Source organism: Pteropus medius, unplaced genomic scaffold (genome assembly GCF_902729225.1).
Source record: "Pteropus medius unplaced genomic scaffold, Ma_sr-lr_union100, whole genome shotgun sequence".
Taxonomy (NCBI): Eukaryota; Metazoa; Chordata; class Mammalia; order Chiroptera; family Pteropodidae; genus Pteropus; species Pteropus medius.
In genome coordinates, this window is record NW_024344370.1 from 19,475,806 (window position 1) to 19,542,525 (window position 66,720).

The following is a 66,720-nucleotide window of genomic DNA, read 5'->3' on the forward strand; positions in this document are numbered from 1 at the left end:
ATAAAGATGATACTTCATCACAGAAAAAATAATAGACCCTGTTCTAATCATATAGCTATGATCTCTTCAGGAGTATTGTTTGAACTATTTATGCATTTTATTAACAATATTACCATATCAAAAATAAAACTATTAATAAGTTTTACTTGTACAAACAGAAAAATAAGATCACTATTACTTATATTGCTTATTTTTAAATGCCAGTAAAAATAAACTATCAATTGTTTCTTCCTCCAGATGAGGGGTATGTCTGATAAATCACTCCGGCTGGTGCTGTCCACGTTCAGCAACATACGGGAGGAGCTTGGACATCTTCAAAATGACTTGACAGTAACATTTATTTTGATTTTTCTTTCCAAAGCCTTTTTAGTTTCTACCTTCCTAACATAGAAATCAAAGCATTCAGTCTACCTTGTTAAAATTTAATACAACAAAAATTTAAAACAATAATATTAATGCTCGCCCAGACATAGCTATTTTCTTGAAACAATTAATTGTGTCTGAGAGAGGAGAAAAGAGCTGTCCCGTGTGAAAATGAAAGTTGGGAATGCACTTATTAATTAGTTTATCACTAAGGTAATTTAATGCTTACAGGCAGGGAGTAGCTTATAAAATTAGAACAGTCTGACTCATTGAATGGGAATTTCCCTCTTTTCAGTAATAATAAAGCACATACTGAATTTCTTTGAATACTTAGAAATTTCATTTTCCAAGAAGTTAACCTTTTCTATTTTTCATTTTAATTGGTGTTCTTGGTGCCATCAACTTGATACATTCAGAATACTTTCCATACAATGAATAACTCCTTGAGGACTTTGGAGTGTGTTTTTTTGTTTCTGGGCTCTGATGAACACATTTAGAGTCTGCTTTGAAAATCCACCACCTGCTGGGATTAACAAAGAGTCTTTGTAGATTGGGGCAAAACATTAAAATCATTCATAAGGTTTTGCTTAATTGCACTTTGAATTAGTCAGTCCATCAATGATATTTCTTTCAATGCAGGTTTTTAAAGTTTCGAAACTTTTTTATCCTAACTTGTATTTTGCTTAACTTTTAAGAATTCTGTTTTATTAAACAACTACAATGAAAATGCTTATTTAAACCTCTCAATGTGACTGTGGACGCATTTCTGTAATTCTGAGTCATAACAAATAATTATGTTTTCAGTCACTGGAAAATGACAAGTTAAGACTTGAGAAAGACGTGGCATTCAAAGAAACTCAAATAAAAGAATATGAAGAACTCTTGGCATCAGTGAGAGCAAATAATCGTCAGCAGCAGGTAAGGTGATATTTTCACTGATGATAAACTAGATTGATAGCTTTTCCTATGCACAATTACTGGTACATTGGAGTTATGAGATACAATCCAGACAGAATTAAAATATGCCGGAACAATTTGTTCATATGAGAATTGAGTGGCTTTGGACATTTCCAATGATTGAAAACCCTCTCAGTAAAGCAGATAACCTTATGTATATCAGATATAAAGTATATGTAGTCTATAATTATTTGTGCTGTTGGGTGACAAGAATTGTATAAATATTGAAAACCTAAGTTCATTCATTGATTTAATCTACTAACATATCGATGAAAAAAGTTTTTGTATTGATTTTAACATGTGTTTGCTCAATTAATAAATGAAATAATCACCTCTAGAAGTGTTCTCCAGATGTCTGAGCAGAGATGATTTCTAGGAAATTCTAATGAGTGTTTAAGGCTGATCCCTTCCCAAGCTTCACTCCCATGACAGTCTCAAAATTTTGCTCAGCTTCCAATTGTCACATGAATAATCAGGCATATGGTCATCTTCATTCCTACTAGAAGGCAGAGAATAGTATTGTCAAAGAGTAGCTAGAGTCAGATTGCTAAATTGGTACATTGAAAATTCATCTAGTCTTGACTCTTTCTCACTCAAGATAGGCAAGTCAGACTAAGGGTATGAATTTAATATTTTACATGGCTGATTTTACTTACCATTTAATGGTAAATATATAAGAAAACTGGGCATGGAAAAATATTTGCTTTACTTAACTGAATTAATTAACTAAAAATGAACTCTCTCCTACCCCAAAGTAGAATCCATTTGTTTTATTTACTTGTGTCTTCTTTACAGCAAGGACTTCAAGACTCAACCTCAAAATGCCAAGCATTGGAAGAAAACAATCTCTCTCTTAGACACACATTATCAGACATGGAATATAGATTAAAAGAATTGGAATACTGTAAACATAATTTAGAGCAAGAGAATAAGAATCTTAGAATGCAGGTATTAAAATTTTGTTTTAAATATATGTTATTGCCTTAGTTATACCATTGTAATCCTAGCATTGGAAAAAATATATCCTATTCATCCTGAGAAAATACATGGACTGCTTTCTGATGGTCTCACATGCAGTTAGATCTTATCTCACTGCCATTTGGGCTTTATAATTCAATTCCTAAAAATTGCTCTCATTATTTCAATGTCTCATTTAATCACATGATTTCCATCTAATAAGTTTTTAAATATAATATGTATTTCCTCCATAACGATCAAATTACAGAAAATTATTTTGTCTTGGGTAGGTTTCTGAGACTTGCACAGGCCCAATGCTGCAGGCTAAAATGGATGAGATTGGCAACCATTACATGGAGATGGTAAAAAGCTTAAGAATGGAAAAAGACAGAGAGATCTGCAAGCTAAGGGTATGTTGATCCGACACTGCATAAATACACAGGTCAGCACAGACTTTCTAATAAATTAATGAAGGTTTCAAATTTAAAGCTACAAAGGAAAATCAAGTGAAGGTAGAGTTTTAGGAATATGCCATAGAATCTTTTGTTTAAATACATATCACTGTGTATAGAATATTGCTAATATGTTTTCTAACTTATCTTAGTCTTTTCTAGGAAAGCAAAAGAAGACAATAAGTTCAGGGTTTTGGTTTTTAATTTTTATTTATTTGGTGGCAGAGGGAACTCTTTATGATCTTGTCTAAAGCATGCTTATGCAGGTAAGAGCAACATTTGAGATTATCCTTCAAAGCCACAGTTGGATCATAAAAATCTTCACTTGACTTTGAGGGATGATACAGAGGAAGAACTTTGTCAAACATAAGGATGAAAACAGCATTGAATTATTACCTGTAATTGGCATCAAAATTAGAGTGATATTTGTGAAAATAAGTATCCATTGCCTTATCTTGTAATTCTAGGTCAAATTGACTAACTCTTAATCTGCTGATTCCTAAATGTAGCTAAATATACTTAAATATTTTAATGGAAAAACTGACTACAGATTTTTCTCTCCAAATATCATTGTGTAGTCTTTAGCAAAAATCAAAATGAAACAAAATAAAATTTGTTGGAGAGCCTATTAATTTTTCTAGCTGATTTCCTCCACTGTTCTCTTTTCCATCTCAACGTTATCAATAACACTTTAAATAACCTAACAGCCATCTATGTGCACATAATGTAATAAAGAAGAAAATGGACAGGATTTGGAGTCATAAGACTTGTCTTAGGTTTGCAGTTATGTTTCTTATTAGATATATAACTGTGTTATTTAACCTCTGGATCTCATTTACCTCTTTTGTATATAATTATTATAATAATACTTATTTCACAGGGCTGCTGTGAGGACTGAGGTAAGCCATGCAGGAAGAGTATTTTGAGAATTGCAAATCACAATATGATATTAGTTATTATTATTATTTAGTTTTCCTTAATTAGTATTTAAAGGAATATAAGGAGCCTGTTTTCTTGTCTTTATTTTCATTCTTGTGGCCTAGGATTGTTACTTAGACAATGCCTACCCCTAAATAGTAAAGGTACCTTTAAAAAAATGAGAAATTTCCAATTGGCATTTTAATTTATATTTTATACTCATAAAACTCTATAAATGTTTATAACTATTGGCATTTTGCTCTTCATTTCATAATTAGCTGTATGACTTTATGCCACTTAACCTTTCTGGAACTCAGTTACCTATTTTGTAAATGAGAATTACAAAAATTCTTATTTCTTTTTAAATCCTTAGACTCAATTAAATCAGTACCAAAAAGATGTTTCGAGAAGAGAAGGAAGCTGCAGTGACTTCCAATTCAAGCTTCATGAACTGACAAGCTTGCTGGAAGAGAAGGATTCCCTTATAAAGCGTCAGTCAGAGGTAATAAAGGAAGGGGTAAGGGCAGAGAAGAACAATATGACTCAGTCCTGTAGGATAAATATTTCTCACGAGTTAGAGGAGGGCACATTTCCAAGACTCACTTTATTCATGAAGTAGAATATGAGTGTGAAGAGGTAGAAGATGCATATTTCAGGAGAAATAATTCAAATTAAAGCTAGAATTAAAACAAAAAAAAATAAGTGCTTTTGTGCAATTAATGTTTTTGAGATATTGCTTTTATATATCATTAGCAGTGAAACTCCCAATAATACTGTGAGCTCCTTACTAGATGATTAGCTGCTTCAGCAAGGGACTGTGTTATAGTCCTCTCTGTATCTGTAGCATGTAGCCCAAGATCTGTTATAAAACAGGTACCAAAGGAAGGAACTACCAAAAATGGTAGCTTATGTTGTATTACTGTTATTGGACAAATGGTACTTGCAGTAATGCTCAGTGATAAGCTTTCTGTTTGGAAACAATACTGGCTTCCATATTAAAATTTCATTACTTTTCTGCTGTGGCTATACTTTTCAAGCTTTTTAAGACAAAAACTTTCATATCATCTTGAGAACCAAGTCCATTCAATCTCATGTTATTCCGCACATATAGAAATTCTATACCAGCTAGTGGATTCCTGCACAAGCACATAATGTAACTTATTAGGCACCATGAATCAAGAATATATGGGATTCAACAAGTGAGATCAGAACATTTTTACCTCAAGCCTAGAAAGGAAGGAAAACAAGTAATTATTCTTAGTAACCTTGTTTAAAGATTGAACATACTTCTTACCTGTTTATACTATTTTTGAATGATTATACTGTCATTTGTTTGTAAGGAACTCTCGAAGTTGAGACAAGAGATATATTCATCTCATAACCAACCCTCCAGTGGTGGAAGGACTACAATTACCACTAAAAAGTAATGTATTTTTGAGTGAAATTTGAATATGGCTTTGGTTCTTAGTTATAGCATTATAATCCAAGGTATAGCATTATAATTTATATCTATATATCTCTGTGTCTCTGTCTGTCTGTCTATCTATCTATCTATCTATCTATCTATCTATCTATCTATCTATCTATCATCATCTATCCTCATCCCCCTAGACAGAATTTGGTGTTTTCTGCAGGCCATTAATTCTACTAAAGAATGAATATTCACAAAAACATATAGCTATTATGGTCAATAAAATTCTGTAGCACATCTTTCCTCTATTTACAATATATTAAGTACAATGGAAGTGAAAAGCAAATAATTGGTTGTTTAACAAACCATATTAGTCAGGACTCTTTTAGTTGCACATGCCAGAAACCCAACTTAAACTGGGAGTTAGATAATTCATTTAATTGTAATTACTTGGTGTCCAGATGGATTCATGTGCTTGAAATACGTCTTCAGAAATCTTTCTCTGTCTCTTGGCTCTGCTCTTTCCTGTACAGATGTCATTCTCAGGCAGGATCTCCCTTCACAGTAGCAATATAGCCACAGCATGCATCCTAGCAGTTTAGCAAAAAACAAATAGAAAGTGACTACGAATAGTTTCAGCAAAAGCCTTATTTTAGATATTTCGTGTAAATGGAATGATACAAAACATAGTCCTTTGTGACTGGATTCTTTCACCTTGCATAATGTTTCAAGATTCATCCATGATTTAGCATGTGTCAGTACTTCATTGCTTTTTGCTACTAAATAACATTCTATTTTATGGATATACAACATTTTATTTACCAATTTATGGACATTTGGGCTATTTTTAATTTTTGGCTATTATGAATAATGCCACTGTGAATATCTATAGACATGCTTGTGTGGACATATATGCTCATTCTTTGAGTATACATACACCTAGTAGTGGAAATGCTGGGTCTCATAGTAATTCTGTGTTTAACTTTTTGAGGAACTGCTAAGCTGTTTTTACAAAGTAGCTGCACCATTTTACATTCCCACCAGTAGTGTATGAGGGTTCTAATTTCTCTCCCATCCTCCTCAACACTTATTGTCCATCTCTTGGATTATAACCAACCTAAGAGGTGGGAAACAGTACCTCGCTGTGGTTTTAATTTGTATCTCTCTAATAATTAATGTTTTGTATATTTTCATGTGCCTGTTGGCCACTCATACTTCTTCTTTGGAGAATGGCTATTTAAATTTTCCTCCATTTTAAAATTGGATTATTTGCTTTATTATTGTTGAATTGCAAGAGATATTTATATATTCTAGATACAAGTCCCTTATCAGAGATATATGATTTGCAAATATATTTTTCCATTCCATGAGTTATATTTTCACTATCTTGATAGTATTATTTGCAGCACAAGTTTAAAATTTTGAGGAAATTCAATTCATCTAATTTTTCTTTTCTTACTTGTACTTTTGGTATCCTATGTAAAAAAACATTTTGCCTAATCCAGGGTCATGAAGATTTACACCTATATTTCCTTCTAAGAGTTTTACAGTTTTACCTACTACATTTAGATCTATGATGCCTTTGAGTTAATTTTTTATATGGTATGAAATAGGGTTCCAAGTTCATTCTTGTGCATGGGAATATCTAGTTGTTCCAGCACCATTTGTGGAATATACGGTTCTTTCCCTCATTGAATTGACCTGGTATTATCATTGATAATAAAACGATCATAAATGGAAGGGCACATTTGTAGACTCTGAAGTAGACTGTTTTACTCCATTGATCTAGTTGCTTGTCTTTATGCCAAGCTTGTCTTTATGCCTTTTTATTTAAGTTTTGAAATCAGGAATGTGAGTCTTCAAACTGTTCTTTTCAAGATTGCTTTAGCTATTTTTGGTCCTTTGCTTTTCCACTTGAATTTTAAGATAAGCTTGTCTATGTTTGTAAAAAAAATCCATCGCAATTCCTATAAGAATTTAATTGAATATATAGAAAACTTCAGGTATTATTGCCATGTTAACAATATTAAATCTTCTGACTCATAAGCATGGGATCCTTTCTTATTTAGATCTTTAATTTCTTAAAACTATTTTCTAGTTTTCATTGCAATCTTACACTTATTTTCTTAATTTCATTTTCACATTGTTCATTGCAAGTATATATTATTAAAATCGATTTTTGTATATTGATGATATATTTTTAACCTTGCTGAACTCATTTATTAATTCTAATAGTTTCACTGGATTCTCTAAATATTTCTATAAACAAGATCATACCAGTTGCAAATATAGTTTGAATTATTCATTTCAATCTTCATGCATTTTATTTTGTTTTCATATCTAATTGTCCTAAAACCTCTAGTAATGTCAAAGGGAAGTGGCAAGAGTAGATATTCCTGTCTTGTAATTTGTGTCTATAAAGGAATTTACGTATGTTATCTAAGTTGTCGAGTGTTTTGGCATGAAATTGTCATAATATTTATTATGCTTTCAAGACAAAGGCTTTTACTTTTGCTTTTAAGACAAAGGAACTCTCTTTTAAAAAATTTATTGAGATATGATTGACATAAAACATTATATTAGTTTCAGGTGTACAACACTATTTGTTATGTGTATATACTGCAAAATGTTCATCACGATAAGTCTAGTTAACATCCACCACCACACAGTTACAAAAGTTTTTCTCGTGATAAGAAATTTTAAGATCTGTTCTTTTAACAACTTTCAAATACACAGTACAGTATTTTTAACTATAGTCACCATGCTATGCATTATATCACCAGTACTTATTTATTTTGTAACTAGAAGTTTATACCTTTTGACCATCTTCACCCATTTTACTCACCTTCCACCCTCCTCCTCTTGCACTTCTGGTAACCACCAATCTGTTCTCTGTATCTATGAGTTCATTTTTTTTTGATTCCATATATATATATATATATATATATGGTATATATATATATATGTATATATATATATATGAGATCATATGGGATTTGTCTTTTTCTGTCTGATTTATTTCACTTTGCATGATGCTTTCAAGGTCCGTCCATGTTGTCACAAATGGTAGGACTTCCTTCATTTTTATAGCTGTCTAATCCAATGTGTGTGTGTTCGTGCATGTGTGTATGTGTATATGAAACATTAATTGCTGGATAATATAGTAGTTCTATTTAAAATTTATTTTTTTATTTTTTTATTTTTATTTTTTAGGCGAGGCAACCTTTGGTTGACCTCACAACCTTTGCAAGGACCTTGTCAGCTTACAATCCTTTATTTTTTTATTTTTTACACCTACAGCACCTGGCCTTCCTAGGTGGTCTCCCATCCAAGTACTAACCAGGCCTGACCTTGCTTAGCTTCCAAGATCAGATAGGATTGGGGTGGGATGGCCGTAGACTGAAATATTTTTATTTATGTATAGTTGGTATACAATATTATATTGGTTATATTGGTTTCAAAGTAGTTCTATTTTTAATTTTTTGAGGCAACTCCAGACTGTTTTCCATAGTGGCTGTACCAACTTACTATCTCATTGATAGAGCACATCCTTGCAAATAATTTTTATTTTTTCACCTTGATAATAGCCATTCTAACAGGTGTGAGGTGATAACTTCTCTTTCTCGGTATTGGTAAATTGCATATCTCTTTCTTTGATAATCAGCTTTAGTAATATTCTTGAAGAATCGGGTTTTGTTTTATTTTTTTTCCTCTGTTTTTCTGTTTTCTAATTCATTGATTTCTTCTCTTTATTTTCTTTCTTATGTTTATATTCCACTTAATTTTCTCTTTTCTAGTTTCTAATGTAGAAATGTAGATTTTAGATCATTTCTAATATAAGCATTTAATACTATAAGTTTCTACTTAAGCACTGCCTTTAGCTGTATCCTCTAATTTTGATTAATTTGCATTTTCATTTGCATTCACTTCAAAATATTTTCTAATTTCTCTTTTTGATCCATTGGTTATTCAGAATTGTATTCTTCAGTTTTCAAATCTTTGAGAATTTTCTAGATATCTTTCTGTTATTGATTCCTAATTTATTTCCATTTTGGTCAGAGAACATACTTTGCATTCATTATAATCATTTTAAATTCATTGAGACTTGTTTTGTACCTCAGAATACAGACTTTCTTGATATATGTTCCATGTGCCATTGAAAACAACGTGTAAATTGTTGTTGATGGGTGGATCATTTTATAAATGTCATTTAACTCAATTTAGTTAATAGTGTTGTTCATAGCTTCTATGTCTTTACTGATTTTGTTTACTTTTAATATCAATTATTTTGGAAGGCATGCCAAAATCTCCAACTCTTATTGTGAATTTGTTTCTCTCTCATTTCTATTAGTTTCTGGTTCATGTATTATGAATTTATGCTAGGAGGTTCATAAACATTTAGAATTGTTATGTTCTATTGATGAATAAAAATTAAGGACTGTTACATCTTGTGGATGAGTTGACACATTTATCATTATTAAATGACCCTTTATATCTACTAATAATTCCTGTTCTGAAGGTTACGTCATCTGATATTATTGTAATACTCTGGCTTTCTTTTGATTACAGATTACATGATAATTATGTTTCTATTCTTTTAGTTTATTCTATTTGTTTATATTTAAAAGTTTTTAATAAATAATATACATAGTTGAGTCTTGTGTTTTTACTCAATATAACAATATTTGCCTTTTAATTGGAGTGTTTAGACCATTTATATTTAATGTGTTTATTTTTTAATTTAAGTTTATCATCTTGCAATTTGTTTTCTATTTGTCCCATATTGTCTTTGTTCCACTTTTCCTCTTTTCTTTTTTACTTTTGGATTAATCATTTTTTCATTATTGCGTTTTATCTATTTTATTGGCCTATTAGGTATAATTTTTTTATGATTGCAAAGACTTAAAGTATTCTTTATCTTATCAAAGTCTACCTCCAAATAATATTACTGTACCTCATCACATGTAGCATACAAACATTATGATAGTATACTTCCATTTCCCCTTCATGATCTTTTTACTATTTTTGCCATATATATTTACTTTTACATATATTATAAACCTCCAGATACAGTATAATTTTTCCTTTCAATGGTTAATTATTTTTAAAGAAATATTAACAATAAGAAAAACAGTTTTAAGTTTGTCCACATATTTATCTTTTCTGGTGTAATTCATTCTTCGCTTAGCTCCAAATTTCCATCTGATATCATTTTCCCACTGCCTGAAGAACTTTCTTTAACATTTTTTGTCATGCTGCTTTGCTGATGAAGACTTCTCTTGGCTTTTAATGTGTGAAAACTATGTTATTTTGCCTTCATTATTCAAAGTTATTTTTGCTGCGTATAGAATAGTAAGTTGTTTTTTTTCCTTTAGTATTTTAAAGTTGTCATACACTGTCTTCTGATATTCACTGTGTCTGATAAGTTTTCTATTGATCTTATGATTTTTTTCCCTCTTTGAGTAATGTTCTTTTTCTCCGGCTATTTGTAAGATTCTTTATCACTGGCTTTCAATAATTTGATAATGATGTGCCTCTCTGTTTTTCTTCATTATTCTTTTCCTTGAGTTTCACTGAGCTTCTTGGATCTGTGTGTTTATAGTTTTCATCAACTTTGGAAACAATGTGATCATTATTTCTTCAATTATTTTTGTCTTCTGCAAATCCTGTAGGACTTCAGTTATATATATGTATATTTTCCATAACTAACTCATACTCTAGTTTTTCAGTCTTTTTTTCTCTCATTTTATTTTGGATAATTTCTCTTGATGTCTTCAAATTGAGTAGTATTTTCTTCTGCAGTGACTATATGTTGTTAATCTCATCCACCATAATTTTTATCTATAGAAGTTCAATGTAGATTTTTGTATCCTCCATTGTTCTCTTCATCCCATTCATGATTTCTTCTAACTTTTTGAGTACACATTTTATATTATTTATATTTCTAATAGATATACCCTTGCTTACTTGTTTATCTTTTCTGTCACTTCTTGATCTGTTTCTATTGATATATGTTTCTCTGCATTATTACTCATATATTCCTGCTTCATTGCATGCTTACTCACTTTTTATTGAATGCCATATATTGTAATTTTACATATATGAGTTCTGGATTTTTTTATTACTCTAAGTATTTTGGGGTTTTGTTCTGAGATGAAGTTGTTACTTGGAAACAGTTTAATACTTTCAAGTTTTGCTTTCAAACTCTGTTAAAACAAACTGCAGTCTAGGACTAATGTCATCCTACTACTAAGACCAATACTTTTCTATAGTCTCTGTCTTATGTCCACTGTACTAGGGGTTCTTTCCACTCTGGTTAGTGGATCACAAACTATTCCCATCATTAAGTGAGCTCCAGGGATTTCTAAACTGTTCTTTTTCAGTGGTTCTTTCCCCAACTTCAGTAACTTTTTCACATGCCTACACTGATCAGCACTCACCCAAAGACTTGTGGGGAACCCTCTAGAGGTCTCCTGGCCTCTTTTTATCTATGTAGCTCTCTCCTATCTGGTATTCTGCTCCACAAATTCTGGCTGCCTTGGCATACCTTTAGTTGAAATTCTGTCACCTGAATTTGGTGAGAGTGCTAGACTCTGTTTGGCTTTCCTTTCCCTATCCTGTGACCAAGTAAATTGCAAGGCAGTGAGATAAGCACTTAGAGGGCTCATGTCATTTGCTTCCTTTCTTTGTGATCATCTTGTGATGCCTTGGTCCATCATTTCCAGAAACAGAAGTATCTCCTTCTTACTCTTTTGAAAATAATAGTAAATCTTTGTCTATTAAGAGGAGATTTTCTTTTTAGAAAAAGTTGTAAGCCATGCAGAGCCAAATAAATTTAATAAGGGGAATCAAACTAGAAGTGGCTAAAAAGGAATGAAAGTTATTTTCTTGTGTAGTTTGTAAACTAATTTTGTTTTTTTTCTGTATAGATACAGGACACAATATCCAATCCTAGGTCTCCTGTATGATGATTATGAATATATACCACCAGGTAGTGACACACAGACTATTATGATTGAGAAAACAGAAGACAAATGGACTTGTGTAAGTTCACGTGGACATTTCTAATCCTACTACGACTAAATATATATAAACATATATATAAACAAATTCTATAAACATATAGAATATATATAACAGCCTTCAAAATTGTGGTAAAATATCAAAATGAACTAAAATTGTAGAGTTTTTTTTTTCTCTTAAGACTTTTCCATATTTCTCTTAATAATAAATAGTAGGAATTTAGAAACTTTGAAATGATTCCTACGTGGGCTATCTGAACTGTAATAAATTAGGTAAATTTTACCCCAAAGAGGAAGACAATTAATATACTAATTTTATTTCCTTGCATATCTCAAGAGTTATTCAACCATTCTATTCAAATTAAAAAAAAAAAAACTTTTCTAAAGCAGGTAAAAAAATGTCATAGTCAATTATGAAGGGGAATGGAGGACAGAGAAACGGTATGTTTTAATAGAATTTGTCTTTAAATCTTGTATGTGTTACTTATTATTTTAGATTATAAATTTTTAGGAATTTGAAAGAGAGATATGTCTTTCTTTCTCACTAGACTGTATGATTCTCTAGCTTTAAATCCTTTGCTTTGAGTTAGGCTAATGAAGAGTACTTTAAAGGTCATGTACTCTAATATCTACTTTCTATGACCTTTTCTAAGATGACCAGATGATACAAACTTAGTATCTTTCTAGGCATTCCAATACATTGCTAGAGGGGGTTGATTACTAAAACCCTCTTCTTATAAAGGACTGAAAGCTACTTTCCTAAAACTTGTACTTACTGAGATATTAACCCTTAAAGTAGTGAACATAAAATAGAGGATATATTTTCCCTAGCACAGTGGTTCTCTACTAGGGGCAATTTTTCCCCCTAGGAGATATTTAGCAATATTTAAAGACAATCTTGGTTTTCACAACTAGGAGTCTGGTACTATTGGCATCTGGTGGGGAAAGGCCAGGGATGCTTTTAAATAATCCTACGATGTGCAGGACAGTCCCCAACAACAAAGAATTATCTAGCCAAAAATGTTAATAGTGCTGAGTTTGAGAATCCTGGCTAATACAACAGAATGGCCTTGAGGTTCTTTTTCTCCTTAACTATATACCCCATATTACTGCTAAGGGATCGTAACAGTAAGCCATTGATAGTGATGGTAATGTATGATATCCCTCAGGTGCAATGGACAGAAAAGAGGTTGAGAATTCCCACTCTAAAACAACACAGTCTGACTTTACCACCATGAAAATTACAGCCTTTGTTTTGTTAAAAAATGATTAGGTAATAAAAGCAGGTAAAACAAATCTATGGTTATTAAAGTGAGGAAGTGGTTATCCTTGAGAGTGGTGCTTACTGGAAAGGAACATAAGGAAGACTACTGGGGTACTAATAATATGGTGTTTCTTGATTTGGTTGATGGTGCATGTGCTCAGTTTTAGAAAAATCATTTAGTTGCACACTTATATGTGCATTTTTTCTACATGTTTCTTATACTTCAAAAAGTCTTAAAATGCTTAAACATACCATGATGAGCAAGATACACAAATATCAATCATTCTGCAGAACCTTTTGAAGAAATTTTAAATTACAGATTTATAGTTAATACTGCAGATGTATAGTTAACAAATTACTGTAGATGTACAGTTAATAAAATTAAATGTCTATTAAATAACTCACTTTAAAAATGCTTTTGGTTGAACAAACTCATATTTAAGTAAACAAAAGAATTCAGAAAGGTTTTTCTTAGCTCTGAAGCCCTTCCCTATCTACAATCAAGCCATCGATCTTATAGATATGGTTCTCTATCATCAGTGAAACCAGTCAACATTTAGTAAACACAAAATAAAAACATTTTGAGCTTTGACATATATTGTATTTCTTAGGTCATGAATTAGCTGAGAATTACTTATTACTAAATATTAACTGATAAAGGATACTTGATGGCCCAAGGACCACATGAGCAGCTGAAAGTCAGCATGGGATTTATAATTAGTCACTCAGAGATTAATTGATGCTGAAATTTAAAACTGAGAAGCAGTTGCTGCCACTAATCACATGATCCTCAGAGGTAGCATCAATGTGAGGACCTGCCAAATAAAGGATCTACAGAATAGTAGTATTACCCCTCTCTTCCTTATAAATGTACACCAATAAAGATCAAACTTGATATCTTAAAGGACTAGATACTGATAACAAGTTCATAATATATTTAAGTAAGTTAATAGATGAAAGATCTATATTTATTAACAATTAGAGATGTTTGGACATATTTAACCTCTAAATATGACACCAAGGAGGAAATCTGAGTACTCCCTCCCTCCTGTTTAAAGTCATTTGAAAACATCTACCTTGACTAAACTCAGACAAACCATTATTTCATTCAATATACATATATAAAAGAGTACTGCAAAAGTCAGTACATTTCCTTTGGTTTTATATCTATCAATTTAAATCATTTTCAAAACTGTGTACATCCAATAACGATGTCTTAAATTATGAGCCAGCTGTAAACTAACTTTTCTTTTTCTTTTCTAGCCATGAATGAATCTCCAACTCAGTTTTTGTGTGTGCGTGTGTGTCTGCATTAGTACTTTATTATCTTTTCCATAACTAAAGGCCAATCAAAATTTGAACCATGCAACTACCAGCAAATCTAATGGAATGAATTTGTTCTGCAGATGACAGTTTCTCCAGCCATTTATGAGGCCTGAATCCTTTCTATCACATTCTTGTATTCAATATAGCAACACACTGCTTATTTAAACTTCGATTGCAGATAATGTAGGACATAATTCACTTTTCTTTTTCCCAATAGGGTGCTTCCTAGATACTGAATTAATCTGTTGGGGTAGAGATTTTATATGTTATTCTTTTAGAAGATTTTCCCTGTACTAGATGTGTGATTCAGGTACAAGAATAGTTTATTACCAAAACAAACAAACAAACAAAAAAAAGAGGCAAAAGACTACTGATTTAAAGTTTAGCTAGTGCATGGTATATACAGTGTATATCTGCTTTTCTCACATTGAAACTTGTGACTAATAGAAATGCTCCCTTACATGTTATGTATATCTCTTAGAGACAACTAAATCAAAGGTGATTGTTAACTTAATTTAGTACGGAAGTGGGATACTTTTTAAATAGCCAAATCCACTAAATTGCACATTGTGCTATTATGGTTCTAAGTACATATCAGTGGCTTGGCAAATCTGTTCTTTCAAAGCATAACATCCCCAAATAAGCCCGCCCACTTCCTTAAAAACATATAACACTATATTGTATTAGTGGGTAGAAGGAAGGTGAACTTTTTTTATAGGGATATACAAAATATAGGGATATACAACATTGAAATACTACATGAAAGCTTAGGAAATAAAAATGGCAACAAATTCTTGATACCTGTATCCTACTTGGGAGAAAGATTTTATAGTAGAATATTTAATGTACTTAGAAGTTGGTTGATTAATTGGGTTCTAATAACCTTACAAAGTAGACAAAGTATTTTCTAAATGCATTAGTAGATAAGAATGAAATTTCTTAAATTCAACCCCTTTCTTAAAGTTAAGAATTTAGCAAAAATTAAAATGTTCGTGCTACCAGAGGGAAAGGAGAGGCGGGGAGATAAGGGTAAAAGGAGTCAAATATATGGTGATGGAGGGAGATTTGAGTTTGGGAGGTGAATACACATGCAATATACAAAAGATGTATTATTGAATTGTGCACTTGAAACCTATATAATTTCATTAACCAACGTCACCCCAATAAATTTAATAAAAAATAAAAAAAATGTTTGCATTTCACAAAGTATAGATTAAGGCAACGAACATATTTGGGTTACATGCGAATTAGGTATTGCACTGGAATATCTCTGCAAGTATCTGTATAGAATTCTGTCATGTTTTATAACTATACTCTAATAATTATTCATTATACTAAGAAATAGGAACAGATGAGGTACTAAATCAAACCATAAATTAGAAAAATGTTTTTAATACTCAATTTTCAAATAGGTCTTGATATGAAGCTAAAAGCCTTATTTTATTATGTGAATACTTTTACTAAAATGTCAAGCTTTATAATGTGAATTAATACAATTCCAATTTTATCAATATTTTGTGATAGAAAATGTTAATATTCTTCATAAACTATATAGTCTTTAGTTTTTTCCCTTGGTGTGGGAACAGGGGAGTTTCTCCTCTGCTAACTACTCACATATATAACTAACAAAACTATGCCATGCTATCTACCCATTACATGATATAAATGGAAGTTTTAAGTAGCAAAATAGAAAATTACCACCATAACTGTTTGAAAATTAAAACAAGTATGATTTTCCCCAAATACTCTTAAATAAAAATAACAATCCAAAACAATAATTCAAAACTTGGGGCAGGTAATAAGTCAGCACATCATTGGCTCACTAGATGCATGCATAGTGAGTGAATGGGGTTGTCATACAAGGTACTTATTATACTTAACAAATTTAAATGTATGTATTTCTTTTCCAATTTGTGATTAAGATCAATAAAAAATACTAGGATTTTGTTCCTCACACAAGCTTCACATAGCTTATTTCTGAAAATTGCAAAGATGTTGTCAGGCGAGGAATGCCTATTTATCTAATTTCTATTCCAGAATGTTTCACTTTAGATGTTGAATAAAATGGAGACTGTGCAATGAAATGCAAAACGATCTAAGTGTCTAAATAAAATATGTGAAATATCTGTATAGTTTTCATGGAAGTACTAGTAAGAAACATGCAGGATAGATTTTTGTAGCTTAGCTGTCCATTTTTTGTCAGAAAGTTACTGTCATGTGCATGTTTATGTTAGAGCTCACAAGCACCCCTCTAATTAAGAAAAAAAAAGTCCTGATGTGGACTACTAGAGACAACACTTTAACATACTTGGACCTCTGGTTGTTGGAGGTTTGTTTTAAATGAGAATTTCTTTGCTTACAAATCTAGTCTTCTAAGTTCCATAACTCACTTGTGTCAAACGTTATTCCATAAAGCATTCTTCCCATCTGTGTAATGGTGCTTTAACTGTAATACTTTTTCTTAACACGAACAGTACAAAAAGAACAAAATAAAGCTTAAAAAATCTCATCTCATCATCCAATTTAGATTACCTTAAGAAAAAGCCATTCTTACTTCTTTCCCATTATAATCTACAAAGATGACATGTAGATATAATTCTTTTGAAAGTAAATAATAAACTGTGAAAAGACTTCCCTATAAGGTACAACCCCCCCCCACCACATACTATTACTAAATTTACCGGATTTCCATAGTACTTTTTGTCCAATAAAAAACTGCGAAGTATTTCATGCTCATCTTAGGATAAAATAGTAAATTTTTAAAAATAAAGACTGTAATAAAATTTATGTTCTAATAAAACTTTTAATATTTAGTAACAAAATAAGACATACTTCTTTTGAGTCTACAAAGGAATACTGGAATTGTTATGACATAATTACATGATAGCCAGGCGGTCTTGGTAATCTTCTTAGATTGGTGTCTTGTAGATGAGATGTTCTTGAGTCCAGGGTCTTTATGTTTGATTTCCCGTCCCATTCCATTAAAATAATTTTTTTTGTTATTAAAGTTTATATTGCAGAGACCCTTTATGTTAAAGGATAGCATCTGCAACATATAATTGTGTGATTTAATAGTTAGTTTGCTAACACAATCAATGTTGAACACTCCTAGCTCATGTGTGCCAAGATATAACAAATCAGCCAGCCATGGTACAATGAGTACATGGTGTTGAGGTCTAGGATGACAAGGTTTTGGAGTCAGATGGGAGGTGATGGGGACTTATATTATGGGTTAAATGAGATAGTTTCAGTATTGCCAATTGTTTCAAATTTACAAATGGAGCAGAGTTCTCTTTGAAATAGTTACTTGGGTAATGTTCATAGAAAGGTATAGAAACTAGAACAAAGCTGATGGAAACGTTTTTCATTTGGGGACTCTAGTGCTACAGCCTTGAGCCTATGAGTGTCACAATTTCTTCTGCAGGGCCTGTAGACTGCAAATAACACTAGCCAGTTCTTACCTAGGAGCTAAGGTTCTAAGAGACCTTCCTTAATCAGTAACAAGTTTACAAGACGATTATTTTGGAAGGATAGGGTGGAGCTGAACAAAGTTGGGAACATTCTCTAATCTAGTGATATTCTAGGGTATTAATCTTGTTCTGCATTTTCTCTAAACGGAGATTTATTAGTCCTAAAAACCTTATTGTATAGAATTTCAAGTCTAGCCAGGCTTTCTTGATTCTCACAACTAGGGGAAAAAGATCTGAACAACAGTATTCTTTTGTTCCTCTGCCTTTATGTGAGGTTAGTCATTTTTTCCTGGAAGTAGCCATATTTAATAAAGAATTTTGCTATATATTCTTTCAAAAATTCTTAAAAAGATGTCTGGGATTTACTTCAAATTAAACCTGTGAGAGAAGGGGGCTTCAAAATAAATCAATCAAAAGTATGTTGGTACAATAAGTGAGGAAAAATATAAAGGAAACAAAATTGGTCATGAAGTGATGATTGCTGAAGTTGGGTGATGACTACATATATGGACTTATTATATTCTATTTTTATATATGGCTGAAAGTTTTCTGCAACAAAAGTTACCTGTCATATATCTATCATACATATCTTTAAGGGAAGTTCAAGGTTCAAACTGATGGTTGTCCTGTACGAGACATGAGTTGAATTTGAGAGCCATACCCAAGTAACAATTCCAAACCCTTTCCTCTTCATCATGGCATAGGCCATTTAGAAGTAATAATCATACAAATCCATCTCCACAAAATGGCCCTAAACTGTTCCGGAAATTCTTTCTTTCTTGTGAAGGTACTTTGACCTGTACTTTTAGGTGAAATCTGTTTTGTCGTAATAGAACAGACCTGTGCCAGTAAAATCTGTATTTTTAAGACAGTCTTTTATTTGTAACATGGGCTGAATTCTTAGTGTTCTGCCTCGGATGAGGTTTTTTAAACCCAGTTTATAAGTGAAAGAAAATCCACCTACTTTTCTCCAGCTCCCACGAATAACTGGAACATCTTTACATGGCTCCTTGCTTCCCTCGGCTCCTCTACAACACATTCCTTACACAAACTATAGAGTGATTTTCAAAATGTAAATCGTATCACATTATTCTCATCTTTAGAACTCTCCACTGGCTTCCCATTTCAAATTCTCACAAGTTTCATCTCTTATCTGTCCTCCTCACCATGGTCTAAAGTTTGTTTCATTTTTCAGGTTATTTGCATATTTCCCTCTCTTGAATGCTCTTCCACAAGATCTTCATATGACTAGTTCCTTCTTGCCACTCACGTATCAGCTCAAATGCCATGTACAAATTGCCTCTATCCACTCACCCATAGCTATCTGTTTAAGCAAAGATGCCAAAGTGTGCCAGAATTACACTGGGGGCTTTTACCTAACACGTTATTACTCTTATGGTGGTAACACAAGGGAGCACGCTGAAATGTAAACTGAAGACTCCATCTCATACCTACTGAATCAGAATATATATTTTAGCAAAATTCCTAGGTGAACTCTATAGACATTAAAGCTTAAAAAAACACTGGTCTAACATGTAATGGCTAACAGATTTCTTTTTTGTTAGTGATCATTAAAGAATTAACCCAATTGACAGAGCCTTAAGCAATAGTGCTATAAATCCTGGTACATGAATGTTATTAAATGTTGACTAGTTTGAATATAATAGGTCATTTTTGTGCTCATTTGCAGAAATCTTTCCCAAATACTTGATTTAATATTTTTCCTTTTGACTGTATATTGGTCTGTTGGGAATATAATTTTAGATGTATTTTTCTGGATCATATTACTTAAGCAGGTTAAGAATTTTTAGTTTTCTCTATAATAATAAATGTCAAGACTTAAGATGGGCATCTTTATAGCATTCTGTCAAGGTTTGAGCAAAATCTTACATTTTTGAGGAATAATCATGCCATAGTCATAATTGTTTAAATTCCTAGCTCATGTTATTGTTAATGCACAAAATTCTACAACATATTAAACTAAGGACCAAATTGTCTAAGAGCAGTCTCAAGTGAAAAGTCTTTTAATAAAGTATGAACACTACAGCAAAACTTTAAATAAATTCATAAAACTTTGAAGTGCAATAAATGCTTTTTATTGTATGCTCATTTCAATGAGTAACATTTAGAAATAATAATCCCACGTAACAGTGACAATCTTATTTTACAGCGTGTACATCATTTACAGCCACATAACACACAAGTTTAGATTTTCCAAATTTAATATTCTGAAGTTAAGAAAGATAAAAAATTTCTTCTCAAGGAACTGATTCTTATTTGGTGCAAAAACAGAAAGGTGAACATTAGTTGAAACACAAAGCCACAATATAGCATGAAATAAAATTACATTTTAATTATGTTGAACAGCTGAGTGTAAACATGAAGCAACTAAAATTTAAAAGTACACATCATATGCATTACATTTATGAACAGGAGTTTCATTAAATTTCCCTAAACCAGCTTTTTATATTAAGCGCCATTTTGATTTGCAGCATGCTAACACAAAGCGTTGTTAAAGGGATGCATATTTTAAATTTATACACTGTAAACTGAATATCCACCTCCGAACTCTATTGGCAGCATAGCGTTTTGTTAAATACTGCATAAACACTGCTTCATATTGAAAATGCATGTTAATAACATGGTATATAGATTTTAAAAATCAAAAATTTCAATAATGACATAAAATTGCACCTTTAAACATTAGAGCAAGTAAGACTAGAACCATCATACTTGCTAAGACTGTCCTAAAAAAAACCCTCAAAACATTATATTTAAGAAAACTGTGTTCTCTCAATTTCATCTTTAGATCATTAAGAAATATAGTGCTAACTTTGCAACACTACTGTTGCATCCGTTTTAGAAAGCCATATTTGACGCAAATATACTTTTGTCATATATAGTATACTGAACAACAATCAACTCAAACATCAGAAAAAGGGGAACTTTAATCCATAGACTTCACCTTAAACTTCAGCATAGAATGCTGTATTTCAAACATCCTGTCCTGTGATCAAATATCAGCAGCTCTGAAATTCTTTTTAGTAGTACTGAATTAATCTAACCTGTTCTCTAGTGAAACTTATTTTAATGAATACACAAACTTTTGCCATTCTGGAATTCAATTTCCAGGTACCATATAAAAGGCTCAAAGACTAAATGACTGATGGATGACTGCATTTTATTTACTGCCCCCTTTCTAAAATGCATAAAAGTGAGGCTTGTTTGCCATAGCAAAGCATTGCTAATCTCCTCAACTATGCATGATCTTTTCAGAATCGTGTCTCTAGTATGATCAACCAAATAAAGTCATTGTCTTTGCTCTTCCCCTCTATAGTTTAATTATACATATACTCCTATTAAATAGACAATAAGGTTTTCTGCAACCATTCTATGGTGCTTCTTAAATTCTTTAATTTTCAAAGGGATCCCATCAATTCAAATATCTTAAGATCTTTAATACAAAGAATGTAAAGTTATGATATCAAGCTTTGTAACCAGATGAGTTTGTGAAATTTTCCTTCCATGTAGTGTATCATATTTTCCAACTAGCTTCATTCTTGATATTGGTCTTATTACATAAGTGCCTCCTTGTGGTGCCTCATGATATGCTGATTTTTTTCTGATGGTCTTCGGAATCCTTTCTTGCAGAATTCACACCTGTGTGGATAGTCTTTTGTATGTATTGATATCACATGCCGTTTAAAGCCAGATGCATCTGTAGTACTGTATTCACAATACTCACATTGGTAAATCTTCCTTCCAGTGTGGGTCTTCATATGCTTTTTGAGCTCGTTTTGTTGTCTGAACCCTCTCTTGCACCTTTTACACTTCAATGATTGATCCTTAGTATGAACTGAAAGGATATGACCACTAAGAATAAATGGATCTGATGTTTTAAAGTCACAGTGCCTACACTGATGAATCTTCCTACCCTTATGGATATCACTATGCTTTTTGAGCTCAGAAGGACGATGAAAACCTTTATCACAGACTTCACATTTGTGAGGAAAATCCTTAGTGTGGACAGATATAATGTGCCGCTTAAGGTCACTTGAGTTGGTGCTCTTGTGGTCACAATGAGGACACTGGTGTGTCTTATGTCCTTGAAACAAATCCAAATGGCGTTGAAGCTCTCTCTCATCACCAAACGCTTGGGGACAATGCTCACATTTATATGGCAAATTGTTACCATGCTTAGACTTAATGTGAGTTTTCAGATTTGATTGATCTGCACACCTGAAAACACAATACTGACACTGATATGGCTTCTCACCAGTATGGGTTCTCATATGTTTCTTGAGTTCAGAAGGATGTCGAAAGCCCTTCCCACACTCAACACAAACATGAGGAAAATTCTTGCTGTGAACAGCCAGGAGATGTCTGTTTAATAGTCCTTGTTCTGCAGTTTCATAGTCACAGTATTTGCACTTGTGCATCTTCGGCTCCTTGTCTCTTAGTATAAGTTTATTTGAACTCAGTGGACTAGCCTCTCTGTATCTTCGTGTGTATTCTGTAAATTCATGGGTTTTGTCAACTTTATTTATAAGCTTATGGCTTTCTAGGTGGTTATGGAAACTCACTTTTTTGTTAGTTGTAAAGTCACAATCTGTACACTGATATTTTTTTCTCATCAAATGATCAGGATGATTCTTCATGTGCCTTTTCAAGAATCCCCTGGATTTAAACTTTTTTGTGCAAATATGGCAAGGGTATACTGTCAGAGGCTGTCCATCAGGGCCTATTATAACAGCTAGATTAAAAAAAAATAATAATAATAAGGAAGTTGTGACGTTTGGCCAGACTCTTAAAGGATGTTACAACAAAAGTGCCAAAATTAGCTGACATTCACAATGTGAGTACTATACTAGTAGAATAAAATATAATAAGATAAAGTGCACATTAAAAGCAATTTATGATAAAGTAGCTCACTAAAAAAACCCAACTATTAAGATCAAACAGGTACATGGGAATAGAACTTTATTATAAACAACTGACGTTTTTCCTCTGGTTACTAAAACAACTTCCACATTTCAAATTATAAAATATTCATAAAGAAAAGTATTAGTATTTTACCTGTTTGCCACTGCCTTGTTTCTCCCCTTCTCCTCTTCTTGGCTTTTTGCTTAAGTACTTTATTTGTATTAATGCTATCACATATTTGAAGGTACTGTGCTGCTGTACTACTTCTGCTTTCTAATGTTGAGTCCAAAGTATTTCCTGGAAAAAAAATTGATACACAATTAAACTACCTCTATTTATACATTTTTGGTTTTTGTTGGATGAATTACTAGAGATGGCATGGCAATAACTTGCTATTATGGTACTAAATTTCACTTTGTGGTAGAAAATTTCACAATTTCTTCTTTTTACTCTCACACACACATATAAGCAAACACTTTAAACAGGCTATCATGTAAAATTAACTTTAAGATATCTCAATTTATTTATCCTAAAGGAATAAACTGACATGGTAAATTTAACATAATGATACTGAATTTTATGACCCTAAACAAAAATCTCACCATCAGATCAACTTCTCACCAATGAAGACTGATTAAAGAGATATAGCAAAGAAATATACATGTGTTAGTGAACCAATATAATCATGGTGACTATGTGTAATACATAAACAACAAATCTCTTGTATATATGCTTTGGGATAGTTTACTCAATGTAAAAAGTATTGACTGACTTTACGGGTTAAGATAGCTGTGACAAGCAATTTACCACAATTTCAATGGGATCAGTGTATACAGAATAAAGCATTTAATAACATTTCAGTTCTCACAAATCTGTTGTGTTATGCAATTTAATTTACAAATGTAGAACTAAAAAACTGTCTGTCTAGTTTATATGCTGTGATATATGACTCTAATCAATTCCTCTGAAATCTACATTTAAATTCAGTCAAAATACCCCCTAACAGTAGAAATGAACCAGTCAGATACTTTATCATGAGAAAAGTCTCCTTGCTTAAGAATATAAAGAATTTTCAACTATGGAATAACACTATATGGAGTGTATTAAAACTAAAAAAAATAAAATAAAATAAGCTGACACATGGGTCTTATGAAACAGTTACAGATATCTACTGGGTGCTATAAAAAAACTAGGAAACGGTTCTGTCCCAAAGAAGACATTAACAAATAGTTGATATTATATCATGGATTTTTATACTTCTGTCAATATGTTTATTTTATAATTTTTCCACAGCAGCCTTTTATGGTCCATGTGGTAAGTTGCCTGGTATTTGTATCTTGAGGTAAATGTAAAATAAATTGTATTAAAAGAATAACACATTAAGTCTGCATTTAGATTAATCAATTCCTAAAAGAAGCAAATTCCTATGTAACTAAATTGACAAAATATAACCAGGCAGGTAAGGGTCCAACAAATATGTCTGCACATACAAACTAATAACTCCTCATTTACCAAGCAGTATACAAAACTAGCTATTTAACTTACATCTCACATATAATGCTCTCTCACCTGATGCCTGACAATCTTCATACCTTCGTGAAACTCTTCTTTCATCTAAAAAAAAGACTAATTAAAAACTGATATACTGAGTATAATGATTACTAGTGGATCACATCTTAAGCTACAAAATCTTACTTTGATCACCATTTTTTGGATTAAAATATTTTTTAGTTGAGTTCTTCTATTCCAATAGATTAGATAATTTCACACATTGAAAATAAGGGCTGCTGTCAGCATCTCTGGAACTATTATCAAGAACCATCTTACTTTCTAAGTAAAAACTGGGTAGATATTTCTGCAGAGTTCCTTCAAAATTGAAGATGTTCAATAAATGACTGTTAAATGAACGAACCTTTAGAAAAACCAAGATAAATTAATCCAAATTTTTTTAAAGTAAAGGGTATACCTGGATCATCTTGTAGATTAAATAGGAATGAGATAAAAGAGGAAAAGAATAACTTGATAAATTTACCTTCCTTTATGTACTTTCTAGAAGTGCACACCTAGATTTCTGTTCCTTTTCAAAACCCCAAAATCTTGTTATTTGTGGTGTTACTATATGAAATAAGTTTTTCCAAAAGGAGAAGGGTCAATTTTCAAAGGCTATTCCTATTTTAGAAAAATAAAACTTTTTATGGCACTTATACAGGTAAGATTTAAAATAAATCCTACTTGAAAAACAATGCATTAAGCAAGGTTCATTTTAAATAACACAAGATATGTGGTAGGAAAATCATGTAACTAGAGATGAATCAGTCCACAGCAAAACATTTAATATTAGCCAACTCATAAGGGGGCATTAGCACAGCATATTTAATGATCTAAAGGCTGATCAAATAGTTATGTTATGCACTTATCAGGTGAAAAAATGCCAGTGTCCTACCATATGCCGCAGCCCAGACAACAGGGACAATTGTTTTATTAACATCAGAGTCATCAAGCTGAGTCTCAGAGAGAGAAGTTCTTTCCTCTTCCCCTACAATGACTTCCATGTAAACTTCATCTGCTATTTCAGCGCAACCTAAATTTTAGAAATAATTGCTTGTTTATAACCCCAAATATTTAATAAATGGGTACAAATTTCCAAACAATTTAAATCTTTCAACTTTCAAGATTTCAATTTGGTTAATTTGAAAGTTACATTAGGCACTCCGGAAGCTAGTGCCACTAGGAGACAATCATTTATCAAAATTTTTTCTCCTCTTACAATCCGTTCATATAAAAATGACTTTTAGATTATATAAAATGTGCGCTTGAAATATGCTGACTTATTTTACAGTCCATTGGGCATTACAACTTCATAAAAGGGTTGTATTTCATAATTCTGCCTGATAATTCTTTGGAACTCAGAAAGCATTTCCCATAGAATCAATACTATAAAAGTGGTCCATGCTATTTCCACATACTGTAACTTAAATGCAGTATTGTACATACAATGAAAAATAGCCAAAAATATTAGTAATGAAAAAATTTTTAAATAAAAACCATTAAAATCATATAGTGTGTGTGTGTGTGTATAAAATGTTGGTGCTCAACAATATGTGGACACCTTGAAGAGGCAGGATTTTCAGAGACTTTCACTGAGAAAAAAAAAACATTAAGTGAGACTCATTTTTAAAAATATAGTATTGATGTAAAAAAAAAAAAAGTAAACCTAAAAGGTCATAAGTACCTTTTAGGTTTACTAAAAGGTATTTTAGGTTTACTAAGGTATTTCATGTGAAATTATCTGTTTAGATTTAACATGTTAAATAGGAAATTGGCTTGAATTTATGTTTTTCCTTTGATTAACACACTGGGATCTTCTATTCACTACAGAAGAAATGTGGGGAAAATGTTGGAAAAAAGTGTTCCTCTTCTTCTAAGTTTCTGTTCTTTCAATTAACCAGAAAGAGACATTGGTCTAAGTTTTCCACATCCCCATGGAGTTCTGGAATCAGCTAACCTAAGCTTTAGTTTCCCACCTTCTACTGTGCCCCTTTACTGACCAATGACTAAAAACAATAAAAATAAAGAATTTAGAGACCAAATAGAAATGATTTCATTTAACTCTTTACTTTGCCAACCAAATCCTCTAGGCTTATTTGTTTCGATATCTTCAGTTGTGGTATATTATTCATGTTTGGGATTGGAATTCAGCTCCCCATGGCTTCTAAGGGAAGGAAATTTGAGGAGTGGGGATCAGAATGCATGGTAAGTACAGCTGAGTACTGTCAAGGTAATGCGCTTATGTGAAGGTTCTTGCCCTTCTACGGCAAAACAAAGTTTTGTTCTGTTTTGTTTTTGGTCTCAGCACGACAAGAAGACAGAAGCCTTATGGAAGGGCTGCATTCCTACATAGAGGTGAGGAGAAAGTAGGCAGAGTAAAATGTCTTCATAAGGAAATGGCAGGAAAGGAAATCTGAGAATCTTTTTTCACTCGGTGGTACTCCGCTTCAAGAAGTCTTAAGCAGCAACTATGTGGAAACCATCAAAGGCAACAATAAGTAAAGATCCTGGCAGCTTAAATTGGAAAAATACTTACTCAGCTAATCCCTCAGGAACCGAAGAACAACCAGTTAGTCCTTCCACTGCTAAATCCAGAAAGAGGCCAGCAGTGCTCACTACCATGTGGAAAGAACACTGGCAATAGAGCTAGACTGATAAGAAATCAAATCTTACCTTCCCCATTTAATATTAAAATGATCTTGGGTGATTACTTAACTTCCCTGAGCAATTTTCCTTGTATAAATCAGAGACAATACCACCTACCTCGGAGATGAGTTGTGAGAATTAAATAATAAACACGCAACATATCCATTAACACAAACAAAGTAGATTCTCAGTAATTGCCTGTACTTTGTGGGCTCTACTGAAGTCAGCAATGATATGCTGCTGATCTCTGTATCCCTAGTATCTTTGAGACATAGTATTTCATGTTTGCTGATTTAAATAATACATGTATATATGATTGATCAAAGGGACCCTTCCCTTTTAAATTAATTACAGCAAAGGGTCAGGCTTATTTTAGTGACCTTGGTTCCTATATAGTGTTTGTATCTCTGAGACTGAATTATTTTTTTAAAAGAATACATGATGGTTACTGATAAGTCACTACAGTGCCCTTTTTTCTTACTGATATCATCTTCTTGAGAAGAATCTTTAACTGCCATGTAAACCATCTTCTCCCGCTGCATTCGGCTCTGGTCAAGCACTCCAGCTACAGAATGTCCATTGGTGTACTCACTCTCTGTGACAATTTCTGTTCCGCCTTAGAAATTAAAACACATATCAAAATAGAGAAGTATAATGGAATAATTTCCTAAATTAATAAGTAGGATATATAAGAACTATTTTCCTTTAGAAAAATATTCCCCCCCAAATATCCCAATATAAATTTTTAAGTGCCAAGAGAATTTTCTAATAAATTACATTTTAACTTTTCAGTCATCACTGAGAAATAACAACAAATGGTAACATATCACATTTATATGCCAAGCACTGTAATAAGTCTTTTACATGTACTTATACATTTAATCTTCACAATAGGCCCGTGAGATAGTTACTGTCATTATGGCTGTTTTATGGAAAAGAAAACTGAGGCAGAAGGAGTTAAGTAACTCACCAAAGGCCATTCAGCTAAATGGCAGAACTAGGATAGAAATCCAAGCAACCTACCTCTAGCCTGCCCTTAAATACTCATTATAATTTCCTATTCTAAACCAAATCCTTTCTTATTTGTTTTGATATTTCAACATGTTTGAAAGAATCTAAGAATGACATATTCTGCATTCCTGCTATATACTCATATATAATTTTTAATATTCTATCCTCAAAAAACCTACAAAAATCTGCAAATTGATGACAATATTAGAAGACTTGCAGAAAAGATAAGAATAAGTTCTAATTTCTAACTATTACAGCAATAAACTAAGATTAGTCTTTGTACCTATTTCAACATCATCTTCAGCCTCAGCTTTAAATATATACACTTTTATTACTTCTGAACCGAATCCATCTTCTTTAACATCTTCTTGTGAACCATCACTGCCGATTTTTAATGGTGTGTTCCCCATATGCTCTAATTTTTCCCCAACATCATCCACTGTAAAATATAAAACAGAAACTATTTCAGCCAAAAAGTACCACTGACATTTAGTGAATGTTAAGCATAAGTGCAACATGAAATAATGCGTTAATCTCTGAACTCACTATATTCATATAATGACTTATTATGCCACAATTAAAAGTGGTATGTTTCATGAAAACACCAGTGTACAAGGTCAGATATACTACATGATCACGCTAATATAAAAAATCTATTCTCAGACTTCAATTTATATGTATGAAATATTTAATAACCATACATACAGCTTTAATAAAAATGGTTTGGGAAAAGATTAAATAATCTTCCATCACGCTCAACAAGTTAAATCCTAACATCAAAATTAATAACAGAAAATACATAGTACTCATAAAATAAGCTCACAGAAATAATTCCCAACTTAAATAGCAGTATTTTTTCAAGCCAATTAACATATGAAATCCTGAAGGATTTCATAAATTGGCTTTTTAGAAATCATTATAAAAATAAAATCTTAGTACTCTTAATATCCATTGAGTCAATGTAAAACAATTTCAAACCAGAAATTTTGTGTACTTCTAGATTTACCGTATACTTTACTTCAAAGTCATATACAAAGTTAAAGCAACAATATTTGAGAATATTACTTACATTTTGAGCATATTTAAAAAATATGATTCTCTAGCAACTCTAATACACAGAAATAAACATAGAGAGGCAGCCAAAATGGGGGAGACAAAGAAACATGGTGCATAAAAAAGAACACTACAAAGCTCCAGAAAAAGAACTAAACAAAATGGAGATGCAGACTTCAGAACACTAGTTTTAAGGATCTTCAATGATCTCAGTGAGAATTTCAACAAAGAGACAGGAAACATAAAACTGGAGATAGAAAAACAAAGAATCAGCCAGAAATAAAGAACATAATCACTAAAATAAAGAATACATTACAGGGAATCAACAGTAGATTACATGAAGCAGAAGATCAAATTAGCGATTTGGAAGATAAGGTAGCAGAAAACACTCAACCAAAAGAGCAAAAAGAAAAAAGAATCAGTGAACACGAGGATAGGTTGAGGGGCCTCTGGGGCAACATCAAGCATGTAAATATTCACATCACAGGGGTACCAAAAGAAGAGAGTAAGGAACTGAAAACCTATTTAAAAAAATAATGACAAAATTCCCCCAACCTGGTGAATGACATAGACATACAAACGCAGGAAGCAAAGAGTGTCCCAAACAAGATGAACTCAAAAAGGCCCACACCAAGACACATCATCACTAAAATGGCAAAGGTTAAAAACGAAAAGAGAATCTTAAAAGCAGCAAGAGAAAAGCAGTTAGTTACCTACAAGGGAGCTCTCATAAGACTGTCAGCTAATTTCTCAACAGAACTTTGCAGGCCAGAGAGATTGGTGAGAAACATTCATGAAAAGCAAGAACCTACAACCAAGATTCCTCTATGCAGAAGAGCTATCATTTAGACTTGAAGGACAGATAAAGTGTTTCCCAGACAAGAAAAAGCTAAAGGAGTTCATCAACACCAAACCAGTATTATAAGAAATGTTAGAGGATTAGAGGAACTTCTTTAAGAAAAAAAGATTAAAAATATGAATAATAAAATTGCAACAACTACATATCTATCAACACTTTCAATGTAAATAGATTAAATGCTCCAATCAGAAGACATAGGGTGGCTGAATGGATAAGAAAACAAGATCCTAACATGTTGCCTACAAGAGACTTACTTCAGATCAAAAGATACACACACACTGAAAGGGAGGGAAAAATATTTTTCATGCAAATGTAAACAAACGACAAAAAGCTGGGGTAGCTATACTTACATCAGACAAAATAGACTTTAAAACAAAAGCTATAACAAGAGACAAAGAAAGACCTAGTGATCCCACTTCTGGGTATTTATTCAAAGAAATCCAAAGCACTACTTCAAAGGGACATATGCATCCATATGTTCATTGCATTGATATTTACAATAGCCAAGATATGGAAGCAACCTGGGTGTCCATCGACAGATGAATGAAGAAGAGGTGGTATATATGGACAATGGTATATATGTACAATGGATTATTACTCAGCCATAGAAAAGAATGAGATCATGCCATCTACAACAAGATGGGTGGACCGAGAGGGTACTGTGCTGAATGGAGGAAGTCAAAGAAAGACAAATGTCACATGGTTTCACTTATCTGTGGAATCTAGAGAACAGAATAAAAGGACAAACAAAACAGAAACAGATTCATAGAACATTTTGATAGTTGCTGGATGGTTGCGGTGGTTAGGGAGATGGGTAAAGAGGGGAGGGGATTAAGAAGCACAAATTGGTAGTTACAAAATAGTCATGGGATGTAGAATAGAGCACGGGGGAATATAGTCAGTAGTATTGTAATAACTATATACAGTGTCAGATGGGTACTTTATTTATCGGGATGATCACTTTGTAAGTAATGTAAATGTCTAATCACTGTGTTGTACACCTGAAACTAATATAATACTATATGTCAACTGTAATTGAAAAAAAATTTTAATTGATTTTGCTATACAATCTTTAGAAATAACTTTGTTTCACATGAATACTATGCACAAACTATGCAATGAACATATTATTAAACTTTCTTCTTTGACCATAAATATGAAACAATATATTCCCCCAAATAGTATATGCTTATCAATTTTTTCAATACTTGTCCCTAAAGAAAACTCAAATGTAATCTAAATGAAAAATCTGTTCCTCCCTATTATATGTATGTCATAGTATCATATATGAAACAAAGTCCTGAAGCCTCTGACTACTTCTAAACAGTTTCGGAACTACTGAAAATTAAAAAGTCATTAACTCAGTACTCTTAAATACATTTTAGAAAGATCTAAATGAGTCGAAGTCTAGTTTCTCTACTTCAGTTTCAAATTTGATATACATTTTCAAAAATATTGCTTTGGACTTTCAAAATGGTGAAAAACAAATTTCAAAAATCTGTTTTACGATGCAAAGCTACTTTAACTTTATGATTAACTATAAATAATTTCATACTATTTAAGAGTTCAAATAGTTTACTGTCCATGAAAAAAATAAACTAAATATTTTTATTCATTCATAATCCCTAATTCTATTACTACATTTTCATTAAATATTTTTTTGGGCTATGGAACAGATTAAAATGAACAAAAAAAAAAGGTGATTAAATATCTGATATTGACTTAACAGGTTATTTTAAAATATGTTGAGTAAAACAAGAAAACAGAAAAAATTAAAAGAGGCAAGTTAAATCTTTAGGAAAAAAAGTAGTTTCTCATTCTTGAAAATAGAGACATAGGATATACATAAACTTCAAGTGTCCAAAATATGAATTTCTTAATTTAGAATAATTTATATTAAATTAGTGAAATCATAAAAATACCTTCATTTGATAAACAGAATTTTATTTTTACATGAATGGTTTAAAGTCATCACTGTTCCTTCTGAGATAAACTGAATTAAAAGTATAATTCACAAAATTAAAGTTCATAAAGTAGAATTCACATTATTTTGTCATATCTCAATAGTTTGCACCATAATTTTCACTTTAAGTACTGAAATTACTGTTGCTATTCTGATTCCATTTATACATTTACTTAAGGTCCACAGTTTAATGTATCCATTATTTTCTACTTAAATTCCTCAGAATAAGCAATTTTGAAATGTATTAACTACACTTGTTCTGTATTTTAAATTCATGGAAGATGATACTATTAAAATTTTAGTTTGCAGTTTTAATAGATAAACCATCGAGTTCAGGATTTGTTCTATATTCTTTGTTACATAAAGTACAAAGTTAACAAAGACTTAATAGGCAATCAACTGACTTTAGGAATAGATCCTTAAAGACTTTTTAAAAATGCAGATAATGGTCAAAATACCTCCAAATTCAGGCTTAAACTTTTTGTTTACTGTACAGCTTGCAATATTTAAGTCCCACAGTGTTGTTTCTCAACCCATATGCCATCGCAACTCGTAAATAAGCAGGTAATATTATATACACCACGAAATTCTACTGGTGCTAAATATAACATAAAAGAGTAAAGGCGCAATGTTTGCCAACACTACAAAATGCCAATGTTTAATATTCTTTTATAGCCCATTGGCACAATATGATTAAATTTCATTTTAGCAAAATGGATAACATTCCTTTTAAAAAACTAAGTAGGCTTTTTACTGTACCCTTTATGTTACCTAGCAAAATTATATGGTGGATATGACATTATCAATATAGAGTATATGATGTACCATACGAATGGGGTCAGGATATGCGTTAAAGGATTTGTATTTCATAATGCTGAAACAAACAAAAATTAGTAACATTTAATTACAAAGGTGTTCTACTCCCAGGTATATGCCCAAGAGATCTGAAAACATGTATCTGCAGAAAAACTTGCACATGAATGTTCATAGCAGCACTATGAATAATATCCAAAAAGTGGAAATAACCCAAATGTCCATCAACTGATAAATGGATATATAAAATATATATCCATATAATGAAATATTATAATAATATTATAATTATAATCAATAATAAAAAGGAATGAAGTATTGACATGTGCTACAATATGGATGATCCTTGAAAGCATTATGCTAAGTCAAAGAGGCCAGACACAAAAGGCCACATATAATTCCAGTTACATAAAATGTTTAGAATAGGCAAATCTATAGTGACAGAAATTGAACTAGTGGTTGCCTGGGGTCGGGTGAAGTGGGAAGGGTGAAGGGTGACTGATAAAGGGTATGAAGTTTCTTTCTGAGGTAAAGAAAAATTCTAAAATTGATGTGGTACAATTCTTTGAATATACTAAAAACCACTGAACTGTATACCTTAAATGGGTAAATTGTATGGCATGAAAATTATACCTCAACAAAGCTGTTATATTAAAAAAAAATACAATATGTTAACTTTTCTCTTTTACCCCTGAAACTGGTGAGGTTCATGAGATCTCTCATAGTGACCCTATCAAGATATTTTGCTTTATATACAAATATGTTCCTGAAATAACTATAAGCTGATTTTATAGGTCAATAAAAAATTTAAATGCATTATATTGGTTCATAATTATTTAAAGGAACCTCCCTCCTTCAGTGAAGCTTTTCATAAAAGAAATCATCACCTATAAAATGTCTTATGGGTGTGAGGTATTTTTAAAGAAAAACCTATCTAGGGTCACTTTATACAGATAAAGCTTTCCTATATTAATTGCCAAGTTACTTAGCACAACTGGCAAAGCCTAAGCATCTGCTAAGATAAAGAATTTGTGACGTTTTGCCTAAAAGTGGAAAAAACTCAGATGCACCTCACATATTGAGAGAAGACAAACCCTCTACCCCTTAAACTCAACTATTGACAATATTTCCTTACAGGATTACTCAGAGATTCAGGAACAAGACAAAGGTCTGTTTTAAGTCTTCAACTTTATCTCTTAGATATTTTGAAAATCTCTACCTTGAGGGAAAAAAACAGAGGACTTTTTAAAGTAACATTGATGCCTTTCAAGACAATTTATTCTCTAACACGTGAAAGGTTCAATGGCAAACAGAAACCAAGAGGTAAAGAAAATGAAGTAAAGATTAAGAGATGAAAAAAAAAAAAAGAAAAACTAAATCGAAATAGAATAAAATATATGAATATGGTAAGAAACAATACCTAGCCACAATTTGAATATTATAACTATTATAAAAATGGTCAAGGATCTGGATGGTGGGAAGACGGGTGATATAAAAAATGTTTAATTTTTGTATAACTATACATCTCATTTTCCACAATAAAAAAATAATTTGTTTTAAAGGATTTAAAAAAAATGTCGCTGTTTCTTTACCAATGATTAAGGCTTTAATTAATTCCCAGTCCAAATTTCTCTTTGAATGACCTGCAGCAGTTCCAATCTTATTCAAGCAATACAGTGTCCTTTATAATTTTCAGTCTAAATCTATTAGATTAGGACAGAGATCCTTTGCATTTGGTATACATATAAGGTAATATCAAGATAAATATTCTAAATGAAAATATTCTAGAAACTTTTTTTAAAAAATTCCTTTTGCAGAGTTAAATCATAGAAGATAAGGTATGACTATCCATAATACATATAATGTCTAAATTTTAGACCACTTTAATACCAAAGAGTTTAATCTGACAAGTGTCCCGTAAGGGTGAAGTGGGGAGGGCGAAAGGTGAATTTATTTTAGTACAGAAACACTACCAACTTTTGCCACATCATTTTATGTAACCATAACCATAAGTTGTTTTTTAATGTCAGGTTAAGATGTAAATATGGAATTGCTTTAATAATTCATCTCAATTTAATGAGGTAATAATGTTTGCACAGTCTTTTAGTGGCTTAAATCATTCCTTTAAAAATAAATATTCACCTTCCAAAGTGCTTATAGAGGAAAAAGTTAACACACTAGACTTCAGAAGCACATTTACAAATTAAATTAATCTAATTTATTTTTCACTTTAAATTCACTGATACACACATATAACATACAATCACTTTATACACACATACATATACTCTACCTGGCGATGCACTTCCCAATCAACTATTTCTTTTTATTTAAAAAAGGATAAAAATAACATATACACAAACAATGGAATATTAAGCAGCAATAAAAAATAATAATTTTTTGCCATTTGCGACAACATGAATGGATCTTGACTGTTATGATAAGTGAAGTAAGTCAGGCAAAGAAAGACAAATACCATATGGTTTTACTTACATACGGAATCTAAAAACAACAAAACCAGACTCATAGAAACAGAGACCAAATGGATAATTACCAGAGGGAAGAGGGTGGAGGGATAGATGAATAGGGGAAAGGGAATATAATCAGTAACATTGTGACAAGTTTACACAGTGGCAGATGATTGCAAGAATTAGCGGGATGATCACATCATAAGGTATAAAAATGTCAAATCACTATATTGTACACTTTAAACTAATATAATCAATATAAGATCGTATACCAACTATACTTAAATGAAAAAATAAATAATAATAAAAAAAGAACAAAGATCCTCCATGGAAAAGTCAAGTCTTTATCTAATTTTTACTACTTCTGGCACAATCCCTTCAAATTTTATAAATAGACATACCTCTTCAAGCTTCATCAATAATTTATCATTAAATTTTTATTATTATTGCTGTTCAGGCAAACCCACCACCTCAAATGAGAACAAGATATTTCTATCTTCCTTCTCCATATAGAATGTCTTGAGGACATTGTAAAGCAGTTTGAAATAAACACGTTACAGTATTTTTGCATGCAAATACACACATATTTATACAAACAGAACACTATAGAGAGAACTATAAAACACAATCTAGGTTTATGATTTGCTTCTCAAGTATTTAACAAAATACCTAATTACACATTTCTTAACATTATTCTTAAATTCCCAAGTAAAATTGAACTGACAAACCCAGTACCTGCCGTATTTAAAAAGCAGTGGTCGCATAAAATAAACTTGCCATTTTGAAATATGTATATTTGCCATTAAAATTTTGTATCAGTTAATCTTCTTATTGAACCTTCCAAATCTGTATTTCTGTTCTAAGATATTAATAAATTGCATTATTTTACTTCATTCTGGGAATGAACTTTCACTAAATTAAAAATTTGAACAAGTTTTAAAAAGCATCTCAACACAACTTTGAAAAGTCATTTTTCAAAAAGATTACCCCCTTGACTTTCATTAAATAGATCTCCATCCCAGAAAACCTTTCTAGGTTATATAAAAATCAATCCAAGTAATTATGGACTTTATGTTTCACTTACAAGATATCATTAAGTAGTCTTCAGAAGTGCTCTTGACATCATCGTCATCATCATCATCATCTTCGGTTTTAATAGTAACTGTAGAACCAGGAATACCACCAGCTGCTTGAATCACAGTTTCTGTATCTGAATTAGTTACAAGAACCTCCTCTGATACCATTGTTGGAGAGTCAACTCCTGAAACACAATCTTGGACCACATGTTCTAAGTGTCCATCAGGACCAGTGACAAGGTCAGCCACAAAAACCTGCTCAGGTACTCTAACAGTTTCTGTAATTAGCTCAGAAGTCAAGATGTGATCACCATCATCTTCCTCTAAATCTTCTTCAATGGCAACATCAGCTTCAAGTACAGCTTCAGGAACAATTACACCTTCTGTTACTACATCAGTCTCGGTGATGATATCAGGCCCATGGACAACTTCAGCTGCAAGGCCATGATCAAGAGTTATCCCATCATCTGTGACAACATCAGAAACTAATACAGCCTCAGGCACTGAAACAACAATATGGTCTCCATCGATATGTGCAGTACCAGCCATTCCAGCCACTATAATACAAACAATTATCCAAAAAAGCAAAGTTATTTTATTAATTAAAAATACTGTACTTAACATATCAGATGACATAAAGTAATTTAAGTATGAAATAGTCTTGTGAGGTCTGTAGTCTAGTTAACAGTAATGCACCGATGTTAATTTCCTCATTTTGATATTGTACTGCAGTTACATAAGATGTCACCATTAGAAGAAGAGGAGTAAAGGGTACACGGGACCCTATGTACTATTTTTCCTACTTCCTGTGAGTCTAGCATTTCAAAACTTAAAATAAAAAGGACACACAAACATAAAAGAGTGCTAACATGTTCAATTAATAATAAGACAAGCTTAATACATTATAAAATATATATTATAAGCTCATAAATCCCTGAACTTCTTTAACTTACAAGAATTACTATATTCTTTCAACATCTGAATTATGGGGAAAAAACAAACCCATTTTAGACAAAGATCTGGTTTGATTTTAAAAATCATACATATGGACTCCAAATTGTATTAAATTCTAAATTAGTAAATCTGCAGGAACAAAGCTTAATATAATGTTTTTCTTGAGCATCATGGTAAACACCAATTCATAATTCCCTTGTAATATTTTGAGTGTAAAAATCTCTTCATGAGGAACTCTGTTAAATTCTGCTTCCCTGAGGTGGTACAGTGAACAACTTAACAGAGTTTGTAGACGAGGTGATAATAAAATTATCTACACAAAATAATCCAGTACAAAGCCTTTTCCACATGATGATCACTTTCTATAAAGTAATACCTGAAAGAGTGCTATTTGCTATACAGTGTTCACTATTATTAACCAATTTATTATGGAAGTTAGTTAACAAGTTAGGATGGAGGCCAATGGACACTGTTAATACCTTAACCCATCAAAAAATAAAGTGAGAAGAGAAAGCTGCCTGTCAGGATTATCTTCCTTTCAATCCTTTTGTATCCTTCTTACCATTCTCAAAGCCTCACCTAAACCACCATATTACTCCCCACCCCCAAAATGTGGCCTCAATCTTGAAAATCTGGTAGACTAAGGGAATATATATATACATACAATTAGTACTTTCTATTCACTTATTATTCCACTGGCCATTTCCGAGAATGAGAGGGGAATTCCATATTTAGCATTCAACCAACTGGAAATAGGGTTTTTAGCAAGAAAAAATTAAATGTTAAGCCTATAAAATTTACAGAATTGGAATTACATGTACATAAACAATAAAATTAGTATTTTATAAAATATTTTCACAAGTCAGATTTAAAATATGGGAAATTCCATTTATTTTAGAGCTCTGTTGGAGGTTACTTTGGTTCCTGAGAGGACACTAGGGAAGGATGGAATATGCTACTGCTGGCCTGGTTCAGATTAACCTGGTTGAGAAGATTCTAAAAAGATGGAATAAAGTGTTTTTCAGTTCACCTAGCCTCTACTCTAGTAGGAACTTACAGGTCAAACTAAATCAGAATTAAACTAAAATAAATCCAAATATGCTTGTTTATACTGAACTAAATAACCTCACAGATCCTAGACCAATAATTGATGAGTTCTCCACAGGGATTACTCAGACCAAGATTCAATGTCTCCTATGAAATCTTGCTCTTTCTTCTTATAGCTCATCTGTTAGATTCCACTGAATTTCTAAACAAAGAGACTTATTCAGCTATACACAAAGGTATATTTATTGAGCACTGACTATGCACCAAACGACCTACTAATACTTTTACATATATTATCCCATTTAAGTCTCAGAACAACTGTACAACAAGGTGAGTTGTTATTTTACCCATTTTAGATATGAAGTAACTATGGTTTAGGGAGATTAAATAGGCTTGTCCAAGGCTCAAGCTGGGAACTGAACTCATTGTTTGACTCCAGACCTGATTTTTTTTCCTACCAGTTAAAAAAGAATAGAATTTATTTACTCTAACGACCGTTTTAGAGATTTATAGGGTTAACCACTACTAAAGAAATAGTTTGAAAAGGAGTGAAAAGACCTATCTTACAGTCACTTATTTAAATTTTAAAGCATTTAGTAAGCAGCATTAAGTGGCATTAAAAATTTATCTCACTAGGCAGCAAATTATAAGCAGTAAGACAAAAATCATGTAGAAAGTGTGAAATCAAATAGATACCAGATAACAATAAAAAACAAGTCATCATTTCAAACATTTTCCATTTTACTAAAGTTATTTCATTTAAACGTGAATACCTAGAATTTCACCAGAGTAGTAGTATAAAGTTTGGTGTTTGTCAGGTCTGCCTTGGGCTGTTTTGCTATTTAAGTCCCAAAGCAACACAGACTTTCTACAGCAATAAAATCTTAAACAACTATTAAATTTAATGGCACAGATTCCAAAGACAACCATTACACTGAGACCTGAGTAAGGTTATTAGATAATGTTGTAAATTTTAAAATTTCAAATATCCTTCCATAAAATGGGTCTAATGAATTTCTGAATTAAATTCATGTTTCAGATTCTTAGCCATTCTATCCCAACCAAGAATCATAGAATTTAGAGATTTCGTGTCACAAAATATATTTACTTGGTTATCTCTACCTATATATGCTAAACTCTATTTCACAAATATCATTAATTAATGGGGTTACAAATATCTAAGATTTTATGTTAGCAGAAATTTAAAGAGAATGTATTTGAAATTTTAGAATTTAGAGAGTTTAATGGCAGGGAAGAAACTATGCACAGAAGGACTGCTTTCAGAAAGAAACCTAAATTACCAGGGCTAAAATTTCTTTGTCAAAAATCCTCCCAATAAAGGTCCCTTTAGGTTTAGACCTGTTTGATACCTTTGCATTTCTTAAAATATCATACAAAAGTATAACATTTATGCATGAAATTGAGCTTGGAACTGCACATCAAAAAAATATAGAGCACCTGCCTTCTAAGATTTCAGACTTACCAAGGAAAAATGGAAACCTAACCTATACTCAGATCAACATCATTCCTGAACACAAATGAGTGAACATTACCCTTATTAGCTCTTTCTGATCTAACTGGATAATCAACAAAATAATTTAACCAAAAATGTAAAAACAATTTAGTTGCCATCTACTTGTCTATATTTAAAGGAGTATAAAAATTAAATTAAAAAATAATTTAAAAAGAATGCCTCCTTTCAAAAACCACAAACTACTACTAGGTAGCTGAATCATAAACACTTGTATAACAAAAAACTGTGGCTTTAAATTTTTTCTGGTATAAATAAGTTGATTTACTCTATTAAATTCATTTAGAAAGGGTTTTAAATTAAAAATCTGGAAGTAGTTCTCAATTTTTTCCATTTTATTAATCACAATAAGACAGGGGATAGTGAATGAAAATTTTGCCTTCTATCCCATAACATGTTTACATGAGTATAACTGTGTCTACATATGTATGTATGTGCATTCTCCCCAATTCAAATGAAAGGTACTCCAAGAAGATGTGCTGTTTACTCTGTGGCTTCAGGTACACCTTAGCACATCACCATATGTTTCCAAGGGCACTTACACTCCAGTCTAAGATGCAAAGCTTTAGGTTAAACAGAAAAGCATTAAAACACAAATGAATTAAAAATATTTCAACAACTCAATTGTCTGTTAATTGATGAATGGATAAACTAAATGTAGTTTTTATCTTTGCAGTGGAATATTATTTGTTAGTAAAAAGGAATGGAATACTGATACATGCTACAACATGGATGAAACTCGAAAACATCATACTGATTGAAAGAAGCCAGACACAAAAGGCCACATGTGGTACAATTCCACTTATTTGAAATATCCAGAATAGGTAAATCCATAAGCAGAAAGATTAGTGGTTGCCTAAGTCTAGGGGTAAGGTGGTAGGGAGTGACTGCTTATGAGTATGAGGTTTATTTTTACGATGACTAAATGTTCTAAAATTAGGTAGTGGTGATGGCTGCAGAACTTTGTGATTATACTAAAACCCGCTGAATTATATTCTTTCACATTGGTGAATCACATGGTACGTTAATTACATTGCAATAAAAATACAACAAAAAGAATATACATAAAAATATTTCAATATGCATGTTTTACTTCTCTAGCAGCTAAAAAGAAATGAAGTATTAGATATAATAAGGGATTAAACCTCAAAACATTGAGGAATGATGAAAAGGAAGGTAAGAGGAATACCTAATATTCACCAGCACCAATCAGACATTTTTTTTCCCAATTTTTGAAAGGAATCACGCTTTACTTGTTAACAGGCAACTTCTTCAGGATTGAAGAGGGGTCTGGCATGTTACCAAATTTTACAGAGTAGGTAACATTTTGTATTAAATGGAGAAAATACTGTATATCTTCCATTTAAAAATATCTTAATATTTTTTAAAGGTAAAAAATTAAAGTTGACATTTCAACCAAAACTTAACACATTGAAGTTCAAACGTTCCAATATTTAAAAAACAATCTCTAGCAAAGAATTCACAAGATTTGTGAAATCTCTTACTCTGCAGCAACTTTGTCCTTCTAGAATTTATTCCTGTACTTTTTTTTTTTTTCACTCCAAATCACTTCTAAGTCATCCATAATCAACACAACTCACTTCTGGCTCTTAGTAGAATAAATCCATGATTTCTTTCTATTTCATCAATTTAATCTTCAACTAACACACTATACCTTTATTCACCAGGCAGAAACGTCAAGGAATCAAAGAATTGGAAAGGACCTTAAATGTTATCTAGTCTGACCCCCTTGTAAAAGCGAATTAAGTAATTTGCCCGTTTACACAGATAGTTAATAAACTGCCACAGCTAGTATCCGATTTTTCTGACTCTCATTACTTCAGACTTTACGACAGGGGACAATTCAAATGTAATGAAGTTCAAGTGTAAATGAAAACACTACAGTGGCATTTTCTTAATTGAGCAAAGAATCCCCATCCTTAATTTCAATTTTGGTAATTCCATAATACTTCATGTCTTCTCTTTACTTTTTATCCCAATTTACCATTTGTCTTTTGTACTCTCATATGCTCACGCTGATCTTTTCTTCAATTCTTATCACCCTATCCCCTGCCTCTTATACTTCAGATACTTGTCTCTTCTATAATTCAGATCGACCCTGCCCAAATTCAGTTTCTTTGTGGACTGTCAATGGATTCTTAGCATCTTCATCCAAATGACTACTGTTAAGAAGCTCCTGAAAAACGGCCACAAAAGTAGGGAATATATATATTTTTTTAAAGTAATGCTATTAGTAACAACTTTCTGAGAATATAGTAATGGAATATAATAAATCGCCTAATGCATAATTTTCCTATATCACTATATAAGCATCTTTTTAAAAATGACTGAAGTACTTCCTTTTTCAGCTTTATTAACGATTCAACTTAAAATGTATTTTAGAAAGCTAGTTTAATATTTCCTAGATGTGAGAACTGATAGTTATTTATGCAAATTGAGTTTTACACTCCCAATGACATATTACCACTATATTCCAAGTTTCTTACCTCAATCTTCCCACAAAATTTTAAAAATTATTTTAAGCAGACTATATACATATAGCTTTACCTTAAGGAAATAAACCCTGCAAACATATTTTCCTAGCAAAAGAACAGTTTTTTTCATTCTCTCTCCTTCCTCAATGTAGTTTTGATATTTAGTTTGTTATGACTTTTAAAAAAAGAAAGAAAAAATACAACAAAGAAAATGCTTTACCAAAATCCTGCATAATCATGGTATGGGCCATTCTAGAGTCTGATGTGTGCAATCCAAGACTTCCTCCACCTGAATCCATACTTAGCAAAGTTCATTCACATATCTCTGTAAAAGAAATGATTTTTAAAACAGTTTAAATACATTTAGGCCAGTTAGTTGTTTTGAGAATAGAAATGCAATTGAAAATATGCCTCTCAACCAGGTGTGCAAATCTCATTACAAAGAAAAACAAAACAAAAACTTTGATTAAATGTTTTATGTGACAACCATAAATAAAAGAAGGGAAGTTAACCAAAGGTAATGGAGAATAAGACACAGTTAAGGGTGATGAGCAATAGGGAAGTGATAGAAGCAAGCAAAAGAACAAAAACTGTAACACTGAGGTTCCAGTTAAAACATGTTATAAAAGCAGAAGAAAAATAACAAGTGACAGACAATAGTTGGATAGTTATACGTTACTAGAGGACTCAGGTGTCTAGCATTAGTGAATTTCATTCGGTGGCTCTCATCCATTTCTTCGAGACCCAGATCAGCCCTGCAGCGGAGCTCTGGAGATAAACTTGTGTTTCACCACTGGTTCCCGGGGTTCTACTTATAATGTAAAATGTTCTATCCCAGTTTCCCTGGAGTTCTTTGAGTCAGTAAGGACTTCCGAGCTCACTCTACTATATTCTCTTGTTTCACAGTTTTGAGGACTCATGAAACATGACTGCTTCCTAAATATGGTAGAGATAAGATCAATCACATACCAACATTTAGCAAAATAGTTTCTTCCAGAAGAATATTGTTTACTTGTAATTGTATAACAGATCTTTTTTCCATTAATGATTAAGAAAGTCATGCTAGCTTCATGCTCATTTTGAAAGCAAGGGCTCAACATATTTCATTCAGTTCAAATGACTTATCCTATATCTAAGATGACCAGATAATATAGAACCGAAAGTTAGATGGCTGTCACTCAGCATATTTCTTACAATTACACATCTGCATTTCCCTTTCAAACATAAGTAAATCAATCAAAAAAAATCTGCCAATTTTATAAAACATTTATCTCATTTTTAGATAGGAATGTTTAATAAACAGAGTTATATTGCACAAAAGATGAGATGACATCACTAATGAAAGTTTTAGAAAGCTGCCATGTAAAACAACTTTATCTATCCTTAAGTACAGGAGATAACTAAGATTCTCCCTGCACTCTGCCTTAAAGTTCTATAGGTGTGCAGGAGGCAGGATTGTCTAACAGAGTAACCTCTATCAACATTTGAGTCATGTGTATAAAAATCCTACAGCAGTAGGTGACATTTCTGTGTATCAAACGATTCAGACAAAATTATTTTACATTTTATATATGAACAAAATTACAAGGTTTTAGAAATTCTTAGCTTTATCTTTTTTCAAATACCACATTGTTTTCTGCCTTCAAAATGAAGTCGAGAGTTCACAATAAACTACCTGTGTTCAGAGATAAATTAAAATGCCATAAGGACTTATGTTTAACATTAAAAATAGTACTATTTCAACTTTAATTATAGTAATTACATTCTTGATCACAAAACTAATAGAACAATTATAAAGGTCTTAAAAACGTTTTAAACACTTAATTTTGTTTAGTTACTGAATAAAACACTGTAATTTCTTAATCACCTTAATATAGTGTCTTGAAGAATTTGTAGATTTTCTTACATATTGTAAAATAAAATCTGCAGCAATTTCGTTTTTATTTTTCCTTCTGAACTATGTTATTTTCTTTGGAAAAATGTTCTCTTTACCTATTGTAAAAATACATTTAAAATTAGATATTTTAAAACATTTTAAACCAAATCTCTTAAACAAACTAAGAATTTTTCTTTACACATATTTATTTTATTCTTTACACTTTTAATGTGCAGGGTGAAGTTGAGAAGAGATCATATGCTCAAATCTGTTAATCTAAAAAGCAACCAATAGAAACAGCTATCTATTATGATATAAGCAACATTATTACACTTAGAATTGGACTGCTTGATTACACCAAAATTTTCTCTAAAGCACATTTTAAAAATTACTAGCAACACCGTATTTTGGAAAATGAAAGAGAACCAAGGGTAAGTTTTATCTTTGCCAAATCCAGAGAAAAATCTGCACTAGAGCTCAGTGAAGCGTAAAAATTTGAACACAGTGGAACTACTATGGAAAGTATCACACTACGAATTCCAAATAAATAAATTGGAGCATCTTTTCTTCCCATATAGGACGTTTCAATAAAATCAATAATAAATGAAGTATGAGAACGGCAGCGTAAGTATTCAATAGCCAATAGAAATAGCTCAGCTTCTAGGTCTTCTCAGGAGTCTATCTCACATTCTTTATTGTATGGAGGTTACCACCAAGTAAGCTTCAAGTAAACATCTTTCCAGCAATGCACGGGGAGCAGAAATCTCTCTCCTCTTCTCTTTCTCTTCTCTCTCTCTCTCTCTCACTCACACACACACACACACACACGCACACACACACACTCTTTACTCTCAGTCTCTCCTTTATCTCCTTTAAACATAGCTCATTCAGGACCCAGCTTCTAGGTGATGTAAATAGGGTAAGGGATGGAAGAGAAATCCTGAGGCAGCAGAGCAAGAGAATGCGAAAGTAGTATTTGCAGATATAGGAGACAAAGGAACCCTGGCAAGAGCAGTATTGCTGCTTTGGACGCAACCCTCTTCCCGCATAAGTCTCCCTTTCCCAAGACCATGCCAAGTTTCAATCATTTCGAGCAGAACACACACACGTGCCCTCTCATATATTACCCATCTGACCGGATCTTAAATCGAACAAGAGAACCTTCGCTGTGGAAAGGCGGAGAGCCAAGAGACAAGAATACCCTTTCCCCTCCTCCTTCCTCTCACTTGGCGCAGCGGTCGAGACCGCTGCTACCTTCGCTGTGCTGCCCAACCCCTGAATCTTCCTACCGCTCCCTCTGCCTGGCTACATGGGAGACGGCTGGGAACCAAAATGGTGGTGTTTCAGCGGAGGCGACACTTGCCGCACACGCCCTCCGGCTCTGACGGCTCCCTATCCCCTAAAATGCCCGATTTGGTGCCACCTCCACGCAAACGCCACCATCCCTCGCGCATTCCAAGGTTACTAGTCGCGGGGGCGGGGGCTGGGGAGGGGTGGCCGAGCGAGTGAAAGGAATATGGGGTAAATCGCAGAAAGAAACCAGGAACGTCGCATTCTTCACTACACTGTTTTGTTTTCCGCCATTTTCCCGTCGCCCTAAACTACCGACGGCCTCAACGACGGCTCTCACCCCCAGGGTCTCTGGCCTACGGGAAGAAGAGGTCGGCTGAGGAGGACACATTTACTTCCCTCAATCCCTCCGGCCCTCAGCCGCAGCCGAGGACAAAAACTGTGAGCCCGAGGGGGAGGGAAAGCTTAGAGACTAGACGCCACTTCCATTGTTCCCTTCTCCCTACACCACACGCTGGGTGTGAGCCTCTCCTCTCCTCTCCTCACAGGAGCGACACTGAGCGCAGCGGACCCAAGTCCCTCCACTTTCTCCTCCAGAGTCTCCTTACCTGCTGCCGCTGCCACTGCCGCTAGCGCCGCCACCGCCGCTAGGATTCTGACCGCGCTCCGGATTTCTGCGGGGGGCGGCAGCTATGGATCCGTACGGTCCTCGCATTCGGGTTTCCGAGGTTCCGCAGCCCGAACCAATCACAAGCTACTCTGCGTCTGGGAAGCGCGCCGCCTTGTCTTCCTTTATAACGCTGCTGACTTGCTGAGGTTGCATTACGTCACACTACCAGTGCTGCAGGGTAGGGGGCCAGAGGGGGTGCGCGCGCAGGCGCGCGCGCGCGGGAGCTCTGGAAGCCCGCGCTGGGTTTGTGCTTAGAGACCCAGCGGACTGAACAGTGGGGGCTGCAGCGCCAGGCGAGTCCAAATGCGCAATCCTTGATCTTGGCGCGCCTGTAAGGAGTTTCTGTGGGAAGATTTTCCGTTTTCCAGGTTTCCCAAGAGAGAGGAAGAGGGGGAGGGGGAATCAATGTCTGAATGGCCACTCACTGAATCTCTAATAGATGTTGAACGACGTTAAAAAAATCGGCCCTACCCTCGAGGATTTGACCAATTAAGGCCAACCAGAGGATAAGAGGGTATGCCTCTCCCCAGTAAAACCTGTGTGTATTTTGCAGTTTCCCTCCCTCCCTTCATTCTTTTTATATACCGTAATGGTAGACAAGTAAAGAAGAAAGAGTGAAGAAAGGCATAGAAAGGGAAGGTGAACAAGGGACCTAAATAAAGTGAACACTAAATATCTCTTGAATATGTCACCTTCAACTTGTGTCTGCACAAAATGGGAGAACAGTGAGAAAGTCAGTGGTGATGGGTGGGGAAAAAGTGATGAGATGTGAATAAAAGGTTCCATTTGCAAAGGTCCTTATACTGTATTCTGAAATTTTAGCTCTAGTACTATGAGCATTTGGAATGAATAGCAGCGTTTTAAGCAGTGCCTAAGTAATTTGAATATCTTAAAAATAAAACATGTTATTGTTCTCGATTAGCTAGACAATTTCTCCAGATCTCTTAACCTAATATACCATTGAAGGTTTTGAGAAAAAATAAGAGCCTCGATGTGAAAGCCCTAGCCCAGTACCTGGCTCATAGTAGACTAGAGGTCCACGAGCTTTCTCTGTGCAGGGCCAGATAGTAAATATTTTAGGCTTTGAGGACTATAGCGTCTCTGTCACAACTATTCAAGTCTGCAGTTGGAGCACAAAAGCAGTCATAGATCATATGTACACAAATGAGCATAGCTGTGTTCCAGAACTTTATTTATGGACACCGACATTTGAATTTCATATCATTTTAGCGTGTTGTGAAAAATTCTTGGAATATTTTTCAACTATTTAAAAATGTAAAAAAAGAATTGCAGGCCATTGAAAAACAGGCAAAAAATATTTAAAAGGACAAAAAAAAAAAACAAAAACCCAGGCAGGGTAAAGGGGGTCAAATATATGGTGACAGAAGGAAGTTTAACTTTGGGTGGTGAACACGCAATGCAATATACATATGACATATTGAATTGCACACTTGAAACTTATATAACTTTATTAACCAATGTCACCCCAATAAATTTAATAATAAAAAGGCAGCATCCAGATTTGTCCTGTGGGCTGTACTTTGCCAGCCCCTGTAGGTCTTATTTATTTACTCTACTTTCTCTCGTTGATGAAGTAAGGTATTTTTATGAGCGTATTCCTATATATGATGTGTTTCTACATTGGATACTCTGGAAAATACTACTTGAAAGGTCGACCAGCGACAATTCCAATAGAACACCAAAGGAAGAAAGCTGAGAAAGATGTGGGGTTTTTACATCAATCACCTTTGTGAATGGTACGTTGTTGTAGATAATTTTTAAAACCTGAAGATTCTTCTTGCGCCTCCATTTTTCTCCAGACATCTGGTCCATCAAAATGTTCTCAGAATTCTACTCCCCTAATATCTGTGTAATTCATCCTTTTTCCACCATCCCTAATATCCTTACCTTATTCAGGTTCACATTCCCTTTTACTTGAATTACTGCAGCACCTTCCTAACTAGTCCCTATGTGTCCACTTACTCATTAAATCCTGAAATCAGAAATCACCAAATCATAACAACAAAAATCTCAAATAAAGCTTCTGCACTCCATTTTCACTTCAGCTGAGGACCTCAACAAACAAGACTGTGTGACAATAGCCTCCTGACCCATTTCTCTACTACAAGTTCCTCTTTACTCCACTTGATATCTTTTACAGTGTAGAGTCTACACTACCACAGAGATCACTTGATAACAAAACAAACAAAACTAATTATCTCACTCCCCTGCTTAAACATTGCTGCCAATTCCCATTATAAGTCAAGGTTGGCACCCAGGCAAGGGCAAAAGGAGGCTTGTGGGAATCTCGGCTGACAACAATGTGGAGGACCATCCAACATATATGTCTCTTAGATATTTGGTCGATATTTATTTCAAGGAATACATTTAATGCTATGTTAAGAACGGCTGTTTGTGCTATTATTTTAAGTAGTAAGTATTGTTTTTATATTCATGCTTCAGCATTTTTACAATTTCGTATTATCCCTAAGACCAATAATGTTAATTAGGTGTCATAAACTCTTTGTAATTTGTAGCTTGCTTTGTTTTGTAGCTTGCTCACTTCTCTCTCTTTACTTCCCCCAGTAATCTTGGCTAATAGTGTTTTGCTATGGTACATTTAGAAACCACATATTGCTGTCTCTTCTTCCTCATATGTATTTGGAGTCACAATTTGTCATGAGCTATATTCCCTCTCACCTCAACCTCTTCTATGAAAACTCATAGTCTTCTTGCTTTAATGGTAACTTGACCATCTCTCAAGGAACTGATCTAAATTAACATAAGCACATTCTGGGTCATCTAAAAGACCGCCTTATAACTAAACACTTTCACACATTATCAGCGCTGACATTTCTTTTTTTATTTACAGGCATGTTGACACCAGATAGTACCACTTTAAATTTTGGGAGGATTGAAGGAGTCAGACTTTGTAAATTATATGGTCCTATACAAGGTGTGCTGTACATAATACAATTTTTTGGTAGTTAGAATAAAGTGGTGGGGGAAGTGAGTAATCTCATAGCATATAGTAATACAAGCTGCACTCAATAATATGTCATTGTGCAGTTGTATTCGTGTTGTGAATAGTAATTTAATTTCAGCAAAACGATATAAAGTATAACATTAAATTAATGCTATTAATTTATTAGTTTGGTTGTTTATTGTTTAGGTTTTATAATTGATAAGCACTGTAAGCCTAAGGCATTTATTTATACATAGCTCTACTTTTGTTTATGTTTAAATAACATTATAATAAAACTAATTTAAATCAACATTAAGAGAACAAATTTTTTCCTTTATATTAGTCTATAATAAACAATACAAAATGATGCCCAAAAGTTCTCTGAATACTATTCTACATAAAATGATCAGGACTTCTGTAGGGGGCAGATAGCTAATTCCAGGTTTGAGATAGGAAATAAATAAGATGAGATTTTGTTATATTGTTGTGTCAGTGAGCAAAAAAACCATCAGACTAACGGGATCATGTCAAAAGTACATAGAGCATCGAAAAATAATAACTGTGATTGAAACACATTGAATATGTAAAAAAAATTACTGAATTTATCAAGGATACTGAAAGAATAATAGAAAGATCCCCGCTCCCTCACCCCCCATCCCAAAGAAAACATTGGATACTATCTGAAGAAAATAAGATATCAACTCCTTACTCTGACATTAGCAATTAAAAGAACTCAGAATTTTATTCTGCTTTTCCTGTGCAAACTATTTCAGGACAACTAAATAGCACTAATTTGCCGAGAGCAAGTTATTTTCATAAGAAAAACTGTAGAAAAATGTAGAAATAAATGTAGAAAAATCACAATTTTATAACCTCTAATGAAGTAACAGATCAAGCAGTGATTGTCAGTGGGTGAAACATGGGATGAAAGACTTATGGAAATTTCATAAAGGAGTTCAGGCTGTCATCACCTGAATCTTCTAATCAGTTTTTCAGCATCTTCACCAATATTTTGGTATTATCACTATTTTTTTTTTTTTACTTCAGCTGGTCTAATATATGTGTAGTGATATCTCACCGTGGTGTTTATTTGCATTTGTCTCATAGCAACTTATGTTAAACATGTTTTCAAGTGTTTATTTGTCATAAACTCTTTGATGAAGTGTCTATTCAAGTTCTTTGCCCATTTTTAATATGGTTGTTTCCTTATTGTTGAGTTTCAGAGTTTTATATATATATATTCTGGATACAAGTCCTTTATCAGATATGTGATTGGTAGGTATTTCCTACCATCATCACCTGGTCTTTTCTTTTTCTTTATGGTGTCTTTGACAGAGCAAGTTTTCAATTTTGCTGAAGTCTTATTAATCATTTTGTTTTCTTATATACATTATGATTTGATGTGGATTATAAGAATTCTTTGCCATGTTTCAGCTTACAAAGATGTTCTATGTTTTTTTTCCTGGAAGTTTTATTGTTTTAGGCTTAACATTTACATCTATGAACTATTTTAAGTTAGTCTTTGTATAAAATGTGAGATTTAGGTTATGGTTCATTTTTATGCATATGGAAGCCCAGAGGTTCTAACATTTGTTAGAAAGACTATCCGTTCCCCAGTGGGATTTGCACATTTAAAAAAAAAATCAAATGGTCATATTTATTTGAGTCTACATCTGTCCTATTTATTAGATTTCATAGAATTGTGTATATCTATCTCTTCACCAATACCACATTGACTTGATTACTTTACCTTTTTAATATGTCCTAAAATTGGGTAGTGTGATTCTTTCAACTATTTTTTTTCAAAATGGTATTAAATATTCTCATTCCTTTTAGTATCGCCTTGTCTTTATAAAAATTCTGCTGAAGTTTTTTTATTGATATTGTGTGAATCTATAGATCTCTGAGGAACTTTGACATCTTATATCAATTTTTCTAATTCATACAACACAATACGTTCATTTATTTCGGTCTTCTTCAGTTATTTGAGCAGCATTTTATAGTTTTCAGCATTTAGATTCTGTACATGTTTTGTTACATTTATACCTATTTCATTTTTTGGTAACTACTGCAATTGTTTTTTAATTTCTGTTTCCAATTATTCTTTATCTTTAGTTTTAAGCAGTTTGATTATAATTTGTCTGGGCTTGGATTTCTTTGGATTTATCCTGTTTGGGGTATACTCAGTTTTTCTTTATCTGTGTATTTATATCAGATAATCTGCCAAATTTGTGACATTTTCAGCCATTATTTCTTTGAATATTCTTTCAGCACCATCACTTTTTTCCAGTTCTGCTGAGACTTTGATTAGTTTAGACATTTTGTTGTTGTCCTACAGATCCTTAAAGCTTTTGTTCATTTTTTCCAATCTTTTTTCTTTTTCCTGTTCAGAGTGAGTAATTTCTACTGGTCAAACTTCAAGTTCACTGACTCCTTCCTTTGTCATCTCTATTCTGCTCTTGAATCCAGAAAGTAAAGTTTTGTGTTTTTTAATTTTTTCAGTTATTGTGTATTCAGTTATTTTCAGTATTGTGAATTCAGTTATTTTTTCAGTTCTAAATTTTCCCTTTGATTCTTCTTTGTATATTCTATTTCTTTGTCGATACTTTATTTTATTTTTTAAACAAAGGCATAGTTTATATACTGATTTTCTTGTGTATTTTTATTCCTAAAGAACTGAAGTTACTTTAAGATTAGTAAATATACTATTATTTTATAAAGTAGAGCATTGATTCCACTGATACTTTATTCTAATACCTGATTCAGGAGTGTTCTTGATTTCTTATTTGAGCATTTTTCTCATAGCTGCTTTAAAGTCTTTATTAGATAATTCCAACATCTTTGTCATGTCATCATTTGCATCTGTTGATTGCCTTTTCCCATGTAAGTGGACATTTTTGTGGCTCTTCCTATTCCGAATAATAGGAATTGTGTCCTGTACATTTTGAGTAATGCATTGAGACCCTGGGTCTTATTTATATCCTATGGAGTATGTTGATATTTTTATTTTAACACACACTGGACTTGCTTAGGTCAACCGAGTGGGGGAAAATGAGAGACAGAAAAACAAAATCGTGTTTTTCCTTACTCTCTCTGATCTTCAGGAATTCTCTTTTCCTCTCCTCCAGCCAAAACTAGTGGATTTCTCATGCCTTTCTATCTCTGCATACCAGTGCTCACTTTTCGGTTTCAAGTTACATGGAGTTAAGGTCTGAGAATCCTGAGGGGAAAAAAGGGTAAATTAATCACTGGTTTAATGGTATTTTGAGTTCTGGTTTTCTACCCTGATCTTCCTGCTGATGTTTACTTTTCAGAGTTCTCAAATAGCTTTCCATGCAGTCTGTTCAGGTTTTATACTTGAATTTAATAGGAGATGAAAGGACACATATGTTTACTCCATCTTACCTGGAAGCAGAAGTTTCAAAGTAAACATTTTAAATGGTTTAAAATCTATTCAAAAATCATGTGTTTAGAAAACTTTTTACCCAAAATGCAAGGAATGCTCAGCTATATCAAACGTTCTTGACAAAAATATTTAGTATGACAATAGCAAATGATTGATCATTGGATTTGGCAAAGAAAGTTATTGGAAATCTTTACCAAACATCTTTTGGGAGAGTGGTAGGGACAAAAGCCTGGTTGGAATGGGTTCAAGACAGTATTGAATGAGAAAAGTAAATAAAATGACTAGAGACAATTCTTGTATTAATCAGTTATGGTTTTAGAGCATTGAAGCATAATGGCCAAGTATTAGTCATTCATTCAGTTAAGCAGTCATTCACTCATTCACTCACCTATTCATTCAAAAAGTTTTGGTACCAGGCACTTCTAGACACTGCAACAGAGATATGAATAAGACTGTCTCTGCCCTTGTAGAGCTTACATGCTTATAAATATCTAATATTTAAGCCAAAGAAGGAGTGAATTCACATGGACCACTTACTACTTTAGGGGCTATGGGCAAAATTTTTGAACTCTGCACATCAGTTTCCTCATTTGTAAAATGGGAATTTAAAGGATATTTTACATAATAGTGTTGTTAAAATTAAAATGGAAGTCCTTATAAACATAATCCAATGCTCAGTACATAGTAAAAACTCAATAAATATTAACTATTTTTATTAATCTTATCATCTTTATTAATAGAACAATTTGAATATATCCCTTCCCTGCATTATCTTCTGGGAATCTGAAATGCTTTACTCAAGGATAAATATTTGTGAGGGGCTATACACTTGCTTAAAATTTGTGCGTTAGAATAGTCCAGTGGCATGCTGGTGGTATACAGTCTGGGGGAAGACAGGAACCTTGACTAAGAGTGTTTCCTAATTTCCATGGTGTAAAAAATTCCCATCATGGGTAATTTTAAGCTACTAATGTGACATCATTGAATGTGGATTTGAAAACAGATGCACACAATTGACTTTAATGAGTCGGTGCATGCAGCTCTAGCTAGCACACCACTGAAATATCCCTGGCACTTCCTGGATTCCTATAATAGGAATCCATCTCACTTCAAACCAAGTAAAATTTAGGCAACTTGTGACCACTGAAGTATTATTATCTGTAATGTTTCAACTACTTTGGAAAATACTTTGGCAGTATCTACAAAAATTAGACATATGCATACCTGATGTCTAGCAATTCCTCTCCTAGGTGTATGCCCATAAGAAACGCATACATTAGCACAACAAACAAAAGACGTATACATGAACATCTGTAGCAGCATTATTTGAAATACCCTCAAACTGGAAACAAACCAAATGCCATCAAGTTATTCATTGATTTATATTCTTTTAGTGCCTACTATGTGCCAGACACTTGTTTAATGTGTCTCTGCCTCTTGGAGCTTGCATTCTAATTGAGGAATACAGATAATGAACAAAAACAAACTAACAAATACATACAAATATAGAAAGTGCGATGAAGAAAAAGGAGTGAGTGCTCAAGTAAAGCCTCTTTGAGAAAGTAATATTTAGGCTGAGACCTAAATTTTGAGAAAATTTTAGCGTGAAGGGTTGGAAAAGGAGCAACACACAGATAGAATAAGCACATGTGAAGACTTGAGCCCAGAAAAAGTTTTATATATTTAAGAAATTGAAAGAAAGTCAATGTGGCCAGATCATAGTAGGTGAAGGGAAGAGCAATGCAAGATAAAGTTGAAAGCAGGCAGAGCCCAGGTCATCCAAGGCCTTTTAAAAATGAGTTTGGATTTTATTTTATTCACATGAGAAGTTGTCGAAAGAACCTATTGATTCCACCTTCTAAATATTTCAGGCTGTCATTATCTCTCACGTGAATTATGGCAATAGTTCCCTAAAGTCTGTTAACTGGTTCTGCCCCCTTCTTTCATTCTAAGATATCTTTTAAAAATGCAAATCTAATCATTCTGCTCTCTTTAGTCCCTTCAATGATTCCTCTTTATTCTACAAGATAAAATTCAACTCCTTAACTAGGCCTATAAAACATAGTGTGCAAGACCACATCATGCCTTTTGTGAGCCCTAGGCACTTTTGCCTTCTTCCATAGAATATATTAAAAATTATATTTTGTGACTGTTGGTATAAAAGCTAATATAATGCAGGCTTCATGCGCTATTATATGTACATTATTGTTACATTCCTTTTTCATTCTGATTTTATTTTACTTTTGCTATTTTAACACCATTGTTTATTATTTCTGAATTCTATGAAACAAATTATTTTTAATTTTATTCTAAACTTTGTAATTGAAATTCGCTAATTTAGCTTTAGTTAAATTAAAGGAAGACAGATCAGTCTGCAAAATTAAAATTATATATGACACTCCGGAAAAGCAAAAACTATAGGATGGAAAATAGATAAGTAATTGCCAGGAACTGGGGAAGGGAAGAGTAATTAGTACAAAGGGGACACAGAAATTCTGAGGGTGTGTGGAACTCCTGTATGGCACGGAGTGATGGATCAGATAAAAGACATTAGTGGAAAAATGAATGAAATCTTAATAAAGTCTGTAGTATAGTTAAAAAACAAAACAATGAAATCTTTAAAAACATAACCAAACGCCAACTTTTGCCAACTATTGTTAGATACCTGACCAGTTTTAGATGATCCAAATCAAGTTATATATTTTTTAAATTGATAGATAGTTGACATATAATATTCTATTAGTTTCAGGTTCATCATTGTGACTTGATATTTATATATGTTATGAAGTAATTCTCGTGATAAGTCTAGTTACAATCTGTCACCATACAAAGTTATTACAATCTTATTGACAATATTCTATATGCTGTACATTACATCCTTATGTCTTATTTACTTTATATATGATAATTTGTACCTCTAAATCCCCTTCCCCTATTTTACCTGTCCCCCAACCACTATCCTCTCTGGTAAACACAAATTTGTTCCTGTATCTGAGTCTGTTTCTATTTTGCTTGTTAATTTGTTTTGATCTATAGATTTCAAATATAAGTTGGAATCATACGCTATTTTTCTTTCTATGTCTGATTTGTTTCACTTATCTTAATACCTTCTAGATCCAACCATGTTGTCATAAGTGACAAGATTTCATGCTTTTTATAGCTGAGTAATATTCCATTTTATCTATCTATCTATCTATCTATCTATCTATCTATCTATCTATCTATCATCTATATAAAATGAGGAGACTACTCCATATATACACATACATATACCATATTTTCTTTATCCATTCATTTGTCTATGGACTCTTAGGTTGCTTTCTTATCTTGGCTATTGTAAATAATGCTGTAATGACCATAGAGGTGCATATAACTCTTCAAATTAATGTTTTTGTTTTCTTTGGATAAATACCCAGAAGTGGAATTAGTGGATCATACGGTAGTTTTATTTTTAATATTTTGAGAAACCTCCATATTGTTTTCCATAGTGGCTGCACCATTTTACATTCCCACTGACAGTGTGCAAAGGTTCCCTTTTTATCCCCATCCTTGACAACATTTGTTATTTTTTGTCTTTCTGATAATAGCCATTCTGACAGGTATGAGGTGATATCTCATTGTGGTTTTGATTTCCTTTTCTCTGATGATTAGTGATGTTGAGCATCCTTTCATGTGCCTGATGGCCATCTGTATGTCTTCTTAGGAAAAATGTCTATTTAAGACCTCAGCTCATTTTTAATTGGGTTGTTAGGGGTTTTTTTTTGCTATTAAGTTGTGTAGGTTCTTTATATATAATTGTCAGATGTATAATTTACAAATGTTGTCTTTTATTCAGTAGGTTACTTTTTCATTTTGTTGGTAGTTTACTTCACTGTGCAAAAGCTGTTTAAATTTGATGTAATCCCATTTGTTTATTTTTGCTTTTGTTGCCCTTGCCTGAGGAGACTAGTCCAACAAATATTGCTAAGACTAATGTCAAAGAGTTTACATCTACATTGTCTTCTAGGAGTTTTATGGTTTCAGGTCTTACATTTAAGTCTTTAATCCATTTTGAATTTATTTTATATATGGTGTAACACGGTGGTCCAGCTTTATTTTCTTGCATGTGGCTATCCAGTTTTCTCAGCATTTTTTATTGAGGAGGCTCTCTTCCGCATTGTATATTCTTCTCTCCTTTGTCATAGATTAAATGACTATATTTATGTGAGTTTATCATTGGACTCTCTATTCCATTCCACTGATCTATGCATGTATTTCGAGCCAGTGCTATACTGTTTTGATGACTATAGCTTTGTAGTCTTGTTTGAAATCAGGGGGTGCGATAGCTCCAACTCTGTTTCTACTCAAGACTGCTTTGACTATTTGGGGTCTTTTGTGGTTCTATACAAATTTTATGATTCTTTGTTCTAGTTCTGTGAAAAATGCCGTTGAGATTTTGATGGAGATTACATTGAATACATATATTGCTTGGGGTAGTGTGCGGAGAAAGAAAAATAACCATAGTCAGGCTCCCTCCCACACTCATAGCTAACTTATGAGCAGAAGAAACTCAGCACTTCTTCCCTTATGCAACCATGTGCCCAGTACACATGCATGGGCTTCTTACTTGGCAATGTGCCACTATTGTCTAACCGGTGTATAAAAGGTGCCGCCACCATGTGAGGAGGTGCCGTGCCCTTGCTGGATAACACTGCCACCCTGCAAGGCAGGCTGTGCCCTTGCTGGAATAAAGAGCTATGTCATAGTTGCCTATGGCTCCTCGCATTTTCTTCCAACTGCCCAAGTCTTGTGCCCCTTACCTCGGAACCATGAATCTGCAGCCATACACTTGGTGTAGTCATGAGTAGGATTCCCAGGTAAGGGGAGCCATCTGCCCCGCCTGAGGATGGGAGGGACATGTGGCCCCCACAGAGTATGTGGTATCCTGTGGCAGCGGTATTGATGACTTGGACTCTACCTGAGCCATGGGAGGCAATTGATTGGTCCCCAATAAGTATTGAAAAGGCGCTTCGATCCTTGTAGGCGCAGCTGCTGGAAAAAGCTTGAGCCATGACTGGTCGAGTGGGCCTGAGTGCTTTTAATGACTTTGAAGCAGAATATGGATGAAGCTGTAGTAGAGGCTGTGCATGTACAGAAGCTTCGGCAAAGGCAGGTGCCTTGGATGCAAGGGTGAACAACTGGAAGCTGAGCTCCAAAGAAGTCCATCCTCGGAGTTGCCCTCAGAGACAGGAGAACCATACCCTGATGGAATAGCTTACGGCCGCTGTGTGGACATTTGGAATGAAGCTGGAGAACTCCTAGAGCATGTGAGTAAATGGCAAATGTATGCTGAATTAGTGCAGATTATTTGTGAACTGAGCATGTGACAAGCTATGTTTAATTTGAATATGCGGGGACTGAATGATGAATGATTTATGACTGGTATGTGGGACCTAGTATTAGAGACCACCCACTCTACCGCTTTTAGTTCATTGGTTGCTGTCCTGGCTCCCTATGTGGGGAAACATATACGTGAAGTGACTACAGCAATGGCTTCTCTGGGGGATGTGGAGGGGAGACGCCGTGAGGCAGGGGGAAGAAGTGTCCCTGTGGTAATGCCCAGACTCCAGAGGGGCCAGAAAAAAAAGAAAGGCTCTATTTAGGGTCCTGTTCGGGTGACCCAAGCACAAATGTGGACTGATTTGCCAGCTGCAGGAATTGATCAAAACAAGATAGACTGCCAGCCTAATGCAGTGTTGCTAGAATTGTGGTGGCAGTTGAAACCTGAACAACAGTTCAGGTGTCAGCAGAAATCTCTCACTGAAAGAGCTAGGCCAGTGGCCTTGAAGGACTTTTTGAAACCCCAGAACTCTCTGTTAACCTTATATGATTAGGGAGAAGGCCAAGGTACTCGTTTGGAGAGAATAGGCAGGGACTGGAGGCAGCATGTAGAATTGGCAATCCACTGGTCCCCAAACAATGTGCAAAGAGTCCTAGACCGGGGCCAACTGCTATCTTATCTATGGAAATCCAGAGAGGTTCCCTGGGCCAGCTGCCTACATAGACGGCTATGGGGGTAAGATTATTAAGACCAAAGGTATGACTTTGCCTCTTGGAATAGGATGTTTGTCCCCACATCCATACAAATTGTATGTTTCTACAGTGCTGGAATACATCCTAGGGGTGGATGTGTTGCAAGGGATCAATCTGCAGACCTCTGCTGGTGAATTCCGTCTGCAAGTACAGGAGGTGAAGAGTGTAGTGTGGGGAAATACTCATCACCCATCACAGAAAGTGCCAGAACCAAGGTGCATTGTCAATGTTAAGCAGTATTGCTTGCCTAGTGAACATGATGAAATCGGGGCTATGATCCAGGAATTGGAGAAAGCTCAGATTGTGCACCCCACCTATAGTCCATATAATGTCCCTGTGTGGCCAATAAAGAAGCCTGATGGCTCATGAAAAATGACTGTGGACTATCGGGAATTGAATAAAGTGACTCCCCCACTGCATGCGGCAGTACCATCCATTCACGATCAAATGGATAAACTGACTACATTGCTGGGAACATATCACTATGTCTTGGACTTGGCTAATGCTTTTTTCTCCATAGTTTTGGCTCCTGAAAGTCAAGACCAATTTGCCTTTACGTGGAAAGGAAGACAATGAACTTTTGTGGTATTACCGCAAGGCTACTTACATAGCCCAACAATTTGCCATGGGTTGGTAGCCCAGGATTTATCAACCTGAACCCGATCGGCAATGGTGGAATTGTTTCATTATGTTGATGATGTCATATTAACCTCCGCTTCCCTTACAGATCTAGAGCAAGTGGCGCTGGTGCTGTTGCAGCATCTGAAAACGTGGCTGGGCAGTAAATGCAACCAAGGTTCAGGGACCTGGTTTACCTGTTAAATTTTGGGGTGTTGTCTAGTCAGGTAAGATGAAAGTTATCCCTGATGCTATAATTGATAAGATACAAGCATATCCATGACCCACAATAGTTAAAGAATTGCAGAGTTATATGGGCCTTTTGGAGTACTGGAAAGTGTTTGTGTCCCACCTAGCACAACTATCATGGCCATTGTATGGCCTAATCAACAAGGGAGCTACATGAAACTGGGATGAAACAGTAGAGAAGGCATTTACCACCACCAAGTGGGCAGTGCAACATGCCCAAGCCTTACAGATAACAGATCCAGGTAAGCCCTTTGAATTGGACGTACATATAACAGCAAAAGGATATGGCTGGGGCCTATGGCAATGTTTGGAACGAACTAGGATCCGAGTGGGTTTTTGGTCCCAACTATGGAAAGGTGCAGAGAGTGGTACTCCCTAAAAGAGAAACAATTAGGAGCTGTATACGCAGCTTTGCAGACCACCGAGTCAGTGACTGGCATGGACAAAGTGCAAGTGCACACTACTTACTCTATACAAGGTTGGTTATGTGAATGGATACAGGCCCCTAAAATGGGTGGCCAAACCCCTATCCTGACAAAATGGGGTGCCTATCTGGAACAACGGAGTGCCATAGCTGCTAGCCCTCTGGCCATGGAATTACAGATGGTTTTAGGCCCAGTTGAGTTTACCACTGACGATATACTGGATGCTGCAGTTCCTACAGATTTAGAAATGACTTCTACAAAGAAGGGAAGCTGTTCATACGCACTGATGCGTGGTATACAGATAGGTCCAGTAGGGGGCAGGGAGCAAAGTGGGTAGCTATAGGGGTGCAACCAGCTACTGACCACATTTGGTATGATATAGATATGGGCCAAAGCAGCCAATGGGCTAAACTATGGGCTATATGGATGGTTATAGCCCAGAAAATGGCCCCTTGACTATTTGTACTGACAGATGGGCAGTATTTAAAGACCTATGTGGAAGTGGCAAAACTAGCTAGCAGGCCATAAACCTTTATGGTGACAAGCCATGTGGCAAGACCTATGGGAGATAGGTCAAGAAAAGGACGTAACTGTGTATCATGTTACAGGTCGTGTCCCCTTGGTAACTTCAAGAAATGCTGAGGTAGATGTGTTCTCTCATATGTGATGGCTGGAAAAGACTCCTTCCACTGACGTGGCGCACTGGCTCCACAGACGATTATAGAATTTGGGTGCCAAAACTATGTGGACAGTGAAACGACAATAGAACCTTCCCCTGAAGTGGGAAGATGTCACAGATTCCTGTGCCAAGTATCCGGTATGCAGCCGGGATATGCCACATCCTCACCACATGAAATGAGAGCATGCAAAAGTAACAAGGAGAAGGGTCCCATTAACCATGTGGCAGATAGATTACATGGGACCTCTTCCAAAAGCTCAAGGGCCATCGTATGCCCTTATGGCAGTAAACACAGCTACTGGACTATTGTTTGTGTGGCCCTATGCGGCCACAGACCAAAAAAGCATTATCCAAGCTCTCAAACGCTTATGTGCCTTTTACAATAAGCCATAAATGGTGGAAAGTGACCAAGGGACTCATTTTGCCAGGCGCGAGGTCCAAATGTGGGCCAAGCAAATGGACATTCAGTGGAAATTGCATGCCCCATAAAATCCCCAGGCAACAAACATGACCGAACGGTGAACAACGGGCTGTTGAAACAGCGCCTACAAATAACCGTCAATCCCCCAGGACTGCAAGGTTGGGTATCCCGCTTGTGGGACCTGTTGCGGGGCCTAAATTAACGACTTCAAGCTGGAGGTCCCTCTCTGGTAAAGGTGTTATCATAGAGCCACAGCCCCAATTCAATTACAAGTAACTTCCACTGAAACTCTGTTGAAACCTAGTCATGGACTCAATGGTAATATACTCCTACATGCCCCTACTTGTCTGAAAAGGGGGGAAAAAAAAACAGTGCAATGGACTCGGCCATGGAAAATAAAGGCCCCACACTGCCAATGGGTAGGCCTAACGTCCCATGGGGCAAAGGACTAAAGGTGAACTTACAGGTCATTCCTTGGTTAACGGCTGACTAGCCACCACAAATAACTGTGAAATATCCCACAGGAAAGATGGATGAAAAAGAAAGTACCATCCTAAGGGGAACATTTGTGTTGTCACTGTGGCCTACCATGAGTTCTCCCATATTGTGTCATGTTGACACAATGGGCACAATACTGCAAGGGAAACGAGTACTGCTGGCTGGGCTGGCTCCCCTTGGCAGCTGGCATGCATCTTGCCTGATGGAAAAGATTCACCTGTGTTTGTACTGTCGTCTTCCTTTTTTTCCAACCTTAGGCTACTTTAAGCAAATACCGTGGTTAAATGGGCACATACCTATGCTGCAATCACAAATGTCTCACATTGTTGGGTCTGCACAGAGTTTCCTGTCAGCTCCTCTGCAGGACTGCCCTGGCATATACATATAACTGATGTCACAGCATGGGAACTGCTAACCCACTGGAGACCCTAGTCACCCAACTGGACTGTCATCAATACTCAAATAGACAGAGAAAAACTCGGCATGGACTGAACAAACCTTTACTGGAATACTCAGTACCTGATGGATGGTCATGGCTAACTAGTGAAGGAGTGGAGCTGACTGGGGATATGCCCCCTTGTATTGAAAGAAATACAGGAAATCCAGTGGCTCACTGGCGATCTTCTGCAGGAGTGATGGGCAGGCCTAATGTCCACTTGACACTGGGTCTTAACTCTCCTAGGAGGTAGAACATGCCTCCTAATGACATGTTCCCTGTATTGTTGTTGTGGCATATGGGTACAGAGCCCTGCCCTCCTACAGCGATCACGTGCCAAACCTCCACAGGTGTACAGGAGGAACCCTAAAGGGGTAAAGTGTGCGGAGAAAGAAAGATAACCATAGTCAGGCTCTCTCCCACACCTATAGCTAACTTCCAAATGGAAGAAACTCAGCACTTCTTCCCTTATGTAACCATGTGCCTGGTACACATGAACGGGCTTCTAAATTGGCAATGTGCCACTATTGTTTAACCAATGTATAAAAGGCATTGCCGCTATGTGAGGGGGTACCGTGCCCTTGCTAGATAACACTGCCGCCCTGCAAGGTGGGCTGTGCCCTTGCTGGTATAAAGAGCTATGTTGCAGTTGTCTGTGGCTCCTCGCATTTTCTTCCAACTGCCCAAATCTTGTAGCCTTTACCTCGGAAGCATGGATCTGCAGCAACACAGGTAGTATGGACATTTTAACAATCTTAATTTTTCCAATTCATGAGCACACTATATCTTTCCATTTACTTGTGTAATCTTTAAGTTCTTTCAACAAAGTTTTATAGTTTTCCGAGTATGAGTCATTCGACTCCTTGGTTATTTTTTTCCTATGTATTTACTTCTTTTTTGTGCAGTTTTAAATGGGGTTGTTTTCTTAAATTCTGTTTCTGATAGCTCATTATTAGTTTATGGAAATGCAACTGATTTCCGAATATTAATTTTGTATCTTGCTGCTTTACTGAATTAATTTATCAATTCTAATAGTTTTTTTTGGTGGAATTTTTAGGGTTCTCTCTATATAGTATCATGTCATCTGCAATAATGACAGTTTTACTTCCTTTCCAATTTGGATGCTTTTTATTTATTTTTCTTGCCTAATTGCTATGGCTATTTCCAAACCTATGTTAAATAAGAGTAGTGATAGTGGAATCCTTGTCTTGTTCTTCATCTTAAGGAAAAAATATTTCAGCTTTTTGCCACTGAGTGTAAAGTTAGCTGTGGGCTTATCATATATAGCCTTTATTATGCTGTGGTCCATTTTGTCTATATCCACTTTGTTGAGAGGTTTTTTTTTCATAAATGGATTTTGAATTTTATTACATGTTTTTAATGCATCTATGGAGATGATCATGAGATTTTTATCCTTCAGTTTTTTAATGTGGTGCATTATGTTGATTGATTTGTAGATTTTGGACCATCCTTGCATCTTTGGAATAAATCTCACTTCATCTTTGGAATACGTCTCGTTTAATGTATTTTTAAATATGGTTTGCTAATATGTTGTTGAGGATATTTGCATCTATGTTCATTAGAAATATTGGCCTGCAATTTTTTTCGAGGTGGCTTTGTTTGGTTTTGGTATCAAGGTAATTTTGGCTGTATAAAATGAATTTAATAGTGTTATTTCCTCTTCAGTTTTTTTTTTTTGGAATAATATGAGAAGGATAGGTATTAATTCTTCTTTACATGTTTGGTAGAACTCTCCTGTGAAGTTATCTAGCCCTGGACTTCTGTTTGTTGGGAGTTTTTAAATTACTGATTCAATTTCATTAATTGTAATCAGTGTATTCAGATTTTCTATTTCTCATGATTCAGTATTGGAAAGTTGTGCATCTCTAGGAATTTATCCATTTCTTCTAGATTTTATTTTCAATTTATTGACATCTAATTGTTTGTAGTAGTAGTCTCTTATGATCCTTTGTATTTCTGTGGTGTTAATTTAAACTTCTCTTTCATTTTTTATTTTTACTTATTTGGGCCCACTCTTTTTTTTCTTGATATGTCCAGATAAAAGTTTATTGATTTTGTTTATCTTGTCAAAGACTAGCTTTTTGTTTCAGTGATCATTTCTATTGTTTTTTTTTTTTGTCCCTATTTCATTTATTTCTACTCTGATATTTATTATTTTCTTCCTTGAAATAACTTTGGATTTTGTTTGTTTTTCTAGTTTCTTTAGGTGTAAAGTTATATTGTTTATTTGGGATTTTTCTTGTTCCTTGTATCGCTATGATCTTCCTTCTTAAAACTGCTTTTGTTGTATCTCACAGATTTCAGAAAGTTGTGTCCTCATTTTTATTTGTCACAAGGTACTTTTTGATTTTCTTTTTAATTTCTTTGGTGACCCAGTGGTTGTTTAATAGAGTGTTGTTTAGTCTCTACGTGTTTGTTTTTTTCCAGTTTTCATTTTGTAATTGATTTCTAATTTTATGCCATTGTGATTGGAAAAGGTACTTGATAAGATTTTAATCTTCTTAAATGTACTGAGACTTGTTTTGTGACCTAATGTGATCTATTCTGGAAAATGTTTCATGTGCACTTGAAAAGAATATGTATTCTGAAATTTTTGGATAAAATGTTCTAAAAATATTTATTATGCTCATTATCTCTAATGTGTCATTTAATGCCAAAGTTTCCTTATTGATTCTATGTATGGAAGATCTATCCAGTAATGTATACATGGTATTAAAGTCCCCTAATGTCAGTGTTGTTCTCTCAATGTCTCCTTTTATGTGTGTTAATATTTTCTTTGTATATTTAGATGCTCCTATGTTGTTTGCATAAATATTTATGAATATTATAACCTCTTCTTGGATTGACCCATCATTATGTAAATACCTTTATTTGTCTTTTGTTTTAAAGACTATTTTGTCTGATATGAGTATTGCTACCCCAGCTTTCTTTTGGTTTCCATGTGCATGGAATATCTTTTTCCATCCCTTCATTTTCAGTCTGGATAGGTATGTACTTATTGCCATTTTGTTCATTGTTTTTGATTGTTTATGTAACTCTTCTCTGTTACTTCTTTTCTTGGTCTCTTCCCTTGTGGTTCATGGTTTTCTATAGTGTTTTGTTTGGGTTCCTTTCTTTTAATTTTTTTGTGTATCTATTGCAGAGTTTTGGTTTGTGGTTACCATAAAGGTTGTGTGTGTGTGTGTGTGTGTGTGTAATCAGTCTATTTTAATGTGATAACCACTTAACTTAAAACCAATTCTAAAAGTACTGCTTTTTAACTCTCCCTCACCACATTTTATAATTTTGACATCATATTTTACATCTTTTTGTTTTGTGTATCCCCTACGGATTGTAGTTATGGTCGATTTTACTTCTTTTGTCTATTAATCTTCATACTAGCTTTTTAAGTGGCTGGTCCATTGCCTTTACTATATATTTGCCTTTACCAGTGAGATTTTTTTTTTTCATATATTTTCTTATTTCTAATTATGGTCTTTCTTTTCTGCTTAAGAAGACCTTTTAACATTTCTTGTAAGCCTGGTTTAGTGGTGATGAACTCCTCTAGTTTTTGCTTGTCTGGGAAACTCTTAATCTCTCCTTCAATTCTGAAAGATAATCTTGCTGGGTAGAGTATTCTTGGTGGTAAGTTTTCCTTTTCAGCACTCTAAATATATTTTGCCACTCCCTTCTGGCCTACAATGTTTATGCTGAAGTGTCAGGTGAAAATCTTATGGTATTTCCTTTATATATGACTAGTTTTTTTTTTTCTATTGCTACTTTTAAGATTTTCTCTTTATTTTTAACTTTTGCCATTTTAATTATAATATGTCTTGATGTGGTTCTCTTTGGGTTCATTTTGTTTAGGACTCTCTGTGCTTTCCGGACCTGGATGTCCATTTCCTTCCCCAAGTTAGGGAAGTTTTCAGCCATTATTTCTTCAAATAAATTTTCTGCTCCTTTCTGTCTCTCTTCTCCTTCTGGGGCCCCTGTAATGTGAATGTTAATATGCTTGATATTCAGAAATTCCTTAAACTAGCCTGTTAAAAACTTTTTTTTCTTTCATTTTGCTGTTCTGATTGGGCCATTTCCACTATTCTGTTTTCCAGATTGCAGTTCCATTCTTCTGTATCACCTAATCTGTTATTGATTCCCTATATTGTATCATTTCAATTATTGTATTTTTCAGCTCTGATCTGTTCTTTCTTATATTTTCTCTTTGTTCTTACTGTGTTCCTCCATTCATTCTTCTCTTGCGTTCAGTGAGCAACTTTATGACCATTACTTTGAACTCTTTGTCAGGTAAATTACTTATCTTTTTTTTTCATTAGTTTTGTTGTTGTTGTTTATTCATTTGGAACATAGTCTTTTGTATTTTCATTTTGTTTGACCTCCTGTGTTTGTTCCTATGAATTATGCAAAACATCTACCTCTCTTGGATTTGAAGGAGAGGCCTTGTGTTGGCGTGACCCCTGTTTAGACTCTGTGTGCTGGGCATCTTTAGCAGGAGTGGGCACAGCCTGGGGGTTGGGGGCACAGGTTGGGGATAGGGGACATACTGTGCTGGGGTCATCTTGGCTGGATGACT

General features: G+C 34.0%; 2 protein-coding genes across 13 annotated transcripts in view; one reads left to right on the top strand and one right to left on the bottom strand.

The window, feature by feature from the left end:
• The window catches only part of POF1B (POF1B actin binding protein), an 83,762-nt gene extending 68,028 nt beyond the window's left edge, over positions 1-15,734 (top strand). Inside the window, exons 8-15 of the mRNA XM_039869908.1 lie at positions 238-330; positions 1,168-1,281; positions 2,116-2,268; positions 2,568-2,687; positions 4,021-4,149; positions 4,988-5,070; positions 11,988-12,102; positions 14,608-15,734. Coding sequence (XP_039725842.1) covers positions 238-330; positions 1,168-1,281; positions 2,116-2,268; positions 2,568-2,687; positions 4,021-4,149; positions 4,988-5,070; positions 11,988-12,102; positions 14,608-14,613 — 813 coding nt within the window. The 3' untranslated portion in view covers positions 14,614-15,734. The remainder of the gene's footprint in view (positions 1-237; positions 331-1,167; positions 1,282-2,115; positions 2,269-2,567; positions 2,688-4,020; positions 4,150-4,987; positions 5,071-11,987; positions 12,103-14,607) is intronic.
• A 4,479-nt stretch (positions 15,735-20,213) lies between these two features.
• On the bottom strand, positions 20,214-46,550 carry ZNF711 (zinc finger protein 711). Of its 12 annotated transcripts, none has more exons than XM_039870212.1 (11): positions 46,302-46,550; positions 44,395-44,519; positions 43,207-43,463; positions 42,748-42,852; positions 36,509-37,057; positions 28,552-28,707; positions 27,739-27,873; positions 25,507-25,644; positions 24,633-24,677; positions 23,217-23,360; positions 20,214-22,893 (listed from the first exon to the last, which is right to left on the bottom strand). In XM_039870212.1, exons 4-11 carry the CDS (start codon positions 42,824-42,826, stop codon positions 21,716-21,718), a joined length of 2,424 nt encoding a protein of 807 aa, XP_039726146.1. In that variant the 5' UTR covers positions 42,827-42,852; positions 43,207-43,463; positions 44,395-44,519; positions 46,302-46,550; the 3' UTR covers positions 20,214-21,715. The 12 variants fall into 12 exon arrangements, with proteins under 12 accessions (XP_039726146.1, XP_039726141.1, XP_039726148.1 ...); XM_039870207.1 differs by having other exon boundaries at positions 36,509-37,069; XM_039870214.1 differs by having other exon boundaries at positions 43,202-43,463.
• Positions 46,551-66,720: the final 20,170 nt, after the last annotated feature.

Coding starts and splice junctions, on each gene's coding strand:
- ZNF711 (XM_039870211.1), bottom strand. CDS start 42,826: ATGGATTCAGGTGGAGGAAGTCTTGGATTGCACACATCAGACTCTAGA. Junction 28,708..36,508: donor AGACTACTTAATGATATCTT/GTAAGTGAAACA, acceptor TATATTTTACAG/TGGATGATGTTGGGGAAAAA. Junction 27,874..28,551: donor TGAAGATGATGTTGAAATAG/GTACAAAGACTA, acceptor TTAATTTCTAAG/GCGGAACAGAAATTGTCACA.